Raw genomic sequence first — 72089 nt, 5'->3', positions numbered from 1 at the left:
TGAACACTCCTTAGCCCACGCAATTTGCGGGTCGTTCAAGGCAGAGGCAGGTGGCTCAGTGCGCCCTGATAGGACAGTGGCGGAGAAGGTGTGTTTGCCTGCTGCCAGTCTGAAGCCATCGTCATCAGGAGAGGGGGCTGTCCCGCTGCTCTTTTCGTTGTCTCCAGGTTGGCTGAAAGCCGGCACATGGTTACTGGTATCAGTTGTGCCAGTGCTGGTCCCATTGGCTAAAAGTGCCTGGCGATAGCTGTTGACTGAGGCAGTGTTCAGCCCTGTGTTGCTAGCTGCACCTGTCTCCACACTGACGACAGCTGGCTCCACAGCGGCTTCTGCGGGCTGGGTAGTCACCGTACCCGTATCAGTGGCTGTACTGACGCTGGGAGGGTTTGTACTCGTACCGGTTGTGTTGCGGTGCTGTGCTTGTGGAAGCTGGGAAGCTGTAGACTGTGCCCCACGGTTGGGACATGCTTTAGCCTCGTGGCCACTGTTGTTGCAGCGCCAACATGTTTGCTGTTGGCCGCGGTGCCATACTCGCAGTTTCAACTGACCTACGGTAACCGTAGATGGAACTGGTGATCGGAGGACCAGGCTGAGAACACGGGTGCCAGTACTTATTTCCAATCCCTCAAACAATACTTTTTTCTGTTGAGGCGACCCAACAATTCGGCCGAATTGGCCCAGCGCAGCACACAATTTACTGTTTTGAAGCCCGACAGGGCACCCAAACACATGCAGATGGGTTAAGTCCACCCCGGAAATCTCGCAGAGCACCTGCTTACCGGAAATCCGGATTCCTGCGTCCAGTATCTTTTCCCGCTCAGCAGAACTCTTCACTGTAACAACGCAATGACCAGGCTTGCCCTGAAGGTCCACCTGGCAGACCTGACATATATCTACCTTACTCTGCTTGAGCGCCTTGGCGTAAAACAAGTGGTCTGCAGACCAGTCCTTCTCAATCCTAAAAGAAAAGGAGGCCGGAGCAGGAGCTCCAAAACTGCCAACCGTCTCCATCGTACACATTTTGCAATTACATTTGGCATTGAAAGCAATCGGGCGCACAATGTTTTGAGTGTGAGACTGTGACATCAGGCTCCCACACACTAGAATGGAAATACTCTGACGCCCCATAAAAGAGGCTTCTCATCGTCATACCAAGAGTCCATAACTCCATGGACTCTTGGTCATACTCTGAAGCCTTTGTCTGATCAATCCGGAACTATCCACTGAAATTCTTTTCGAAATAGGCCATGATATTTTCTGCTCCGTCGATATCTGAAACTCCGCCTCAAGTACTATGAAAGAAACACCCTTCGACACGGTCGTTCAGGAACCTGGCTGTGGTGGCCGCTATAGCACCGATCTGAAAATCTCACCGTGCATGTATGGCTGGGCTGCAGAGCAGTGGTAGCTGTCAAAGCTTGTTGTACTCTGTCGTACATCGCCCTTGTCTTGTGGGCAACAGGCAAAAGTCTGCCGGCAGGTCTTTTTCGTCACGCCTTGCCATGGCTGTGTGAAGCTGGGTGAATAGTAGCGGAACACATTCGAACATGCCATCCATATGCCATACCGGGGGTGAATGCAGCATCTGCATGCCACCTGGGCTTCAGTTTTTCAAGCGGATTTCAAGATGGAAGGTGACGAACTACCGAACTAAACTGGATTGACCGAAGGAGGGCGGCCGAAGTTGGTGAAATCAGGATTCGGGTGCTTCGAAGTATTTTCAGGACAAACGTCATGGATCGGAGGAGAGCATATCTGCTGCAAATCCAAACGGGTGTTTCTTCCCAACAACAAAGTACTAGTAGCGAAGAGATACTAGCAACGTGGAAGACCGGGAAAAGGTGAAAATGGATGTGAAATGTGTGTGCGTTCACACGTACAATGACGTTGGCTATGTCTTCCGTTGGGGGGGGGGGGGGGAGGAGGGGGGGGGGGGATCCCCATGCATGCTGTGTGAAACATCGTGTTCAGGTCCAAACACAATGATGATAGCTTTTAACCTTATGAGGACATTATCCCTGCTGAAGCCAGTGAACACTGAGGATTTGTTGTTACAATGATTGAACTGCACATACTGGAATTGACCGGACTTTGACATGAGTAACACCAATTCATATGCCACCAAGGGAGTACTTGGACCATGATTTTACGTAACGTTTCGACTGGTGAAGGTGTGAAGTTAGTGGGACTCTCATGAACGGATACAGCATTATCACGGCGTATGGACATTTTCTATCGCCTCCATCTGCTGTATAGTCCTTGGCATAGAGGTGAAACACACGAAGTTCGAACACATTTCCTTGTGGCACCTTTCACCCTTTGAGTCACGAGTCAAAGAACTCCTTATCGGTGGACGACACCTTTAGGTCATAAGCCTTATGACCGTATCAGCTGTGTGGAACCTGCAGCTTGCTGATCTCCTCGTCATCGGGGTATGTATAAGATGAAGTCACCTATGCTATCTTGTGAGACGAGTGCATTGTGCAAGTCGATGCACATGTACAGCAGGTAAATACAGCTTGGCAAAGCACAACACATCAACACCACCATAGCAACAAAATCATGCTGAAGTCTAGAGTGAACTACTTGCAGACTTAGTACACTAAATGCACGCACGTTGTTGTGGGCATTGAAAACTAATTATCTGCGCTACTTAGCCACATTCACCCTTTACCTGTGCGAAGTTCAGTTCAGGTCAATCGGCAAGAGGGTCTCCGTGCAGGTGAAAGGGACAGACACACACACTAACACACACGCATCTATTATTGACACAGTCATCGTCAGCTGACGTGCAGAGAAACGTCGCTTTAGCAGCTCTGCACCACCGACTGCTGGCAATGCATGTCAATGTGTGTGCACTGAGGGTGTCTTGAACGGGGAGATCAATAGACATCAAGAAACCCTCGCATTAGGTGGTGACATGAGGTCCTTCTCGCTGTCGTGTACCCGTGTGTCCACCGGTGAAGCCATCTTGATTTTCATATCTTATCATAGTAGCCAAGTGCTGCGACACGTCGGAGACGAAAGCCAATGTAGGTGTTTCGGCCAGCGATTATGCCTGCTCATGGCTGAGCAAGTATGATGCTCGGCACCCAGCGTCACACGGATGTAGGTATACTGATCTGGTATAGGACTATACTATAGCAGCAGTACTAATGCTGTATATGATATAGAGAATAATTATGTGTGTTATATATGCAGTGACAGTGACTATTTCGTAAACCAGTGCCGCTTTAAACATGGGTTGCTGTTGCTGCCGGAACAACACCAGCCTCTGGCAACGACGCTTGAGGACCCTTGAGATAAGCGACTTTGAGTCGTGCTCACAGGTCGCGTGGCGTTGACGCTGCATATCAAGGTAGACATTTGGAAGGGGATCTTGGGTTTAGTCGTTCCAAAGCTGAACATTGACAAGGTTTGAACCGATCACTCGACCGGGACGAATGACACGAAACCGGCGGGAGTATTGTTGAAACCGTCGACGGGAACTGCTATAGTGCCCTGTAATACACAGGGAAATGACGGGAGCAAATCTCGTCGATAGCACCTCTCCAAGACCTGCACAGTGTTTAGTATAGTCGCTGTTTCATGGTGTTCGTCGGAAGGCGGACAGCTGCACAAAACGTTTCTATCGGCGTGCTGAAGCGTGAGATTATACAGGTGTATACTCAGGCTTAACTTATCCCACCGACTGGGATCGCGCTGAATAATGAACGAGATCGATGACCGAATTCTATTCACCTCATTGTTGGTGCACATTCATAGCTTTTCACCACCTTGGTGAAATGTTGGAGAGAGCCATCATAATCCCAATTTATCCACATTTTGTGTTTGTTGATAGTCATCGAATTTCGGTGGCGATGCACAGACGCCTATAGCAGCGCATTGCATGATCAATGGTATAAAAGACAAAGTCAGATCAACGTTAGAGCATCAGTTACCCTTGATAACTCCAAACGACCTTCTCTTCGTCTGCTCAGAACTATCGTTCTCTGATTTTTGTTCATATTCGTTGGCGTACCTAAGTATCATCTCCCGAAAATGAAGAGCTTTGTTGTGTTGGCCTTGTTGGGTTGCTTGTGTGCCCTGGTGATTAATGTCTCGTCCCGGAGTGTGGGAAAGAACATCCTGGCCCGAAGTGATAGTGATGATACCAGTGATGATAGCAGTGATAGTGCTGCCATGGATACAGGAATGGGAGAGAGCGACAGCAGTGATGGTGGCGGTGATTCCTCGGACGACAGTGCTGAAAGCAATAGTGAAAACGGCAGTGATAGCGAAGACCCCGAGAATGGTAGCAATTCAGATGACAGCGACAGTGATGATGGCTCGGCTGTGCAAGCCCAACAACCTGCTGTTATCGTGCCTGCAGTTCCAGAGACTCCCAGGCCCCCAATTCTCATCACACAACCCGAAGACTTGGACAAAGATGCGCCTGAAACTAACGCACCAACGGAAGCTTTTGTGGTGGACCCACCAACTCCTGCTGCTCCTCTCGACAAGGATGCTCCTCAGTAACCAGGAAGCTTTGCAACGCACTCAGCCTCCGTCTACAATCGAACCCCTCCCATCTAACCGTCACCAGCTCACTAGATCAATTAAGTATTAACTATGGAATGGTGTGGCTGTGTGGTAAGTTAGAGTGAGCTCACCACGAATACACCTGCACCACTTGGCAAAAGCAAATCAATAACAACTAAATTCATAGTGTTACCGTACATTCATACTACAGGTTTCTTGAAAACCCGTCCGAATTGATAGCATCATCTTGCCCTTGCCTTGATTTATGATTTTGGACTTCTGCCTTGAGCACATAATCGACAGTAAGATAATGACGGCAATTCTTACATTATGCGTAACCCTAAGACTAACCCTAAGCCCCCCCCCCCCTAGTTTGGCTAATGAAGTGATTTTAGAAGCCGCCCAGAGGTACAAATTCTAAACTTAATTTATTTGATTTCTCACTCAGATGTAAAGGTCACGTTGACCGCGTATCCTCCCATCTGCCTAGCGATGACACATTGAGCAGTCTGGACATGTTTCTAAGATGAAACTCTACCCCGACAGTTATCGAATCTTTCGCTCTTTGCTTCCTCTGTGATAGCATAATACTCCAGGCTTACCATGCATGTATTGTGTGTCTCCATATTCATCTCTATCCCTACGTACTCACTTACAAGTAGTCTCACCATCCGCTTCTCTGATAATTAATCTGATCGATTACTTAACGCTATTAACATTGTGTGAATTCCTAAGTTGACTTTTCATCGTCACATAAACACATTAATTTGGTGATAACACTAACATTATTCTGATAATAGTGAGGTTTTGCATTCCGAATTTCGGTTCGGCGTTCTTCGGTCATTTGTCGAACATCAAAATGCCTAATTTTCGCACCAACGTTTGTTTTGCAAGTCGAAAATGATGTGTTTTCATTTCGTGAGCCCCAGCATCAGCAATGTCCTGTCCCGTGCTCCTTTTCTTGCTGATTCCAACGAACTTCGATCGCCCAAAGAGTCGAGGGCCAAACCTACCAACTCCATGGCCAAGTCAAATTTTATGCGTATCGCCATAGTCTTTTCAGCCACACAGATGACGGTGAGGATACTCAAGGCGAAAAACAGTAGACAGGCAGTGGAGAGGAGCAATCAGAGGTAGCTGACGATGCTGATGTCGCCAAAGACGGAGGCGAAGCGATGCCGAGATAAGAAACCTCTTTGAATAAATCACGCGCTAGCGCTCTTCTACAAGAAAATTCATCCGAAAATATTTTCGGCAAAGTGAGCTTTTTCCGAACAAACATGCCGAATCTTCGTGTGCATTTTCGACCTCGCTCCCGCGTGCCGAATCATTTTGCCGAATTTCGGAATGCAAAACCTCACTAATAATAATCCTCATACCCGAACAGCACATTCCACGTTGAGCGTGATAGCATGAAACACCATAATCATTATCACGCATGTATGTGTAGCGAAAGATGAGCGGCATGTCGGAGCATTCCTGAGCCTGTAAATAGTTGTAAATTGTAAGTGATATTTTCAGTATACCCAACTCGCAACACACTAACAGTCCTTGGCTACACCACGTACAGTTGAAATTGTCCAAATTGTCACCCAGGAGGGCATCATCGAATTCCCCAGCATCGTTTTGGACTTCCCTGGCGCAGGAACTGACAGAACTCCAGGGTAACTCGTTGGTGCTCATGGGTGACCTGAACGTGGATTCTCTCCAACCTACATCCCAGCTCTACTCGTCTCTCCTTACCAACTTTCTTTTGCCCTTTAACTTTCTAAACTGTATTCACGACCCAACTCGCGTTTGTCCGAAGTCGTCATCGTCAATTGACTACATTCTAAGTAATACAGATGCTGTCTCAGGCGGTATTGTTCATGACTTTGAGCACTCCGATCACTGTTTGGTATGTGCAACCTTGACCACCCCCGACCCCTACTCTTTCCCGACTGACTGCAACCAGCGCCTGCCCAGTCGGGACTTTTCCAACACCGATATCAAGCAATTGGAGACCCTCTTAGAGTCCGCAAACCTCTGTACTTTCTCTCTCTCTTCCAGCGTGAATAGTATGGTTGACGAATGGACAAGTAAAGTTGACTCAGTGCTGGATTTGGTAGCGCCATATAAACCGTCTAAGCATTACCGACATGCTCCTCGTCGAAAGTGCCCCTTTGTTACGTCAGAGCTACAAGCACTAATTCGGAGGCGCAAAGCGGCCTTTCGCACGTGGCGCAAGGGAGGTTCCACAGACACCAAGCTTTACAACAGCTTTCAGCGCCTTCGCACCCAATGTAACAATCTCTATCGTCGTCTGCGGAACCAGCACTATCAGAGAATTTGTGCCGAATACAGAAAATCTCCGCGTCGCTTATGGGCTACAATCAACTATGTGACAAAGCGTAAACCAAAGTCGTCTCCCATTCTTGCACCTAACCTGAATGACCACTTCCATGCTATAGTCCACGACCCCACAAGCACGTACGACCTGCCGTCTGGACCGGTCCTTGAAGATGCATTGACCTCTTTCGATCGGGTCAGCACTACAGAGGTAGAGCGTGCTCTTCGCTCCCTTATACCGTGCAAGGCACCGGGTCCAGATGGCCTTCTGCCTGGTTTCCTCAAGGCCATGGCGTCATCCTTGGCGCCTTCTTTGGCAGAAATCTTCAGCGCGTCTCTTAGCAGTGGAGTGTTTCCTTCTGCCTTTAAGCGAGCCAACATCACCCCGATCCCAAAATCCGCTCAGACCGACGTCTACAACGCAACGAGCTACCGCCCAGTTTCGCTGACGTCGATCCTGTCCAAAGTGTTGGAATCCGTGGTAATGTCGCAACTATTCTGTCACCTGGACTCGACTGCATTCCTACATGATCACCAATTTGGGTTCCGCCCAAATCGCTCCGTCCATAGGCGCCTTGTGGAGAGCCCGTCGATGCCTCTCCCGCAGCTCGCGCAAGGTATATGTAAAGGCTATTGTCATGCCGGATATGATATATGGTGCCTGCAGCTTCTCTGCAGCCCTCCGCGTGACCCAACTTCAGCGTCTGCAAGCCATGCAAAACCGGGCGATCCGATGCATTGATGGCAGCCCGCCATGTTCCGCGATGCAGCCCCTCCTGGCTGCCAACTCGATTTACCGCGTCACTGAACTTTTCAAACAAAAGCTCCTGATCTTCATCTGGCGTTGTCTAAATGACTCCACTAGCCTTGCTCTAGCCCAGCTTCTCAAACCAGCAGCATGCAGCGGCAGAAGTACGCGCCATCAGCATGCCAATGGTCTGCTCAGCCAGCCAGCTCGCAGTCGGTGTGGCCAAACGAGATTCGCCACCGCAGGAGCATTGCTGTGGAACAGTTTGCCTAGAGAGGTGCGCACCGTATCCAGATTGCAAGATTTTAAGCTAGCCTGCCTTCCTTATGTATGCCTGAAATAGGTTGTGTTTCGTCAGGTTTGACATGTTTCTTTCGTCTCAGTATTCTCGCTCGCATAGTACTCCACTTCTATGATAATATTGCCTATGCTGTTGCTCATTAGGATTTTGGCAAATTCTATCCTTCGCTTTCATATAACTGGGCCAGGAACCCGTTTGAACTTGCGAAGTAAAATAAAATCAATCAATCAATCAATCCATCAACTGCTCTCTTTGGCAATTAATGACTGGTGTCTTGCTCGGGACCAGAGCCTGACCTCTGCTGTCGCGTTTGTTGACCTTAGTAAAGCGTTCGATCGTGTGCAGCATCAGCAGCTACTCTTGGCTTTGCACGAGATTGGTATCAGCGGATCAGCACTCTCATGGTTTAAATCCTACCTTTCTGGCAGAGCCCAGCGGGTCCTCAGGTGCGGTGAGGTCTCTCCATTTCTACCTGTCACTCGTGGGGTCCCGCAAGGCAGTGTCTTGGGCCCAACTCTGTTTAAAGGGGAAGTATACCCTAAAATCAAATTTTCACCAGTTGTAGTCTTCTGGGTGCTGAGTCGAATGGTCTTGGTCCGAGGAAGCTGCGACGCTCCCTTCCTACTTGAATCCCAATCGAACTGGGTGACTGCGCCCTACTAGATGGGGATTTGTATGCAAAATGTCACTAAAAGCGCCATTTCGTTCTTATAAAAGCACGGATGACCGCGATTGGCCCATATGTTGTAGTCTTTTGGACGCTGAGTCGACTGGTTTTGGTCCGAAAAGGCTGCGATGCAGCGTTCCTCCTTTATTCCCAATCGAACATGGTTGAACAAGCGGTCACGTGCTCCTGGGTGCCCAAATCACCTGGTCACCGCGCCAGCAGGCCACAACTTTCACACCAAGGTTCAACTCGAGTTCAACTCGAGTGACAGGACTGCACCCAAAAAAGGTCAAACAGGCTAGTAAGTTGTACCCTGCAGGCACGGTGACCAGGTGACTGGTGTACGCAGGAGCACGTGACCGCTTGATACATCTATGTTCGCCGCCTTCCTGCAACTGCTGACACATCCGGGACGAAATTGCTCGCTTTTGCGGACGACAAAACGGTGTACGCATCCTGTCCGACGGCAAAGGAGGCTGCAGGTTTAGTTTCCCACACGTTATCAGCACTCGCTACTGATCTTCAGCAACTTGGCCTGACTATCAATGAGAATAAGACTGTTGTAATGTTCATCGCTCCCAAGCGCTCGCCGGTCTGTCCCACGCCCACTATCTGTATCGATGGTAAAGTGCTGACAGAAGTGTCCAGTGCTCGCTGTCTGGGGGTTGTAATTGACAACAAGCTCTCGTTCACACCTCATTGTGATAAGCTTGTTGCCAAGGTGTCACGCAAAATTGGTGCTCTACGCCGTTCTTTTCGTCAACTGTCCCCGTGCACTTGTCGCCTTTATGTGCTATGCGTAATTCAATCTGATCTAGAATTTGCATTTCAATCGTTCTTACCCTGCTTATCTGCAAAAGACCGTGGGCGCCTATTTGCTGTTCACCGTCGTGCGATCCGAGCTGCCTGTAGTGCCCATTACTGTGCTGACGTGGACCCCCTTTACCACTCTCTTAAGCTATGTCCTCTGGACCACCGTTTCTTACAGTTGTTCATTAAATTTATCTTTCAGTGTAAAGTAGCTCACCCGGTTGCCAGTTTAGATTCTCTATTTTGTAGGCACAGTACACCTGCTTACACCACTCGCGGCTCTTCTGCAAATAATCTTTCGTTATGCCGATATAAGACTGCATGCGGGTATCGCTCATTGTCTAGTAGGATTGCTTTACTTTGGAATGCTCTGCCCTTCGAAATGAAGTCTTGCAATACGTCTTCTGCATTTAACGCCCATCTTGCCTGCCTTCTTAATGACGGGCCACAATGTACCCGGTTAAAACAGCTCCTTTTTGAAAATGTTTTCGATGAGTGATGTGTCGCTTTGTTTTGCTCTAATTGGTGCTTTTCTCCAATGTCATGCAGTCGTATTTATTCAGCTTTTATTTCTTGTGTACTTGCATACTGGTATTAGTTTAGTCCCACAATCTGCGATAAAATGATCAGCTGTAGCACCTACTCCACTTTTATGTTTATGTATCTATGTCATTCGGATCTTCCCAAGTTGTACAATGTACTGTTGAGATACCGAATTCAAATAAATCAATACCATACCAATACCATCATCAGGGAAATAGTTGTGGGAATCTCAGAAACACGAAGTGAACGTGTACATGTACATGTATATATGAAAAGGAATTCATTTACAAATCATGCCTGCCTGTTGGACCAAGGAACTTGCCGTTACCACCGGAAAGACTAGCTTTTAAAACATTGAAAGACACGGTGCATTTTATTTGGCATTGAAAGCAATCGGGCACACAGTGTTTTGAGTGTGAGACTGTGGCATCAGGCTCTCACACACTAGAATGGCAATACTCTGAAGCCCCATAAAAGAGGCTCCTCATCGTCCATAACCCCATAGACTCTTGGTCATACTCTGAAGCCTTTGTCTGATCAATCCGGAACCATCCAATGAAATTCTTTTCGAAATAGGCCATGATACGTTCTGCTCAGTCGATATCTGAAAACTCTGCCTCAAGTACAGTGCGTATCGGTTATAGTGTGGTCGTGTAAAAGAATATACTGCCTACAAGAATGAACTCTCCTATTTTCATAATCATAACATGGGTTTCATTATTTATTCTTACAAGCAATGTTATCGTGTAATAGAAGGTATCGGTCCTAAGAATGGACTTTTTGTAGCAAAACATGCCAGATTAATACAAAGTGTATCGCCTGTAGTAATAACATCTGCCCGATACAGTTCTGAACCGACTCGAATTGCAACATAATGCTGCAAGTGCATCTGTTGTGGTCATGTAACTCATGTTGCTCAGCCACATGGTGAACCTATGGCCCAGTATGGGACTACTTTGGAAGTATGAGCAACCGCATACACAGTAGCACTACGTTGCATGTATGATGATCTTCCTGGCTATGCGCACATGCATATGATACGTCACACTATATTCATCGTGTGTAAGAAATATCGGAAATAAGAATAGAAAGTCGTTTTCAAACACCCACGCTATAACCGATACCTATTGTACTATGAAAGAAACACCCTTCGACACGGGCGTTCAGGAACCTGGCTGTGGTGGCCGCTATCACCGATCTGAAAATCTCAGCGTACATGCTTATCTTTCGCTACACATACATGCATAATTATGGTGCTTCGTACTATCACGCTCAACATGGAAGGTGCTGTTCGGGTATGAGGAATATTATTATCAGAATAGTGTTAGTGTTATCACCAAATTAATGTGTTTATGTGACGATGAAAAGTCAACTTAGGAATACACACAATTTTAATAGCGTTAAGTAATCGATCAGATTAATTATCAGAGAAGCGGATGGTGAGAATACTTGTAAGTGAGTACGTAGGGATAGAGGTGAATATGGAGATGCACAATACATGCATGGTAAGCCTGGAGTAGTATGTTATCACAGAGGAAGCAAAGAGCAAAAGATTCGATAACTGTCAGGATAGAATTTCATCTTAGAAACTTGCCAGGTCTAGGCTGCTCAATGTGTCATCGCTAGGCAGATGGGAGGATACGCGGTCAACGCGACCTTTACATCTGAGTGAGAAATCAAATTAAGTTTAGAATTTGTACCTCTGGGCAGCTTCTAAAATCACTTCATTAGCCAACCTGGGGGGGGGGCGTAGGGTTAGTCTTAGGGTTACGCATAATGTAAGAATTGCCGTCATTATCTTACTGTCGATTATGTGCTCAAGGCAGAAGTCCAAAATCATAAATCAAGGCAAGGGCAAGATGATGCTATCAATTCGGACGGGTTTTCAAGAAACCTGTAGTATGAATGTACGGTAACACTATGAATTTAGTTGTTATTGATTTGCTTTTGCCAAGTGGTGCAGGTGTATTCGTGGTGAGCTCACTCTAACTTACCACACAGCCACACCATTCCATAGTTAATACTTAATTGATCTAGTGAGCTGGTGACGGTTAGATGGGAGGGGTTCGATTGTAGACGGAGGCTGAGTGCGTTGCAAAGCTTCCTGGTTACTGAGGAGCATCCTTGTCGAGAGGAGCAGCAGGAGTTGGTGGGTCCACCACAAGAGCTTCCGTTGGTGCGTTAGTTTCAGGCGCATCTTTGTCCAAGTCTTCGGGTTGTGTGATGAGAATTGGGGGCTTGGGAGTCTCCGGAACTGCAGGCACGAGAACGGCAGGTTGTTGGGCTTGCACAGCCGAGCCATCATCACTGTCGCTGTCATCTGAATTGATACCATTCTCGGGGTCTTCGCTATCACTGTCGTTTTCGCTATTGCTATCATCACTATCGTCCGAGGAGTCATCACCACCATCACTGCTGTCGCTCTCTCCCATTCCTGTATCCATGGCAGCACTATCACTGCTATCATCACTGCTATCATCACTATCACTACGGGCCAGGATGTTCTTTCCCACACTCCGGGACGAAACATTGATCACCAGGGCACACAAGCAACCCAACAAGGCCAACACAACAAAGCTCTTCATTTTCGGGAGATGATACTTAGGTACGGCAACGAATATGAACAAAAATCAGAGAACGATAGTTCTGAGCAGACGAAGAAAAGGTCTTTTGGAATTCTCAAGGGTAACTGATGCTCTAACGTCGATCTGACTTTGTCTTTTGTACCATTGATCATGCAATGCGCTGCTATAGGCGTCTTCGCATCCCCACCGAAATTCGATGACTATCCACAAACACAAAATGTGGATAAATTGGGATTATGATGGATCTCTCCAACATTTCGCCAAGGTGATGAAAAGCTATGAATGTGCACCAACAATGAGGTGAATGGAATTCGGTCATCGATCTCGTTTATTATTCAGCGTGACCCCAGTCGGTGGGATAAGTTGAGCCTGAGTATACACCTGTACTATCTCACGCTTCAGCACGCCGATAGAAACGTTTTGTGCAGCTGTCCGCCTGTCAACGGACACCATGAAACAGCGACTATACTAAACACTGTGCAGGTCTTGGAGAGGTGCTATCGACGAGATTTGCTCCCGTCATTTCCCTGTGTATTACAGCCATTATAGCAGTTCCCGTCGACGGTTTCAACAATACTCCCGCCGATTTCGTGTCATTCGTCCCGGTCGAGTGATCGGTTCAAACCTTGTCAATGCTCAGCTTTGGAACGACTAAAGCCAAGGTCCCCTTCCAAATGTCTACCTTGATCTGCAGCGACAACCCCACGCGACCTGTGAGCACGACTCAAAGTCGCTTATCTCAAGGGTCCTCAGGCGTCGTGGCCGGAGGCTGGTGTTGTTCCCGCAGCAGCAGCAACCCATGTTTAAAGCGGCACTGGTTTACGAAATAATCACTGACACTGCATGTATTACACCCAATCATATTCTCTATATCATCATGTATACAGTATTAGTACCACTGTTATTGTATAGTCCTATACCAGATCAGTATACCTTCATCCGTGTGACGCTGGGTGCCGAGCATCATTCTTGCTTAGCCATGAGCAGGCATAATCGCTGGCCGAAATACGTACATTGGCTTTCGTCTCCGACGTGTCGCAACGCTTGACTACTATGATAAGATATGAAAATCAAGATGGCTTCACCGGTGGACACACGGATACACGACAGCGAGAAGGACCTCATGTCACCACCTAATGCGATGGTTTCTTGTTGTCTATTGATCTCCCCGTCCAAGACACACTCAGTGCACACACATTGACATGCATTGCCAGCAGTCGGTGGTGCAGAGCTGCTAAAGCGACGTTTCTCTGCACGTCAGTTGGCGATGACTGTGTCATAGATGCGTGTGTGTTAGTGTGTGTGTCTGTCCCTTTCAAATGCACGGAGACCCTCTTGTCGATTGATTTGAACTGAACTTCGCACTAAAGCCTAAAGCCTAAAAGGGTGAATGTGGCTGAGTAGCGCAGATAATTAGTTTTCAATGCCTATAACAACGTGCGTGCATTTAGTGTACTAAGTCTACAAGTAGTTCACTCTAGACTTCAGCATGATTTTGTTGCTATAGTGGTGTTGATGTGTTGTGCTTTGCCAAGCTGTATTTACCTGCTGTACATGTGCATCGACTTGCACAATGCACTCGTCTCACAAGATAGCATAGGTGACTTCATTTTATACATACGCCGATGACGAGGAGATCAGCAAGCTGCAGGTTCCACACAGCTGATACGGTCATAAGGCTTATGACGTAAAGGTGTCGTCCACCGATAAGGATTTCTTTGACTCGTGACTCAAAGGGTCAAAGGTGCCACAAGGAAATGTGTTCGAATTTCGTGTGTTTCACCTCCATGCCAACTAGGACGAAAGTAAATGTCCATACACCGTGATAATGCTGTGTCTGTTCATGAGTGTCCCACTAACTCCACACCTTGACGAGTCTAAACGTTACGTTTAATCATGGCTCCAAGTACTCCCTTGGTGGCATATGAATTGATGTTATACATGTACACGCTCGGACAATTCCAGTACGTGCAATTCAATCATTGTAACAACAAATCTTCAGTATTCACCGGCTTCAGCAGTGAGAATGTCCTCCTAATGTTACAAACGAGGGCACACTATCGTCATTGTGTTTGGACCTGAACACGATGTTTCACACAGCATGCATGGGGATCCCCCCCTCCCCAAAAAAAGGGAAGAAATAGCTAACGTCATAGCACGTGTGAACGCACACACATTTCCCATACATGTACACCCGTTTGGATTTGCTATAGATACGTTCCTCCAGTCCACGTTTGTCCTGAAAATACTTCAAAGCACCCGAATCCTGATTTCACCAACTTCGGTCGCCCTCCTTTGGTCAATCCAGTTTAGTTCGGTAGTTCGTCACCTTCCAATCCGCTTGAAAAACTGAAGCCCAGGTGGCATGCAGATGCTGAATTCACTTTCACAACAATAACACACACAGAAGTCTCTGCTGTGAGCACGGTGGCTCGGCAATGGCTTTATTATTGATATTATTATCTCCTTCCTGATTTTTTTCTTTTTCTTTTTCTTTTTTTCTTGAATAATTGTATGCATAGAGCCTGATAAGAAAAAATAAGCACAAGACACTGCTGCTACTGTAGTCGCACAGCAAAACACACAGAAAACGACAAAATGTTACAATGAATGTGAAAACACCCGTCCAAGTTAAAGGACCGACATCCCTGCCCCAGGACTGCATTTCGAAACCCCCACACACTCACCACACGGTTATAATCCAGCTTCAGTTCAATCACTGTATTCTTCCCCTGCAGACTCAACCCCCCTGTCACTAGCCATACAATCTGAAGCTGTATGTAACCCTACAATGGCCCACGACGCACACACCACCCCTAAGTTGTTTAACTAAAAAAGAAAAGCAGTCGTAACTGCAACAGCCACATGGCCAATAACTGAATAAGAAAACCAATAAGATAATATCTTATTGTATTAAACAGTTACACACACCCAGAAGTCAGCGGTGGGAGGGTGGGATACAAACTGCACCAACGAAAAGCCACTGCGAAGTGACAGGAATGCGGTCCAGCACAACATTTTTGCTGAAGCAAAAAGTTGTGGGGAAATCCCAAAATCGGTGCGATTTTTCATGAGCCCAAATGTTCAAATTACCCACAAAGACACAAGCTTTCCAACTCTCTTTGGCCGTTGGAAAGCGTACCCTCTGCAACCCAGCCATATACGCTGAGATTTTCAGATCGGTGCTATAGCGGCCACCACAGCCAGGTTCCTGAACGCCCGTGTCGAAGGGTGTTTCTTTCATAGTACTTGAGGCAGAGTTTTCAGATATAGACGGAGCAGAACGTATCATGGCCTATTTCGAAAAGAATTTCATTGGATGGTTCCGGATTGATCTGACAAAGGCTTCAGAGTATGACCAAGAGTCTATGGGGTTATGGACGATGAGGAGCCTTTTCTGAGATTCCCACAACTATTTACAACTATTTACAGGCTCAGGAATGCTCCGACGTATGTGTAGGGCTCCCTGGTGGTAGCTGTCAAAGCTTGTACTAATCTTTGTAGTACTCGTACTCTGTCGTACATCGCCCTTGTCGTGTGGGCAACAGGCGAAAGTCTGCCGGCAGGACGTTTTCGTCACGCCTTGCCATGGTTAACCCCCGGTTGTGTGAAGCTGGGTGAATAGTATCGGAACGCATTTGAACATGCCATCCATATGCCATACCGGGTGTGAATTCAGCATCGGCATACCACCTGTGCTTCAGTGTTTCAAGCGGATTTCATTATTGAAGGTGACAAACTACCGAACTAAACTGGATTGACCAAAGAAGGGCGAGCGAAGTTGGTGAAATCAGGATTCGGGTGCTTTGTAGTATTTTCAAGACAAACGTGGACTGGAGGAACGTATCTATAGCAAATCCAAACGGATGTACATGTATGGGAAATGTGTGTGCGTTCACACGTGCTATGACGGTGGCTATTTCTTCCGTTTGGGGAGGGAGGGGGGGGGGGGGGCGGGGGTCCCCATGCATGCTGTGTGAAACATCGTGTTCAGGTCCAAACACAATGACGATAGTGTGCCCTCGTTTGTAACGTTATTAGGACATTCTCACTGCTGAAGCCGGTGAATACTGAAGATTTGTTGTTACAATGATTGAACTGCACGTACTGGAATTGTCCGGGCGTGTACATGTATAACATCAATTCATGTGCCACCAAGGGAGTACTTGGAGCCATGATTAAACGTAACGTTTAGACTCGTCAAGGTGTGGAGTTTTTGGACACTCATGAGCAGACACAGCATTTTCACGGTGTATTAATATTTGCTTTCGTCTCCATCTGCTATATAGTCCTCGTTGGCATGGAGGTGAAACACACGAAGTTCGAACACATTTCCTTGTGGCACCTTTCACGCTTTGAGTCACGAGTAAAAGAAATCCTTATCGGTGGACGACTCCTTTAGCCTTAGGTTATAAGCCTTATGGCCGTATCGGCAGTGTGGCATCTGCAGCTTGCTGATCACCTCGTCATCGGGGTATGTATGAAATGAAGTCACCTGTGCTATCTTGTGAGACGAGTGCATAGTGCAAGTCGATGAACATGTGCAGCAGGTAAATACAGCTGGGCAAAGCATAACACATCAACACCACTATAGCAACAAAACCATGCTGAAGTCTAGAGTGAACTGCTTGTAGACTTAGTACGCTAAATGCACACACTTTGTTGTGGTCATTGAAAACTAATTATCTGCGCTACTTAGCCACATTCATCTTAACTGTGCGAAGTTCAGTTCAGGTCAATCGGCAAGAGGGTCTCTGTACAGGTGAAAGGGACAGACACACACACGAATCTATGACACAGTCATTGCCAACCGACGTGCTGAGAAATGTCGCTTTAGCAGCTCTGCACCACCGACTGCTGGCAATGCAAGCCAATTTATTTATTTGTGTGCACTTAGTCTGTCTTGGATTTGGAGATCAATAGACATCAAGCAACCCTCGCATTAGGTGATGACATGAGGTCCTTCTCACTGGCGTGTCCCCGCGTGCCCACCGGAGAAGCGATCTTGATTTTCATATCTTATCAGTTATCACAGTGCTTAGTAGGCAAGCACCGCGACACGTCCGAGACGAAAGCCAATGTACGTATTTCGGCCAGCGAATATGCCTGCTCTTGGCAGAGCAAGTATGATACTCGGACAGGGTCACAAGGGAAAATTGTTCTGGTGTAGTAATAATAGAAGCAGTATAAGCTGGTACTAATACATGATGAAGAGAATTATGTGTGTTATACATTCAGTGCCAGTGACTATTTCGTAAACCAGTGCCGCGGTAAACATGGGTTGCTGCTACTGCTGCAGACTAAACAGCGCTGTCTGGCAAAGACGAGACACTGAGACGACCGCTTTGAGCCATGCGCTCAGGTCGCGTGGCGTTGACTTTGCAGATCAAGGTGGACATTTGGAAGGGGAGCTTGGCTTTACTCGTTCCAAAGCTGAGCATTGACAAGGTTTGAACCGATCACTCGACCGGGACGAATGACACGAAACCGGCGGGAGTATTGTTGAAACCGTCGACGGGAACTGCTATAGTGGCTGTAATACACAGGGAAATGACGGGAGCAAATCTCGTCGATAGCACCTCTCCAAGGCCTTCACGGTGTTTAGTATAGTCGCTGTTCAGGGTGTTCGTCGCAAGGCGGACAGCTGCACAAAACGTTCCTATCGGCGTGCTGAAGCTTGAGATTATACAGGTGTATACTCAGGCTTAACTTATCCCACCGACTGGGGTCACGCTGAATAATAAACGAGATCGATGACCGAATTCTATTCACCTCATTGTTGGTGCACATTCATAGCTTTTCACCACCTTGGCGAAATGTTGGAGATAGCCATCATAATCCCAATTTATCCACATTTTGTGTTTGTGGATAGTCATCGAATTTCGGTGGCGATGCGCAGACGCCTATAGCAGCGCATTGCATGATCAATGATATAAAAGACAAAGTCAGATCGACGTTAGAGCATTAGTTACCCTTGAGAACTCCAAAAGACCTTCTCTTCGTCAGCTCAGAACTATCGTTCTCTGATTTTGTTCATATTCGTTGCCGTACCTAAGTATCATCTCCGAAAATGAAGAGCTTTGTTGTGTTGGCCTTGTTGGGTTGCTTGTGTGCCCTGGTGATCAATGTCTCGTCCCGGAGTGTGGGAAAGAACATCCTGGCCCGTAGTGATAGTGATGATAGCAGTGATAGTGTTGCCATGGATACAGGAATGGGAGAGAGCGACAGCAGTGATGGTGGTGATGATTCCTCGGACGACAGTGATGATAGCAACAATGAAGACGGCAGTGATAGCGAAGACTCGGAGAATGGCAGCAATTCAGATGACAGCGACAGTGATGATGGCTCGGCCGTGCAAGCCCAACAACCTGCTGTTATCGTGCCTGCAGTTCCGGAGACACCCAGGCCCCCAATTTTCATTACACTGCCCGTAGACTTGGACAAAGATGCGCCTCAAACTAACGCACCAACGGAAGCTGCTCCTTTAGACAAGGATGCTCCCCAGTAACCTGGAAACACTCATCCTCCTTCTACAATCGAACCCCTCCGATCTAACCTTCACCGGCTCAGTGTACCAATCAAGTATGTAATGTTGTGGCTGTGTGGTACGTTAGAGTGAGCTTACCACGAATGCACCTGCGCCACTTGGCATAAGCAAATCAATAACAATTAAATTCATAATGTATAATACACATTCATACTACAGGTTTCTTGAAAACCCGTCCGAATTGATAGCATCATCTTGCCTTTGCCTTGATTTATGATTTGGGACTTCTGCCTTGAGCACATAATCGACAGTAAGATAATGGCTCTAAATCCTGAATTTGACTGTATTACGCTTAACCCTAATCCTACCTGCTCCCTTAAGGTTGGCTAATGAAGTGATTTTAGAAGCCGCACAAAGGTACACATTGTAAACATAATTTGATTTCTTACTCAGGTGTAAAGGTCGCGTTGAGCGCGCATCCTCCCATCTGCCTGGCGATGACACAGTGAACAGACTAGATAGGTTTCTACGATGAATTTCTATCCCGACAGTTATCGAATCTTTCTCTCTTTGCTTCCTCTGTGATAGCCAACTACTCCAGGCTTACCATGCATGTATTGTGCGTCTCCATATTCATCTCTATCCCTACGTACTCACTTACAAGTATTCTCACCATCCGCTAACTTCTCTGATAATTGATTTGATCGATTAACGCTGTTACAAGTGCATTTACTCCTAAGTTGACTTTTCACCGTCACAAAAGGCACAATAATTGTGGTGATAATACAACATTTTGATAATAACAATCCTCATATCCGAACAGCATCTTCCATGTTGAGCGTGATAGCATTCAGCGCCATAGAAGTAAAAATATAATATTATCGTGTTCGTTCCCGAAGGGAACTCACGACGGCCGCTAACACCCGGTAAGCCTTAGGGGAAGATGATTGAAGAGCCTGTAAATAGTTGTGGGAAGCTCAGAAACACGAAGGTAAACTGTACATACGATGAGAAATTCATCTACAAATCATGCCTGCCTGTTTTACCATGGAGCTCCTTAATATTTTTATTTGGCATTGACAGCACATCGGGCACACAATGCTTAGATCACGCATCAGGCTGTGACATCAGGCTGTGACATCAGGCTCCTAAACACTAGAATGCATAAAGGCACACAATGAAAACCTTGGAAAATCCCGTTGTGATTCAGAGTTTCATGGCTGAACCAATCATCAGACAACGAAAAATGTCTGATTGTCTGATGATTGATTCAGCCATGAAACTCTGAGTCACAATGAAATTTGCAAAGGTTTTCATTGTGTGCATTTGTGTACGCCGCTCTGCCTGAATCAGGTATTGTCCGTATTGAGCACTTTCGCAGAACCCACGCCTACTGCCTCTGTGTAAACACTAGAATGGTAATACTTTGAAGCCCCATAAAAGAGGCTCCTCATCGTCATACTCTGAAGCCCTCGTCTGATCAATCCTGAGCCATCCAATGTATATGGTTCTTTTCGAAATAAGCCATGTTATTTTCTGCTCTGTCGATATCTGAAAACTCTACCTCAAGTAGCTCATTGTAGTGGAAGAAGTCGGCCAAATTCAGGATTCATCGCCTGGAGGTAATTTCATTGCACCCACTTATAGGTGCTTGGCAATGGTGACAGAAACGCCTTTCGACACGGGCGTTCGGGAACCTGCCTCTGGTGACCGCTATCGCCCTAATCTCAAAATCGCAGGGTATGTGGTCGGGCTGGAGAGCAGTGGTATAGCTGTCAGAGCTTGTATCACACTGTCGTACATCTCCCCTGTCTTCTTGGGCAACAGGGAACAGGCTGCCTGCTGGACTTCTTCGCCACGCCTTGCCATGATTGTGTGAATGTGGTAGAAGAGTACATTGTAGCTGAACACATTTTCAACATGCCATCCATATGCCATACCGGAGATGAATTCAGCTTCTGCATACCACCTGTGCTTCAGTGTTTCAAGCGGATTTCATTATGGAAGGTGACAAACTACCGAACTAAACTGGATTGACGGAAGGAGGGCAACCGAAGTTGGTGAAATCAGGATTCTGGTGCTTCGAAGTATGTTCAGGACAAACGTGGACCGAACGAACGCATCTACTGCATATCCAAACTGGAGTTTCTTCCCAACAAAGTAACGTAACAAAGTAGCGTAGAGATCAGGTAAAAAGAGAGGGAAGAGGTGTATATGAAATGTGTGTGCGTTCATACGTTCAATGACGTTGCCTATTTCTTCTGTTGAGGGGGGGGGGGATCCCCATGCATGCTGTGTGGAACATCGTGTTCAAGTCCAAACACAATGACGATAGTGTACCCACGGTCGTAACGTTATGAGGACAATTTCCCTGTTGAAGCCGGTGAACACTGAAGATTTGTTGTTACAATGATTGAACTGCACGTACTGGAAGGATATTATATGTATTTATTTATTTATTTCTGCACCTCGTGGCATGTCAAGACAGCCAATTGAATTGAGGAGAGGGTGAGACCAACCACGGAAGAAGAGAAAAAATAGAATGAAGAGCACGTACACAAAAAGTGGGAAGGGATTAGCAACTTACAAAGCAATTTGTATTGTATTTTATTATTTTAATATCAAAAAGTATTCTTTCTAGACCAAAGAGTGGTATATTTGATAACATTTAATAACGATAGAAATTTTTACGATACTTCTCCAGACGTTTCGTTGTTCTGAACAACATCGTCAGTGGATAAAGAAGCTTTATCCACTGACGATGTTGTTCAGAACAACGAAACGTCTGGAGAAGTATCGTAAAAATTTCTATCGTTATTAAATGTTATCAAATATACCACTCTTTGGTCTAGAAAGAATACTTTTTGATATTACAATGAGAGTGAATAATCAACGGCTTGTCCACCAACTCTTTGTCTTTTATTATTTTACTTGGGCATTCCCAACAGACCCTTAGGTCTTCTTACAGGGTTCCCAAGATGAATGAATGTATTAAGTTCTTGGCGAAATGAATTGGGGATATGATTAGTGCGAAGGGATTCGGGAAGTGCATTAAAGCGGTCAGCACCAAGGAATGAAATAGATTTGTATCCAGCTTGAGTTTGCACGATGGGTAAAGAAAGAGAATAGTCCCGGTTTGTATACATCAAGTGCCATATGCAGGTACTTGGACCCATGATTGTACGTGACGTTTAGACTGATCAAGGTGTGGAGTTAGTGGGACATTCATGAACGGACACAGTATTATCACGGCGCATGGACATTTACTTTCTTATCCATCTGCAATAATAGTACTCGTTGGCACGGAGGTGAAACACATGAAGTTCGAACACATTTCCTTGTGGCACCTTTCACCCACTTTCACCATGTTCACAAGTCAACGAACTGACAACACCTTATGACCGTATCGGCTGTGTAGCATCTACAGCTTGCTGATCTCCTCGTCATTGGGGTATGTGTGAGATGAAGTCACCCATACTACCTTGTGAGACAAGTGTACTATGCAAGTCGATGAACAGCAGGTAAATACAGCTGACCAAAGCATAACACACCAATACCACCATAGCAACAAACCACGCTGAAGTCTAGAGTGGACCAGTCTTGTAGCCTTAACACACGAAATGCTGGCACGTTGTGTTGGGCATTGAAAACTGATAATTATCTGCGCTATTTAACCACATTCATCCTGTACCTGTGCGAAACAGTTCAGTTCACGTCAAGAGGGTCTACATGTATAGTATCGGCAGGTGAAAGGGTCACAGAGAGAGAGACACACACACACAGTAACACATTAATCTACGACACAGGCATTGCAACCTGACGTGCTGAGAAATGTCGCTTTAGCACCTCTGCACCACCGACTGCTGGCAGTGGAAGTGAACTTTGTGTGCACTGAGTGTGTCATGGACTTGCAGATCAATAGACATTGAGAAACCCCCACACAAGGTGGGGACATAAGGTCCTTCTCGCTGTCGTGTCCCCGCGTGTCCACCGGTGAAGCGATCTTGACTTTAAAATAATAATATTATTATCATAGTAGCCAAGCTCCGCGACACGTCGGAGACGAAAGCCAATGTACGTGTTGCGGCCAGCGATAATGCCTGCTCAAGTATGGTTCTCGGTACACAGCGTCACACGTTTAACGGTATACTGCTGTGGTGTAGGATTATATAAGTAGTGTAAGCAAGTACTGATACATGATTGTAGAGAATAATAGTATGTTATAATTATACGTACAGTCAGTGCCTGTGACCATTTCGTAAACCAGTACCGCGCTAAACATTGTCATTGGTTGCTGCCGCTGCCGGGACAACACCGGTCTCTGGCAACGACGAGGACCCTTGAGACAAGCGACTTTGAGCCATGCGCTCAGGTCGCGTGGCGTTGACTTTGCAGATCAAGGTAGACATTTGTAAGGGGATCTTGGCTTTAGTCGTTCCAAAGCTGAGCATTGACAAGGTTTGAACCGATCACTCGACCGGGACGAATGACAAGAAATCGGCGGGAGTATTGTTGAAACCGTCGACGGGAACTGCTATAGTGGCTGTAATACACAGGGAAATGACGAGCATAAATCTCGTCGATAGCACCTCTCCAAGACCTTCACAGTGTTTACTATAGTCGCTGTTTCATGGTGTCCGTTGACAGGCGGACAGCTGCACAAAACGTTTCTATCGGCGTGCTGAAGCGTGAGATTATACAGGTGTATACTCAGGCTTAACTTATCCCACCGACTGGGGTCGCGCTGAATAATGAACGAGATCGATGACCATTCACGCCATTGTTGTTGCGCATTCATAGCTTTTCATCGCCTTGGCGAAATGTTTGATAGAGCCATCGTAATCCCAATTTATCCACAATTTGTGTTTGTGGATAGTCATCCAATTTCGGTGGCGATGCACAGACAGCGCATTGCATGATCAATGGTATAAAAGACAAAGTCAGATCGACGTTAGAGCATCAGTTACCCTTGAGAACTCCAAAGGACCTTTTCTTCTTCTCCTCAGAACAATCATTCTCTGATTTTTGTTCATATTCTTTGCCATAACCAAGTTTTATCTCCCGAAAATGAAGAGCTTCATTGTGTTGGCCTTGTTGGGTTGCCTGTGCGCGCTGGTGATCAATGTCTCGTCCCGGAGTGTGGGAAAGAACATCCTGGTCCGTAGTGATAGTGATGATAGCAATGATGGTTCTGCCATGGATACAGGAATGGGAGAGAGCGACAGCAGTGATGGTGGCGATGACTCCTCGGACGACAGTGATGATAGCAATAGCCAAAACGGCAGTGATAGCGAAAACGGCAGTGATAGCGAAGACTCGGAGAATGGCAGCAGCTCGGATGACAGCGACAGTGATGATGGTTCGGCCGTGCAAGCCCAACAGCCTGCTATAATCGTGCCTGCCGTTCCGGAGACACCCAGACCACCAATTATTATCACACAGCCCGAAGACTTGGACAAAGACGCGCCTCAAACTAACGCACCAACGGAAGCTCTTGTGGTAGACCCGCCAACTACAGCTGCTTCTCTCGACAAGGATGCTCCTCAGTAACCTGGGAAGCTTTGCAATGCACTCATCCTCCGTCTACAATTGACCCCCTCCCATCTAACCTTCACCAGCTCAGTTTGCCAATCAAGCATGGAATGGTATGGCTGTGTGGTAAGTTAGAGTGAGCTCCCTACGAATACACCTGCACCACTTGGCGCAAGCAAATCAAGAACAACTAAATTCATAGTGTTACCGTACATTCATACTACAGGTTTCTTGAAAACCCGTCCGAATTGATAGCATCATCTTGCCCTTGCCTTGATTTATGATATTGGACTTATCCTTGAGTACATAATCGACAGTAAGATAATGACTGTAATTCCTGTATTTGACTGCGGTATGCAACCGGTTTATAAAATGGTTCGCTAATTGTAAATGTGATTTTAGAAGCAGCACAGAGGGAAATATTTTAAACATACAATGTACATTGTAAGTTTATTTCTTACTCAGCTGTGAAAGGTCGCGTTGAGCGCGCATCCTCCCATTTGCTTTGCGATGACACAGTGAGCAGACAAGACATAGTGTTTCTAAGATGAATTTTAGCAGTTTTGTTTTAAACATTTTATCCAGACAGTTTCGAAATCTTTCTCTCTCTATCCTTCCTGTCTGATAGCATAACACTCCAGGCTTACCATACATAACACTCCAGGCTTACCATACATAACACTCCAGACTTACCATACATAACACTCCAGGCTTACCATACATAACACTCCAGGCTTACCATACATAACACTCCAGGCTTACCATACATAGTTCATCTACATACTCAACTATACCTTCGCACTCAGTTATTCTCATCATCCGCTTCCCTGATAATTAATTTGATTAACGTTATTACAAGTCCATGTATTCCTAAGTATACCTTCACAGGCACGTAAGCCCGTTTGGTGATAATACAACAATTTGATAATAACAATCCTCATATCCTAACAGCGTCTTCCATGTTGGGCGTGATAGCATGCAGCACCATTTGGTAGCAGCGAAAGGTCACGTGACTGCGGCATATCGGAGCATTCCTATGCATATACATGTAGATTGTATTGTATTGTATTTATTTAAAAGGATTCTCCAAAAGCAAATGGATGCTTATCACGGAAGTCTCCCACATAAATATCGCAAGAAAATGGGGAAATGGGGGAGAGGAGAGTGGAAGATGAAGCATGGGAAGAAGGGAAACAAGTAGTGTACCTAAATATCGAGGTATAAAAGCAGGAAAGAAATCGACGAGGGAAGAAATCACCTCTGCAGATAATAGCGGGACATTTAGATGAAAAAACCCCAGCAAGGATTAATTTCAAGGAAAAAAATTTCTCAAACGGAAAAGTTCGGAATTCCAGTCAGAGAATATCTATGCTGTGAGTAATGAGCCTTTAGAGCAATGCGAAAATTGACAGAGGACTGAACGCAGCGGATGTGTTCTGGAAGTTTGTTCCATTCCACAGATAAACTGAAGAGAGGGGATTTAAGGAAATGGGCGCCAGAACGAGGTAAAACTATAGAGGACGGGTGACGACAACTAAGGGATACATTGAATTTGAAACGAATTAGCAAAGACGGAAACTGGTAAAAGACATGATGAAAATACAGCAAGGACAGAATCTGACGACGCCACTTCAGGGATGACCAGTCACAAGTACGATTAAGAATCTGCTTCGGGGTTTCCCACTCAGGAGGGTGCCGGGTCTTACAAAGCAGATATGAACGAGCAGCAACGGCTTGCAGTCGGTCTAACGTAAGCGAATCTGAATGGGATACGGCGAATGACCAGACAGGGACTGCGTATTCTAACAGTGGTCGTACGTAACACTTGTAGAGCAAATTCACGGTTGAAGCAGAAAGGAAATGGGCCATATGGCGCAACAGAAAAACACGACTGCGAAACTTATGGGTGATAGATTTTATATGGTCAGAAAAATTTAGTGAAGGAGTGATAGTCACGCCGAGATGACAGTGGCTATCACCTTTCTGAATAGGCACACCGTTCATTGTCAAGGGGGATGACGGGCCGGGGGCTAATGCATATTTTTGAAAGGGTAGGTGGACGCATTTACTGGTGTTAAACGTCATGGCAGTAGCTGATGACCATTGACAACACTTATCAATGTCAGTCTGGAGCAATGCATGATGGATAGGAAGTGAGGTGTTTGCTGGAGAAACAAGAATTAAATTAGAGTCATCAGCAAAAAGGGATAGGGTACTAGAAGCAGGGGCATCAGGAAAGGAGTTGATGCACAGGTTAAAAAGAAGCGGACCGAGATGGGAACCTTGGGGTACGCCAGCGGTGATGGGCAAAGGGTCAGAAAGAGTTTGGCCAATGCGAACGCAAATACTACGATCACTGATGAAGTCCTTCACCCAAGAACAGGCAGAAAGAGAACACCAACCTGAAACAGATTGAATAACTAAATGATGACTAACTCTGTCAAAGGCCTTAGAAAAATCAAGGAACAGCTGGTCACAAGAAGACTTAGAGTCAAATGCACGCGAAACAATTGAGGTAAGCTGTACCAATTGGTCAACTGTTGACCTCTTTCGACAAAAGCCAAACTGGCTGGAACTGATAATTTTATGGCTCTCAACAAACGAGTAAAACTGACGGCTAATCATAGACTCATACAATTTGGCAACTGCATTTAACAGCGATATAGGACGGTAATTGACTGGGTGAGAAGGATTACCTTTTCCCTTGAACACAGGTACAACAACGGCAGATTTCCACTCCCTGGGCTGAGTACTGGACAGCAAGCAGCGGTTGAAAAGGGCGGAAAGAGACTGTGACGTGACCTCAGCTGTTTCACGGAGGATGCGATTGTTCAGCAGTCCAGCGGTTTTACGTTGAATGGGAAGTCTGGATAGCGTGTCAAATACGGACTGCACAGAGAATGGTTGTATGGAGAACTTCACAGTGGACGTGCAGGTCAGATGTTAGCAGTGGCGCCTGGCTGTAGCTCGCAAACACTTTGGCTAGGAGATTCGTCTTTTCCGTATTACTCGTGGCTGGGTAGGCTTGGTTGTCATGGTAGAGGTCAGGGATAACCGGAGACGGGCGATTCACATTACAAAGGATCTTTGCTTTGCGCCACCATGTACGGGTTCCATGATGCTGAGCCATGTCTCTCGCCATCCTCTCGTGATAATGGCGTTTCGCCTTCCGGAGCAAGGAAGTAAGACAGTTACGTGAGAGTCTATACGCTATCCAACTATCTGTAAATCCGAGACGTTTGGCCTTGGCGAAGAGGCGATCCCGAAGCCGCCTCTGACGATGGTGAACAGCAGAGTACCAAGGCTTGTTCGATGGAAATGTGCTTCTCCGGACAACGGGAACAAACAACGATACAGAGTCTTCCAGCGCTGTGCGCCACAATGACCAGGCCTCATCAACTGTTTGCGCATTTTGGACGGCATCTAGCAAGGGTAGTTGCCACACGTGGTTGTTAAATGCTTGCGTAGATAGTTGTGGGAATTTCAGAAACACGATAGGAACATAATATACAACCGATAACGAATTCATCTACAAAATTAATCATGATGCCTGCCTGTTGGACCATGGAGCTACTTAGCGGAACGTTAGCACCGGCCAGGCTAGGTTAACGTCAAGAGTACATTATGTGAGAGTCGATTTTTTCTTCAGACTTTTCCTGTTTGTGTCCTTCCCTCAAACTAGTGAAGTACATTATGTACTCTTGTTAACGTTGAAAGACATGGTGCATGTTATGTTGCCTTGCAAAGATTGTTTAAAGCTAGGTGAATAGTAGCGGAGCACATTCGACCAGGCCATCCATATGCCACACCGAAGATGAATTCAGCATCTGCATGCCATGCACCTAGGCTGGCGAAAATCAGGTACATGGCAGGCTTGTTGGCCGCTTTCATGAAGGAGGATAGGCTCTTCATTCGCTGTCAGCGTGTACCGCTCTCAAAAAACGCTAGCTAGATCCAATAAAGTGACCGGCGTCGGCAGCACATTTCCCTCCGCTATCCACGTCCACTGAATCGAATTCCGCTTTTTATTTAAGGCTACTTTTGTTGGCAAGTTGACTGCAGCTTCAGCAGGCATCTCATGTAGGAGGTCAGAAACGATGGTGTATTGCGAAGCCTGGAATGATGCAGCTTGAGTCTTGACATTCGTAACTGCTTTATGCGACAATGTCCAATCTGGTCGTGTCCGGTGCATGGATATGTTGTCGGGTGTACGCCAAGATTTTGCCATCTTCCGTCTTCAGCTGTTCTTTGCAAGAGAGTTCATCACATATATCACACCGTCAGTAGATACGTTCGCCCGGTACGCGGTCCACGTGTGTCCTGTACAGACCCGAATCATGATTTCACCAGCTTCGGCCGCCCTCCTTCAGTCCACCAGTGTAATGCGGTAGGTTGGTTGGTCTACTTCGAAGCATTTTAATTCGCACAATAAACGGGAACTACATATGCCCCAATGATACAAAGAAGAATGGATAGGCCACAATTTGAAATGAAAGGAAAGGAATATAGGTCGTCACCTTCCATCTTGAAATCCGCATGAACAACTGAAAGCTAAGAGCAGTGAAATCAAGTTTATTTTACATGTATACTCGACATTGCTGTTTTTGGTGTTCATGAAATTGCGGGCCAGTAAAGTGAGAAAACAACGTTGCCAGTTTTGGCACTTCTATATTGGCACATCTGTATTCTAGCAGTCTTTCTCTCTAAAAGCAATCCCACGGGGGGGGGGGGTCACAAGACAGTTGACGGTTATCATCCGCATGTACACGCACAAAGCGACGATGCCCTAAAAGCCGTTGTCAGATTGCACAGTAAAGGTGCAGGAATTAACGTTTTAACGACTTAGCGTCCTTTCTACACTGAACTCAGTAACTGTAGAATTACAGAGGGAATCTTTCCCACTTTCTTTCCTGACACTACTCACTAGCTCGTGGCTTCACTCAGCACATGCACAATCATCTAACGGCCATCAGTTTAGCATGATTTAGGCTCGTGTGAAATAGGTTTTACTTGGCTCTCGCGTCGCTTCTTTGATGTGGGTCGATCGGTTGGTCGGCCCAGCCTAAGCACCACCGGTCATCTGTGTACTTTCCCTGCCAGTGATGTGTAACGCCAGGAACAAAAAATGTGAGTTTTCAACTTTTAGAATGCTCTCACCCGATGATGCCTCTGAACCTTATGCCAGAAGCCCATATCGTTAGCTCGTGGAATGTGCCCTTCACCATTTGCAATGTCGTGTAGGGGTTGGACGTGTACCAGGAAATGTCTCTAATCGCGCAATGCACACTTGCAGACCCACTCAGCCCTTTGTAGACTGGTCTATTTTGTTGATTTGCTTTGTACATGGAAGAGGTGTTATTGCAAGTGACGTTGCATGTCTTCCAGGTATGTCAGTTGAATTACAACAGCAGGAGTCTCCTCCATCCCCCACCCCCCAACCCCCCACCCTGCCCATACTAGTAGACAGAACACAGACCTCCGTATAGCACAAGTATGCTTCATTCCGCCTTTCTTTCCCGGATACTTTGTTAACCGTTGAATCTCCTGACTTCACTCTCGATGCATGTACTGTATATTACTCAATTTCCGGACTGCTAGCTGTTTCGCCCTTGCATGACTCACAGTAGATCTCCTCAACGGAGCTCAGACTCAGACTCACTGGCTGAACAGATCTCAATCAAGCCCAGTGAACAACAAAGCCTCAGCGTCATGTACTGGCCAATAGTGTACAGTTATCATGCCCACGACTTGATTGCGCAACTGAGAGTACATGTATGACGATGAGGAGCCTCTTTTACGGGGCTTCAGAGTATGCCCATCCTAGTGCCAGTAGTGTGTAGGAGATGGTACAGCCTGATGCTTAAAGTGCCAAAATATTAGTTATGGAGGTCCATAGTCCAACAGGCACGCATGATGTTGTAGATGACGTCATTATCGTATATGCACGGTCCCTTCGTGTTTCTGAGCTTCCCACAACCATTTACAGGCGCAGGAATGCTCCCACATGCCGCGTATCTTTCACCACACACATATGGTGCTGCATGCTATCACGCTCAACATGGAAGATGCTGTTCGGATACCAGGGTATGAGGATTGTTATTATCAAAATGTTGTATTATCACCAAACGTGCTTACGTGCCTGTGAAGGTATACTTAGGAATACATGGACTTGTAATAACGTTAATCAGATTAATTATCAGGGAAGCGGATGATGAGAATACGTAACTGTGTAGGGATAGAGATTAATATGGAGCCTGGAGTATTATGCTATTAGAGAGAAAGGAAAGTGAGAGAAAGATTTGAAGACTGTCGGGATGAATACACTGCTAAAATTCATCTTAGAAACATTGTGTCTAGTCTGCTCACTGTGTCATCGCAAAGCAGATGGAAGGATGCGCGCTCAACGCGACTTTTCACAGCTGAGTAAGAAATCAACTTATGTTTAAGGTATCATGTACCTCTGTGCGGCTTTTAAAATCTCTTCATTAGGCAGCTCTTTCTAGCCCGGTTATGTATAATGCAGTCAAATGCAATATTTACCACCATTATCTTACTGTCGATTACGTGTTCAAGGCAAAAGTTCAAAATCATAAATCAAGGCAAGGGCAAGGTGATGCTATCAATTCGGACGGGTTTTCGGGTTTTCAAGAACCCAGCAGTATACAGTCTAGGTTTAGTTGTTATTGATTTGCTTTTGCCAAGTGGTGCAGGTGCATTCGTGGTGAGCTCACTCTAACTTACCACACAGCCATACCATTCCATACTTGATTGACACACTGAGCTGGTGTAGGATAGATCGGAGAGGTTCGATTGCAGATTGAGGATGAGTGCGTTGCAAAGCGCCGCAGATTACTGAGGAGCATCTTTGTCTAGAGGAGCAGCAGGGGTTGGTGGGTCCGCCATAAGAGCTTCTGTTGGTGCGTTTGTTTGAGGCGCATCTCGGTCCGAGTCGATGGGCTGTGTGATGAAAATTGGGGGCCTGGGAGTTTCCGGAACTGCAGGCACGAGAACGGCAGGTTGTTGGGCTTGCACGGCCGAGCCATCATCACTGTCACTGCCATCTGAGTTGCTGCCGTTCTCCGAGTCTTCGCTATCACTGTCGTCTTCGTTGTTGCTATCATCACTGTCGTCCAAGGAATCATCACCACCATCACTGCTGTCGCTCTCTCCCATTCCTGAATTCATCGCAGAACCATCATTGCTATCATCATTGCTATCATCATTGTCACTACGGACCAGGATGTTCTTTCCCACACTCCGGGACGAGACATTGATCACAAGGGCGCACAAGAAACCCAACAAGGTCAACACAATAAAGCTCTTCATTTTCGGGAGATAATACTTGGGTACGACAACAAAATTAATATGAACAAAATCGGAGAATGCCAATGGTTGTTCCGAGGAAGAAGAAGAAGAGAAGGTCCTTTGGAGTTCTCAAATCAAGGGTAACTGATACTCTAACGTCCATCTGACTCTGTCTTTTATACCATTCACAATGCAACGCGCTGATAGGAGTCTCTACATCGCCATCGAAACTCAATGACTATCCAAAACACAATTTGTGGGAAAGGTGCGATTATGATGGCTCCCTCAAACATTTTTCCTGTGTGATGAAAAGGTGTGGATGCTCACCATCAATGAGGTGAATGGAATTCGGTCATCGATCTCGTCTATTATTCAGCGTGACCCCAGTCGGTGGGATAACATGAGCCTGAGTATACATCTGTATAGTCTCACGCTTCAGCACACCGATAGAAACGTTTCGTGCAGCTGTCCGCCATTCGACGGGCACCATGAAACAACGGAAACACCGAACACTGTGGAGGTGTTGGAGAGAATTTCTTATCGACGAGATTTGTGCCCTCCATCTTCCTGTGCATCATTGTCACGAGAAGTACATGTAGTAATATAACGTTAGGACGCACTGTAATGGTCCTACGGAACCCGCAGTTCCCGTTAACAGTTTCAAAAATGCACCCGCCGGTTTCGTGTCATTCGTCCCGGTCGAGTGATCGGCTCAAACCTTGTCAATGCTCAGCTTTGGAACGACGAAAGCCAAGCTCCCGGGGCACCCCTTCCAGATGTCCACCTTGATCTGCAAAGTCAACGCCACGCGACCCGAGCTCACGGCTTAAAGTCGCTCGTCTCAAGGGGCCTCGTCGTTGCCAGATATCGCTGTTGTTCCTGCAGCAGGAGCAACCCATGTTCACCGCGGCACTGGTTTACGGAATAATCACTGACACTCCTGCATGTATATCACACAGTCATACTCTCCACGACATGATTGTATTTGTACAAGCCAATACTGCTCCTAGGCTGTAGTACACTATAGTCGTACACCAGACCAGTACATTGTATTACTACCCGTACATTGTATTAGTATTATCAAGAGTACGTGAAATGGTTTTGGTATTATACCTTTATCGGTTTGACCCTGTGTACCGAGTATCATACTTGCTCTGCCAAGAGCAGGCATTATCGCTGGCCGAAACACCTACATTGACTTTCGTCTCCGACGTGTCGCGGCTCTTGACTACTATGATAAGATATGAAAATCAAGAGCGCTTCACCGGTGGACACGCGGGGACACGACAGCGAGAAGAACTTCATGTCACCACCTAATGCGAGGGTTTCTCGATCTCGGTTGATCTCTATGTCCATGACAGCGCACACAAATCCACCTCCATTTCCAGCAGTCGGTGGTGCATAGCTGCTAAAGCGACATTTCTGAGCATGTCAGTTAGCGATGACTGTGTCATAGATTACTGTGTGTCTCTGACCCTTTCACCCGCACGGAAACCCTCTTGCCGATAGACTTGAACTGAACTTCGCGTAAAAAATGATTGTGGTTAAGTAACGCAGATAATTAGCTTTAACGCCCACAACAACGCGTGTGCGTGTAGTGTACTAATCTAGTTCACTCTAGACTTCAGCATGGTTTTGCTGCTGTGCCTATGCCAGGCTATGGTGGTGTTGATGTGTTATGCTTTGGTCAACTGTATTTACCTGCTGCTCATCGACTTGCACAGCCCGCTTAACTTCTCAGAAGATAGCACGGCTGACATACGCTCGTACATGTACAATGTACATACCCCGATGACGAGGAGATCAGCAAGCAGCTAGCTAGTACCGGTAGATGCTACACTGTCGACACGGTCATTATGGTGTCGTCCAACGAGAAGGATTTGTTTGAGTCGTTACCTGGTTACTCAGAGGGTGAAAGGTGCCACAAGGAAATGTGTTTGAACTTGGTGTGTTTCACCTCCGTGCCAACAAGGACCATCTAGCAGATGGAGACAAAAGTAAATGCATATACGCGGTGATCATGTTGTGTCCGTTCATGAATGTCCCACTAATTCCACACCTTGAACATGTCTGAACGTTACGTACAATCATGGTCCAAGTTTACGCATGACCGAATTCCCATGGTGGCACATGGTGTATACAAGCCGGGACAATTCCAATACATGCAGTTCAATCATTGTAACAACGAATATTCAGTGTTGACCGGCTTCAGCAGTGACGATGTCCTCATAATGACATTGTTACAAATGCGGTAGATCTAAATGCGTGTAGATCTACACTATCTTCATTGTACTTGGACTTGAACACGATGTTTCACACAGCATGCATGGGGATTGCCCCTCCCCCTCCCCACCCAACCGAAAGAAACAGTCAATGCTATTATTATAGGTGTTTGTCGCGCTGGAAACAAAGCGTCTCTGTAAGTTTGTATCCCTGGTGATGGTTTGGCCTGGAGAGCAGTATATAAGTGGTGTTTTTCAGGCACAATCTTCCTCAGCCTACTCAAGCTCAACTGATGAGGGGTGAATTCCCCGAAACACCGTGTATTGAGCAGGGAGTGGTGCTTTCTTGCAGGTTTGCCGAGTGGAAGGTGCGACGTGCTCCTCGTGTGCTCCGGATGGCAGTCGTGAGTCAGTCAAGTGTCAAGTTCGGCAAGAAGCGTGTGTTCCTAGTTGGAACAATCAACTTCATGACTATTACCGCCGAAGTCGCAACTTCTAAGTTCGTATTGTTGTCCCTCACGCGGACGTGCGACTAGTTGTTGGAGGTGACAGCGTTGCGAATAGCTATACTGGCTCTCAACGTCTGTTTATCACAACTCCATGAGCGACTCTGACTCACGCTGCTACCTGGAGCTTCACGAGGTGTTTGTCGCGCTGGAAACAAAGCGTCTCTGTAAGTTTGTATCCCTGGTGATGGTTTGGCCTGGAGAGCAGTATATAAGTGGTGTTTTTCAGGCACAATCTTCCTCAGCCTACTCAAGCTCAACTGATGAGGGGTGAATTCCCCGAAACACCGTGTATTGAGCAGGGAGTGGTGCTTTCTTGCAGGTTTGCCGAGTGGAAGGTGCGACGTGCTCCTCGTGTGCTCCGGATGGCAGTCGTGAGTCAGTCAAGTGTCAAGTTCGGCAAGAAGCGTGTGTTCCTAGTTGGAACAATCAACTTCATGGCTATTATTATTACTTTAGAAAAAAGGGGTTGGTGCGACTTCGGCGATAGTAGGGGAAGAGTGTGTTGCTCCCTACATGGGAGCTCGCGGTTTTCCTGCCGACTTGAATTCTCACTTGACTGACTCACGACTGCCATCCAGAGCACACGAGTAGTCCACCGAACCGTCAACTCGGCAACCTGCAAGAAAGCACCACTCCCTGCTCAATACACAGTGTTTCGGGGAATTCACCCCTCATCAGTTGAGCTTGAGTAGGCTGAGGAAGATTGTGCCTGAAAAGCACCACTTATATACTGCTCTCCAGGCACAAACATCACCATGGATACATACATGTACTTTCAGAGACGCTCCGTTTCCAGACGGAGCGTCTCTGAGTGTCTGGAAACGGAGCGTCTCTGTAAGTATGTATCCCTGGTGATGATTTAAGAAGGCCGCCTTGGCAGCACGTAGGCAGCACGTGATCAATCATGCATCCTGCATATTTGGCTGCAGCGCATGTTGTCTGAAACAATCCACTGAGAAGGTTGATTTGCAACGTCAAGTCTCCGGACGAAGCCGGACGGGTTCAGATGCACGATATTTGGAACTGGACCTAGCCACATTCATGCATGACACCGTTGTCGACCGGCAATTATGCTTGTAATGCCAATTTTGCATGCGAAATGGTGTTATAATGCCAGCATTATGCCACCTGGAAAAAGGGACTATAATGCCAGCCATAATGCTAGCATTGCCCGCCCATGCCTACAGTCAGAGTCACTGGCTGAACAGATCGCAATCAAGCCCAGTGAACAACAAAGCGTCAGCGTCAGCGTCATGTACTGTCCAATAGTGTACAGTTTGTCATGCCCACGACTTGATTGCGCAACTGAGAGTACATGTATGACGATGAGGAGCCTCTTTTACGGGGCTTCAGAGTATGCCCATCCTAGTGCCAGTAGTGTGTAGGAGATGTTACAGCCTGATGCTTAAAATGCCAAAATATTAGCTATGGAGGTCCATGGTCCAACAGGCACGCATGATGTTGTAGATGACTTCATTATCGTATAATAAATAATATGACTGTACGGTCCCTTCGTGTTTCTGAGCTTCCCACAACCATTTACAGGCACAGGAATGCTCCGCGAAACCGTAGTATCTTTCGCTACACCCATATGGTGCTGCATGCTTTCACGCTCAACATGGAAGATGCTGTTCGGATATGAGGATTGTTATTATCAAAATGTTGTATTATCACCAAACGTGCTCACGTGCCTGTGAAGGTATACTTAGGAATACATGGACTTGTAATAACGTTAATCAGATTAATTATCAAGGAAGCGGATGATGAGAACACGTAACTGTGTAGGGATAGAGATTAATATGGAGCATGGAGTGTTATGCTATTAGAGAGAAAGGAAAGGGTGAGAAAGATATGAAGACTGTCGGGATGAATACACTGCTAAAATTCATCTTAGAAACATTGTGTCTAGTCTGCTCATGGTGTCATCGCAAAGCAGATGAGAGGATGCGCACTCAACGCGACCTTTCATAGCTGAGTAAGAAATCAACTGATGTTTAAAGTATGCACCTCTGTGCGACTTTTAAAATCTCTTCATTAGGCAGCTGTTTCTAAACCGGTTATGTATAATGCAGTCAAATGCAATATTTACCACCATTATATTACTGTCGATTATGTGCTCAAGGTGAAAGTCCAAAATCATAAATCAAGGCAAAGGCAAGGTTATGCAATCAATTCGGACGGGTTTCCAAGAACCAATCAACAATTCGGACGGGTTTTCAAGACCCCTGCAATATACGGTCTAGGTTTAGTTGTTATTGATATGATTTTGCCAAGTGGTGCAGGTGCATTCGTGGTGAGCTCACTCTAACTTAACACACAGCCATACCATTCCATACTTGATTGGCACAGTGAGCTGGTGTAGGATAGATCGGAGGGGTTCGATTGTAGACTGAGGATGAGTGCGTTCCAAAGCGCCGCAGATTACTGAGGAGCATCTTTGTCTAGAGGAGCAGCAGGGGTTGGTGGGTCCGCCATAAGAGTTTCCGTTGGTGCGTTTGTTTGAGGCGCATCTCTGTCCGAGTCTATGGGCTGTGTGATGAAAATTGGGGGCCTGGGAGTTTCCGGAACTGCAGGCACGAGAACGGCAGGTTGTTGGGCTTGCACGGCCGATCCATCATCACTGTCACTGCCATCTGAGTTGCTGCCGTTCTCGGAGTCTTCGCTATCACTGCCGTCTTCGTTGTTGCTATCATCACTGTCGTCCAAGGAATCATCGCCACCATCACTGCTGTCGCTCTCCCCCATTCCTGAATTCATCGCAGAACCATCATTGCTATCATTATTGCTATCATCATTGTCACTACGGACCAGGATGTTCTTTCCCACACTCCGGGACGAGACATTGATCACAAGGGCGCACAAGAAACCCAACAAGGTCAACACAATAAAGCTCTTCATTTTCGGGAGATGATACTTGGGTATGGCAACAAATATGAACAAAATCGGAGAATGCCAATGGTGGTTCTGAGGAGAAGAAGAAGAGAAGGTCCTTTGGAGTTCTCAAGTCAAGGGTAACTGATACTCTAACGTCCATCTGACTCTGTCTTTTATACCATTGACAATGCAACGCGCTGATAGGAGTCTCTACATCGCCATCGAGACTCAATTAGGCACCGTCGGATAATGCCGGCAGAAAATTGGCAGAATTCGGTACTTTTTCTGGTAAGTTTCATGCATGATTGGTATGTGGATAAAGACATGGAGCAGAATTCGAGGAATTGCCCGCCATAAGGTTTGTATGGTTCTGCCAATTTCACTGCTTTTCGAGCAGAATCTGCCACCTTTTCGAGCAGAATCCGCCGGTGCCTAGACTCAATGACTATCCAAAACACAATTTGTGGGAAAAGTGCGATTATGATGGCTCCCTCAAACATTTTTTCCCGTGTGGTGAAAAGGTGTGGATGCTCACCATCAATGAGGTGAATGGAATTCGGTCATCGATCTCGTTTATTATTCAGCGTGACCCCAGTCGGTGGGATAACATGAGCCTGAGTATACACCTGTATAGTCTCACGCTTCAGCACACCGATAGGAACGTTTCGTGCAGCTGTCCGCCATTCGACGGGCACCATGAAACAACGGAAACACCGAACACTGTGGAGGTGTTGGAGAGAATTTCTTATCGACGAGATTTGTGCCCTCCATCTTCCTGTGCATCATTGTCACTAGAAGTAGTAATATTATAACGTTAGGACGCACTGTAATCGTCCTACGGAACCTGCAGTTCCCGTTAACAGTTTCAACAATGCACCCGCCGGTTTCGTGTCATTCGTCCCGGTCGAGTGATCGGCTCAAACCTTGTCAATGCTCAGCTTTGGAACGACGAAAGCCAAGCTCCCGGGGGACCCCTTCCAGATGTCCACCTTGATCTCCAAAGTCAACGCCATGCGACCCCAGAGTGCACGGCTTAAAGTCGCTCCTCTCAAGGGGCCTCGTCGTTGCCAGATATCGCTGTTTTATTATTATTATATATTTGAGGATTTCCCAAAGACGTAGTCTAAATTGAAGGGAGTTCCATTATAATGGGAGGCTGTAGGGTTGAGATAGCAGACAGTGGAGGGCTAATAATTCGTAATGAACAGCCTAGCAAGAGAAATACAATTATGCTGAATGTTCCAGAATGGTCCTTTAATCAATGATACCTATAGCCTCGGGATATGCCTTGAAATACGAAATGTACCGAAACAGAAACACAAAAATTAATAAGAATAAGCGCAACGCACAAAGAAGGAGGACAGAGGCATGTCAGTGAGGAGTGGCATTGTGTTTGGTGTCAGAGAAGTGCGTGCAAATGTGACTGTGAAACAGGGACTGCGAGGCTGTGGCTCTTAGGTCTGCGGGCAAGGCATTCCAGACAGTAGCGGTGCGGAAGAGAAATGACCTCCCGGCGTGTTTCCCAACCCGTGGCAGAGTGAATGCGAGTTGGCGGCGGCGACTACGCGTGGGGCAGTATCCCGCTGCTTCAAAAAGTTCTGGTTGGGTGGTGACCAAATGGAAGAATTCCATAAGGCAGGCGATCTTCCTATAATAATAATAACATTGACTTTCGTCTCCGACGTGTCGCGGCTCTTGACTGCTTTGATAAGATATGAAAATCAAGAGCGCTTCACCGGTGGACACGCGGGGACACGACAGCGAGAAGGACTCCATGTCACCACCTAATGCGAGGATTTCTCGATCTCGGTTGATCTCTATGTCCATGACAGCGCACACAAATCCACCTCCATTTCCAGCAGTCGGTGGTGCATAGCTGCTAAAGCGACATTTCTGAGCATGTCAGTTAGCGATGACTGTGTCATAGATTACTGTGTGTCTCTGACCCTTTCACCCGCACGGAAAACCTCTTGCCGATAGACTTGAACTGAACTTCGCGTAAAAAATGATTGTGGTTAAGTAGCGCAGATAATTAGCTTTAACGCCCACAACAACGTGGGTGCATTTAGTGTACTACGTCCAGTTCATTCTAGACTTCAGCATGGTTTTGCTGCTGTGCCTATGGTGGTGTTGATGTGTTATGCTTTGGTCAGCTGTATTTACCTGCTGCTCATCGACTTGCACAGTCCGCTGCACGTCTCAGAAGATAGCACGGCTGACATACGCTCGTACATGTACAATGTACATACCCGATGACGAGGAGATCAGCAAGCAGCTAGCTAGTACCGGTAGATGCTACACTGTCGACACGGTCATTATGGTGTCGTCCAACGATAAGGATGTGTTTGAGTCGTTACCTGGTTACTCAGAGGGTGAAAGGTGCCACAAGGAAATGTGTTTGAACTTGGTGTGTTTCACTTCCGTGCCAACAAGGACCATCTAGCAGATGGAGACAAAAGTAAATGCATATACGCGGTGATCATGTTGTGTCCGTTCATGAATGTCCCACTAATTCCACACCTTGAACATGTCTGAACGTTACGTACAATCATGGTCCAAGTTCACGCATGACCTAATTCCCATGGTGGCACATGATGTATACAACTTACAAGCCGGGGCAATTCCAATACATGCAGTTCAATCATTGTAACAACGAATATTCAGTGTTGACCGGCTTCAGCAGTGACGATGTCCTCATAATGACATTGTTACAAATGCGGTAGATCTAAATGCGTGTAGATCTACACTATCTTCATTGTACTTGGACTTGAACACGATGTTTCACACAGCATGCATGGGGATTGCCCCTCCCTCTCCCCACCCAACCGAAAGAAACAGCCAATGCTATTATTATTACTTTAGAAAAAAGGGGTTGGTGTTGTGACTAGAGTCTAGACTCTCTTAGTTCCACAATATAACTAACTTCATAAGGACTGGGATTAATTCTCATTCAGTACTACATGACTTACTCTAATCTCTGATCATCAAGAAGCTAGGTAAAACCATAAAGCCATCAAAACAAACAAAAGGGCTAATGCTACGTGGACGATAACGTCACACAAACATACACGTGATATTATGTACAACTTCGTGATGTAATCACGACATTCCCACACACAGGTGGAGAGATCAATCACAAAAGACCTGGTGACCAAAGGGAGAAAGATTATAATAGCGCATAAGAACCGCGTATTTAGGTGATTATTATTATTTGGGTATTGTTAATGTTAACTAGGGCAGTCCCCACAGACGCATGTCTCCTGACAGGCTACGCTAATGATGTGACATATCTTGTGAACCAAATTGCGAAGGTACTGAAGAGCAAGGACACATAAGTCATGGAGCCCATACTACACCCTAGTGCCAAAGTAGTGAGTGGGAGAGCAAGTTGGCAGAGGAAAAGAAAACTCGAATAAAAAGGGGGGTGAACATAATTATACAGCTTGAGTGGATGATAGCTGATTGAGACAGACACCAGCATGGTGAACTAAACCAAGTCTGCCTCGTGCAAATCCAGGACACGTCCTAAGCCTTCGATAGCAGCTCGTCTTACCGGTCGAGAAGCTGTTGCAGGGACGTGTGCGTCGTTGGTTACAGCGGGAGGCTGTGGTTCATTCGACGAGTGGTCAGCAGGTCGAGCAGACTCACACTCCAACGGATATAGGTGCTGTAGTGAGCGCCGTAGGAGCTTGTTATTGGGCGTCCTCACAGTGGCGGAACGCGTTTCTCCATCACGACTAGCGTGAAGTTCGCTGATGATACCCAGTTTCCACATACCTCTGGGCGCGTCATCCTTGATGAGGCACACATGTCCAATCCTTGGCTTCACGGTAGAATGAGCAACCTGTTTCAACTGCGATTGTTGCCGTTCTCGTAGACTGGTTAGGTATTCAGATCTCCAACAGTTCCAAAACTCATTCAATCGCTTCTGACCTTTCTTCCACGTAGAAAGTAGCAGTTCCGCTGACGACATTGTTGGGGCGAAATCAGGGTCCTCTTCTACATGCCCTTGGGGTAGACTGATTTCGGCTGATAATGATAAGAAGTGGGCAGGTGTTAAGACCGTATAGATCTCATCGCTTACGTACACCAGCGGTCGTGAATTTACTACTGCTTCAACTTCGACGAGAATGGTTGACAGCTCCGTTGTTCCGAGAACTAGTCTGCCAATAGACTTACGGAGGGCTTTCTTCACGATTCCAATCAACCGTTCATAGAACCCGCCCATCCATGGGGAGAGTTGCACAATGCAAATCCATTCGATTCCATGGGAAGCAGCATAATTAAGAGTGTGGTCATCCTTCACAATGGCTTCCCAAGCAAGCTGTAGAGTCGATTTCGAAAGCAGGAATTGCTGAGCGTTGTCAGAGAAGATCTTGCGCGGTACTCCTCTTCTTGCCACAAATCTGCGCAATGCCATCAGGAACTGTTCTGTGGTCATGTCAGCAACAAGCTCGAGGTGGATGGCACGTGTGACCATGCACGTAAATAGGCACACCCATACCTTGTGGATGAGTCCATGTTCTCTGACTGTCATTGGGCCAAAGTAGTCGACGCCGACGTGTGTGAACGGTTTAGACTCAGCTACGCGCTCTGGAGGGTAGGGTGCCATTTTCGGTAGTGAGTACGGCCGACCATTGAACCTCTTGCATACACCACATTTCTTGAGTACAGTCTTGACGGTTTGTCGTCCTCTGGGGACCCAATAGTCATACCTGACTCGCGATAGGGTATGGTTAGTTCCACTGTGCAGCACCATGCGGTGACAGTCATTGATGATAGCTGTGGTTACTGGATGTGAACGAGGTAGAAGGATGGGATACTTCGCTGAGTATGGCAGGGATGAATTCTCCAATCGACCCTTGCAGCGGATGAGGTTATGTTCATCTAGAAAGAGCGCAAGGTTGGTTTTGGACCAGCTTGTTCTTGGCGTTGCTTTTGATAGCCTCAATCTCCGGTGTATAGTGTGTTGCTTGAACATGTTGAATCCACAGATGTTTGGCGTTGTCGATTTCAGCAGCAGACAAATGAGTGCCGCATGTGGTCTGTTGACGGCATCTCTTGACAAACTTGATACCGTATGCTGTTACACGGGCTAGCTTCTCAAACGAAGTATACTTGCTCTCATCTATACTCAGCGGTGATGGCTTGCTGCTGGTCTCGGTTTCCGCAGGACCCTCCGCCGCGAATAGTACTGTGGAAGGAGCATCGATGACGTCTTTGGGCCAGTGTACAGGAGGATCTCGAAGCCATTCTGGACCACACCACCAAGCTGTACTGTCTGTCAGTGTGGCTAGCGATGCTCCACGGGATGGTAGGTCGGCTGGGTTGTCGGCTGTACGGATATAGTTGAAGCACACACTCTGGTCTGCACGGATTTCCTTCAACCGATTGGCGATGAAGACAGGGTACGATTTCTCAGTATTCTTAATCCAGCCAAGCACGCACTGTGAGTCAGACCACAGGTGGGTAGCTGAGATGTGAACTGCGCCCAGAAGCTCTTTCTTCAGAAATTTGATGATCCTGGCGCCGATGAGTGCTGCTAGGAGCTCTAGACGTGGTATACTTGTTGCCTTGATGGGCGAGACTCGTGTTCGGCTGTAGATCAGGTCAACTGACGAATAGGCACCGTCAACTTGTCTCACACACAGGTACGCGGCTGCACCGTAACCATCTTGAGACGCATCACAGAAGACGTGGAGTTCATAGGTGACCTTGTCGACGTGGATTTTTGGTCCAATGAAGCGAGGAATGGCAACGTCACTTGCGCAGGACAGATCGGACAGGATATCCTTCCATTCATGAACGAGAGCGTCAGGCAGCGGAGAGTCCCAGTCTACATGTAGCTTCCATATACTCTGTACTAGGATCTTCGCACGCATGATGACCGGGGAGAACAGGCCCATCGGATCATAGAATTGGGCTATGCTGCGGAGGACATCTCTTTTGGTAATGACGGAGTACTGGTTTGTGGTTGACTTTGCCGTCGACAGAGTATCGCGATTGGTATCCCATGACATACCCAGTACCTTCATTACATCACAGCTAGACTTGTCTTCAGGAGCTAGAGCATCTCTGAAGTCAGGATCGTTGGTACCCCATTCACGCAAGTTCATGGTGGCACTGGCAAAGGCGTCCTTTGCCTCTCTGTAGTATGCAGTAGCATCCTGGACGCTGCTCTGCCCGGTGACAACGTTGTCAACGTAGATCATGACTGCGACGTACATCATCGCATGTCCCTGTCTGTTGCTGTTGGAGATGGTGGTCGACTGTGGCGGCAAGAAGAAACGGGCTAGCGACAATGCCAAATGGAACTCGGCAAAAGCGGTAGATCACTAGGTTGGCTGTGGTGACGGGTTTTGTAGGATCGCGAAGCCATAGGAACCGTGTTACATTGCGATCTGTCATAGATAGACCTAGCTGAAGGAAGGCCTTCTCAACATCGCTGACAATGCCAATGGGGTGTAGCCGAAATCTCACCAGGATACCACACAGATCCGGCAGAAGTATCGGACCTCGGTGCAGGCAGTCGTTCAGGCTGTTGTGTTCTGCGCGAGTTCTGGCGGAAGCATCATATACCACACGGACCTTTGTTGTGGTACTGCTGGGGCGAACAACACAGTGGTGGGGGATGTAGTGAATCGGCCCATCCTGGTGATCAAGGTTCACTTCCTCGATAATGCCATTGGCTAACCGCTCTGTGATGGTACAATGATACTTCTCTAGCACTTGTGGTGTCTGCTGGAGTCGTTTGACTAAGGATTTGAGACGGCCGAAGGCGAGCTCGTAGTTCTCTGGTAGATTAGGTTGTGGAGTATGGCTATCTTTCCATGGCCAAGATACCATATATCGGCCGTTGATCAGTTGCAAGGAGCTGCGAAAGTGTTCCAGGGTAATGTCGTCCGCTGTCTGCGGATCACTGATGTCATCGGTGATACCAATATCTTCAAGTCGCCAGAAACGTTGGAGATCAAATACTGGGTCTGGCAAGGTGGTAGCATCTGTGAGCATTATGTGGCCCGCAGTGTCATCTGTCTCTGTGTCAGTAGGGCCTGCTGGGACAAATCCCAATTTGGAGTTCAGCAAGACCAGGCCATTGTTGAGTTGGATGTGACCGTTACCCATGATGGAGAAGTAGAAATCCGTGCCGATAAGGAGGTCAATTTCTACCTCTTCACGCTTGGTGACAATGGTGTCAGCTAGTTGGATGTTCTTGACTTCAGGGTACTGGTCGATGTCGATTGGGGATTTGACAACAGGACAACAAATCCACGGCATAACATTGGCGGTTACGGGCAAGGCTGATCCATCTCGACATAGGAGGGAAAACTCCACTCTCGGCAGGGTGACCGTTCGCCGGGACGCAGATCCAAAACTAGCGATGGACAACACGTCTTCACCGACAACAGCTGCGTTGACAGAGGCAGCTAACGATTCATGAATAAATGTGCGAGTTGAGCCGGTGTCAAACAACAGTCGGCAGTCTGAGATGTTGCCTTGCCCGGCGACAGTTGCGATGGCGGTTGGGAGATTCACACCTTTGGACTGGACGTGCACCGTAGCGGTAGTATGTTTCTGTGGCCCTTGCTGCTGCTGAGTAGGATAGAAGGTACTTGCGGCAGCTGACACTGGTGATGAGCCAAATTTCTGAGGGCACAGGGCACGGTGATGGGTCAACAGATTGCAGTGATAGCAGGGTCTTCTAGCAGTACAGTCCTTTGCCCAATGTCCCTTCCGTAAGCATACAAAGCAGTGGTCTTGTAGCTGCTGCTGTCTGGTAGAAACCGTGTTGAACGTTGGGCAGGTGTCCGAGAAGTGTTGCAACTTGCAGAAGAAGCATCTCGGAGTGGCGCGCCGCACAGAGCTAACTAACGTGGCTGCCGTGGCCGGAGGTTGGGAGTAGGCAGCATGAGGCTGTGCGGAAACAGGCGGTGGTCGTGGCAGAGTGCTCTCTGGTTTGCTGGCTGTGTCTCCTGCCAGTCGCTCGGCCGATTCACGGACCTCCAGGTAGATTCCCAGCTGTTTCCGCAGCTCATCAACAGTCCAACTCTGATTGTGGGGTTTCTGTGTCTCAAGTTGTACGATGACGCACTTTGGTAACTTGGAAGTGATGACAGGAATCAGCAGTTCCTGTTGCACACTTTGACCTTCCGCTTGCAAACAGCGCAAATTAGCCTCCACCTCGTTGTAAAATCTCCGCAACATGTGAGGTTTATTTGATGGCGCTGGCATTTCGGTAATTGCGCGGTATCGGGCTGCGATGATGGCATCCTTCTTGCCAAAGCGATCCTTCAATAATCCTAACGCCACGGGGTAATTTGAATCGGTGGTGGGAATACCGGCAATAACATCCAGGGCCATGCCTGTCAAATGACTTCTCAAATACGACAGTTTCTGTACGGCAGACAGGCTTTGATTTGTACCGATCGCAGATTGAAACATGTCAATGAACTCAGTGAAATGAAGTATGTCACCATCAAACTTCCTGATTGTGAGCACGGGCAATTTCACAGATCCATGAGCACTCTGTGCAGGCTGTGTCGAGTTGGCCGCCAGCTGGCCAACCGTGCTGGTGTGCTTCCCAATGGCTGACAGCAACTGCTGTGTTTGTTGCTGAGTTGCGGTGTGCATTGTCAGCAGCTGCTGGACGTCAATTCCAGGTGCTTGACTGCTGGTACTGGTGTTGGCTGTGGCTCTTTTGGCTTGAGCACTCAGCAGGGACAGATTTTTGAAGTACGACGGTAACGTACTGGCCATATTTTCATACTCTTCTTCATCTTCTTTCTTTTTCTTTTTTTGAGTTGCTCCACTAGCCACGAAATCGTATAACGCAGCGCCGTACTTATCTAGGTCAGCATCCAACTTCGTGAGGGCATCTCTATGCTGTTCACAAAACTGGGTCCGAATCCCGACCCACTGGTCTGCGTCGTCAGATGGACAACTTTCTGAAACTAAACGTTGGCACTTCGTATCGTCATCGTGGACAGTAGAATACAATGCACTAATTTTATTTGCTAAAACTCGGAGACTCCCTGGATACTCGGACATGGTTTCGGCACCAATTTATGTTGTGACTAGAGTCTAGACTCTCTTAGTTCCACAATATAACTAACTTCATAAGGACTGGGATTAATTCTCATTCAGTACTACATGACTTACTCTAATCTCTGATCATCAAGAAGCTAGGTAAAACCATAAAGCCATCAAAACAAACAAAAGGGCTAATGCTACGTGGACGATAACGTCACACAAACATACACGTGATATTATGTACAACTTCGTGATGTAATCACGACAGTTGGTGCGACTTCGGCGATAGTAGGGGAAGAGTGTGTTGCTCCCTACATGGGAGCTCGCGGTTTTCCTGCCGACTTGAATTCTCACTTGACTGACTCACGACTGCCATCCAGAGCACACGAGTAGTCCACCGAACCGTCAACTCGGCAACCTGCAAGAAAGCACCACTCCCTGCTCAATACACAGTGTTTCGGGGAATTCACCCCTCATCAGTTGAGCTTGAGTAGGCTGAGGAAGATTGTGCCTGAAAAGCACCACTTATATACTGCTCTCCAGGCACAAACATCACCATGGATACATACATGTACTTTCAGAGACGTTCCGTTTCCAGACGGAGCGTCTCTGAGCGTCTGGAAACGGAGCGTCTCTGTAAGTATGTATCCCTGGTGATGATTTAAGAAGGCCGCCTTGGCAGCACGTAGGCAGCACGTGATCAATCATGCATCCTGCATATTTGGCTGCAGCGCATGTTGTCTGAAACAATCCACTGAGAAGGTTGATTTGCAACGTCAAGTCTCCGGACGAAGCCGGACGGGTTCAGATGCACGATATTTGGAACTGGACCTAGCCAGCTTCATGCATGACACCGTTGTCGACCGGCAATTATGCTTGTAATGCCAATTTTGCATGCGAAATGGTGTTATAATGCCAGCATTATGCCACCTGGAAAAAGGGACTATAATGCCAGCCATAATGCTAGCATTGCCCGCCCATGCCTACAGTCAGAGTCACTGGCTGAACAGATCGCAGTCAAGCCCAGTGAACAACAAAGCGTCAGCGTCAGCATCATGTACTGTCCAATAGTGTACAGTTTGTCATGCCCACGACTTGATTGCGCAACTGAGAGTACATGTATGACGATGAGGAGCCTCTTTTACGGGGCTTCAGAGTATGCCCATCCTAGTGCCAGTAGTGTGTAGGAGATGTTACAGCCTGATGCTTAAAATGCCAACATGTTAGTTATGGAGGTCCATAGTCCAACAGGCACGCATGATGTTGTAGATGACTTCATTATCGTATAATAAATAATATGACTGTACGGTCCCTTCGTGTTTCTGAGCTTCCCACAACCATTTACAGGCACAGGAATGCTCCGCGAAACCGTAGTATCTTTCGCTACACCCATATGGTGCTGCATGCTTTCACGCTCAACATGGAAGATGCTGTTCGGATATGAGGATTGTTATTATCAAAATGTTGTATTATCACCAAACGTGCTCACGTGCCTGTGAAGGTATACTTAGGAATACATGGACTTGTAATAACGTTAATCAGATTAATTATCAAGGAAGCGGATGATGAGAACACGTAACTGTGTAGGGATAGAGATTAATATGGAGCATGGAGTGTTATGCTATTAGAGAGAAAGGAAAGTGAGAGAAAGATTTTGAAGACTGTTGGGATGAATACACTGCTAATATTCATCTTAGAAACATTGTGTCTAGTCTGCTCACTGTGTCATCGCAAAGCAGATGAGAGGATGCGCGCTCAACGCGACCTTTCACAGCTGAGTAAGAAATCAACTTATATTAAAAAATTAAGTACTAATCTCTTAATTAGGTAGCTCTTTCTAGCCCGGTTATGTATAATGCAGTCAAATGCAATATTTTCCACCATTATCTTACTGTCGATTACGTGCTCTAGGCAGAAGTTCAAAATCATAAATCAAGGCAAGGGCAAGGTGATGCTATCAATTCGGACGGGTTTCCAAGAACCAATCAACAATTCGGACGGGTTTTCGGGTTTTCAAGAACCCAGCAGTATACAGTCTAGGTTTAGTTGTTATTGATATGATTTTGCCAAGTGGTGCAGGTGCATTCGTGGTGAGCTCACTCTAACTTACCGCACAGCCATACCATTCCATACTTGATTGGCATACTGAGCTGGTGTAGGATAGATCGGAGAGGTTCGATTGCAGATTGAGGATGAGTGCGTTGCAAAGCGCCGCAGATTACTGAGGAGCATCTTTGTCTAGAGGAGCAGCAGGGGTTGGTGGGTCCGCCATAAGAGCTTCTGTTGGTGCGTTTGTTTGAGGCGCATCTCGGTCCAAGTCGATGGGCTGTGTGATGAAAATTGGGGGCCTGGGAGTTTCCGGAACTGCAGGCACGAGAACGGCAGGTTGTTGGGCTTGCACGGCCGAGCCATCATCACTGTCACTGCCATCTGAGTTGCTGCCGTTCTCCGAGTCTTCACTATCACTGTCGTCTTCGTTGTTGCTATCATCACTGTCGTCCAAGGAATCATCACCACCATCACTGCTGTCGCTCTCTCCCATTCCTGAATTCATCGCAGAACCATCATTGCTATCATCACTATCACTACGGACCAGGATGTTCTTTCCCACACTCCGGGACGAGACATTGATCACAAGGGCGCACAAGCAACCCAGCAAGGCCAACACAATAAAGCTCTTCATTTTCGGGAGATGATACTTGGGTACGGCAACAAATGTGAACAAAATCGGAGAATGTCAATGGTGGTTCTGAGGAGAAGAAGAAGAGAAGGTCCTTTGGAGTTCTCAAGTCAATGGTAACTGATACTCTTCCGTCCATCTGACTCTGTTTTTTATACCATTCACAATGCAACGCGCTGATAGGAGTCTCTACATCGCCATCGAGACTCAATGACTATCCAAAACACAATTTGTGGGAAAGGTGCGATTATGATGGCTCCCTAAAACATTTTTCCCATGTGATGAAAAGGTGTGAATGCCCACCACCAATGAGGTGAATGGAATTTGGTCATCGATCTCGTTTATTATTCAGCGTGGCCCCAGTCGGCGGGATAACATGAGCCTGAGTACACACCTGTATAGTCTCACGCTTCAGCACGCCGATAGAAACGTTTCGTGCAGCTGTCCGCCATTCGACGGGCACCATGAAACAACGGGAACACCGAACACTGTGAAGGTGTTGGAGAGAAGTTCTTATCGACGAGATTTGTGCCCTCCATCTTCCTGTGCATCATTGTCACTAGGAGTAGTAATATTATAACGTTAGGACGCACTGTAATCGTCCTACGGAACCCGCAGTTCCCGTTAACGGTTTCAACAATGCACCCGCCGGTTTCGTGTCATTCGTCCCGGTCGAGTGATCGGCTCAAACCTTGTCAATGCTCAGCTTTGGAACGACGAAAGCCAAGCTCCCGGGGACCCCTTTCAGATGTCCACCTTGATCTGCAAAGTCACCGCCATGCGACCCGAGAGCGCATGGCTTAAAGTCGCTCGTCTCAAGGGGCCTCGTCGTTGCCAGAGATGGCTGTTGTTCCTGCAGCAGGAGCAACCCATGTTCACTGCGGCACTGGTTTACGGAATAGTCACTGACACTCCTGCATGTATATCACACAGTCATACTCTCCACGACATGATTGTATTAGTACAAGCCAATACTGCTCCTAGGCTGTAGTACATTATAGTCGTACACCAGATTAGTAGTCTTACATGACCTTTATCGGTGTGACGCTGTGTACCGAGTATCATACTTGCTCTGCCATGAACCGGTATTTTCGCTGGCCGAAGCACCTACATTGGCTTTCGTCTCCGACGTGTCGCGGCTCTTGACTACTATGATAAGATATGAAAATCAAGAGCGCTTCACCGGTGGACACGCGGGGACATGACAGCGAGAAGAACTTCATGTCACCACCTATTAGAATACCAGGGTTTCTCGATCTCTGTTGATCTCTAAGTCTATGACAGTGCACACAAATTCACCTCCATTTCCAGCAGTCGGTGGTGCATAGCTGCTAAAGCAACATTTCTGAACATGTCAGTTAGCGAAGACTGTGTCATAGATTACTGTGTGTCTCTGACCCTTTCACCCGCACGGAAACCCTCTTGCCGATAGACTTGAACTGAACTTCGCGTAAAAAATGATTGTGGTTAAGTAACGCAGATAATTAGCTTAAACACCCACAACAACGTGGGTGCATTTAGTGTACTACGTCCAGTTCACTCTAGACTTCAGCATGGTTTTGCTGCTGTGCCTATGGTGGTGTTCATGTGTTATGCTTTGGTCAGCTGTATTTACCGGCTGCTCATCGACTTGCACAGTTCGCTGCACGTCTCAGAAGATAGCACGGCTGACATACGCTCGTACATGTACAATGTACATACCCCGATGACGAGGAGATCAGCAAGCAGCTAGCTAGTACCGGTAGATGCTACACTGTCGATACGGTCATTATGGTGTCGTCCAACGATAAGGATTTGTTTGAGTCGTTACCTGGTTACTCAGAGGGTGAAAGGTGCCACAAGGAAATGTGTTTGAACTTGGTGTGTTTCACCTCCGTGCCAACAAGGACCATCTAGCAGATGGAGACAAAAGTAAATGCATATACGCGGTGATCATGTTGTGTCCGTTCATGAATGTCCCACTAATTCCACACCTTGAACATGTCTGAACGTTACGTACAATCATGGTCCAAGTTCACGCATGACCTAATTCCCAAGGTGGCACATGATGTATACAACTTACAAGCCGGGGCAATTCCAGTACATGCAGTTCAATCATTGTAACAACGAATATTCAGTGTTGACCGGCTTCAGCAGTGACGATGTCCTCATAATGACATTGTTACAAATGCGGTAGATCTAAATGCGTGTAGATCTACACTATCTTCATTGTACTTGGACTTGAACACGATGTTTCACACAGCATGCATGGGGATTGCCCCTCCCCCTCCCCACCCAACCGAAAGAAACAGCCAATGCTATTATTATTACTTTAGAAAATGGGGTTGGTGCGACTTCGGCGATAGTAGGGGAAGAGTGTGTTGCTCCCTACATGGGAGCTCGCGGTTTTCCTGCCGACTTGAATTCTCACTTGACTGACTCACGACTGCCATCCAGAGCACACGAGTGGTCCACCGAACCGTCAACTCGGCAAACCTGCAAAAAAGCACCACTCCCTGCTCAATACACAGTGTTTCGGGGAATTCACCCCTCATCAGTTGAGCTTGAGTAGGCTGAGGAAGATTGTGCCTGAAAAGCACCACTTATATACTGCTCTCCAGGCACAAACATCACCATGGATACATACATGTACTTTCAGAGACGCTCCGTTTCCAGACGGAGCGTCTCTGAGCGTCTGGAAACGGAGCGTCTCTGTAAGTATGTATCCCTGGTGATGATTTAAGAAGGCCGCCTTGGCAGCACGTAGGCAGCACGTGATCAATCATGCATCCTGCATATTTGGCTGCAGCGCATGTTGTCTGAAACAATCCACTGAGAAGGTTGATTTGCAACGTCAAGTCTCCGGACGAAGCCGGACGGGTTCAGATGCACGATATTTGGAACTGGACCTAGCCAGCTTCATGCATGACACCGTTGTCGACCGGCAATTATGCTTGTAATGCCAATTTTGCATGCGAAATGGTGTTATAATGCCAGCATTATGCAACCTGGAAAAAAGGGACTATAATGCCAGCCATAATGCTAGCATTGCCCGCCCATGCCTACAGTCAGAGTCACTGGCTGAACAGATGGCAATCAAGCCCAGTGAACAACAAAGCGTCAGCATCAGCGTCATGTACTGTCCAATAGTGTACAGTTATCATGCCCACGACTTGATTGCGCAACTGAGAGTACATGTATGACGATGAGGAGCCTCTTTTACGGGGCTTCAGAGTATGCCCATCCTAGTGCCAGTAGTGTGTAGGAGATGTTACAGCCTGATGCTTAAAATGCCAAAATATTAGTTATGGAGGTCCATGGTATAACATGCACGTATGATGTTGTAGATGACTTCATTATCGTGTATGTACGGTCCCTTCGTGTTTCTGAGCTTCCCACAACCATTTACAGGCACAGGAATGCTCCGCGATACCGCAGTATCTTTCGCTGCACCCAAAAGCTGCATGCTTTCACGCTCAACATGGAGGATGCTGTTCGGATACCAGGGCATGAGGATTGTTATTATCAAAATGTTGTATTATCACCAAACGTGCTTACGGGCCTGTGAAGGTATACTTAGGAATACATGGACTTGTAATAACGTTAATCAGATTAATTATCAGGGAAGTGGATGATGAGAACACGTAACTGTGTAGGGATAGAGATTGTTATGGAGCCTGGAGTATTATGCTATTAGAGAGAAAGGAAAGTGAGAGAAAGATTTGAAGACTGTCGGGATGAATGCACTACTAAATTTAATCTTAGAAACATTGTGTCTAGTCTGCTCATGGTGTCATCGCAAAGCAGATGAGAAGAGGCGCGCTCAACGCGACCTTTCACAGCTGAGTAAGAAATCAACTTATGTTAAAGTATTAAGTACAAATCTTAATTAGGCAGCTCTTTCTAGCCCGGTTATGTATAATGCAGTCAAATGCAATATTTTCCACCATTATCTTACTGTCGATTACGTGCTCTAGGCAGAAGTTCAAAATCATAAATCAAGGCAAGGGCAAGGTGATGCTATCATTTCGGACGGGTTTTCGGGTTTTCAAGACCCCTGCAATATACAGTCTAGGTTTAGTTGTTATTGATATAATTTTACCAAGTGGTGCAGGTGCATTCGTGGTGAGCTCACTCTAACTTACCACACAGCCATACCATTCCATACTTGATTGGCACACTGAGCTGGTGTAGGATAGATCGGAGAGGTTCGATTGCAGATTGAGGATGAGTGCGTTGCAAAGCGCCGCAGATTACTGAGGAGCATCTTTGTCTAGAGGAGCAGCAGGGGTTGGTGGGTCCGCCATAAGAGCTTCTGTTGGTGCGTTTGTTTGAGGCGCATCTCGGCCCGAGTCGATGGGCTGTGTGATGAAAATTGGGGGCCTGGGAGTTTCCGGAACTGCAGGCACGAGAACGGCAGGTTGTTGGGCTTGCACGGCCGAGCCATCATCACTGTCACTGCCATCTGAGTTGCTGCCGTTCTCCGAGTCTTCGCTGTCACTGTCGTCTTCGTTGTTGCTATCATCACTGTCGTCCAAGGAATCATCGCCACCATCACTGCTGTCGCTCTCTCCCATTCCTGAATTCATCGCAGAACCATCATTGCTATCATCACTATCACTACGGACCAGGATGTTCTTTCCCACACTCCGGGACGAGACATTGATCACAAGGGCGCACAAGCAACCCAACAAGGCCAACACAATCCGCAGAGCATGCCAATATTAAATAGGCCAACATATGAATACCGAAGGCGGTTACATGGACAGAAGGCGACATTGGTCGAGAAAAGATGGGCCTATTCTCTTCCTCAAGTAAGACGCTCTGCAACCACGGAGGCAGACCAGTACATTGTATTACTACCCGTACATTGTATTAGTATTATCAAGAGTACGTGAAATGGTTTTGGTATTATACCTTTATCGGTTTGACCCTGTGTACCGAGTATCATACTTGCTCTGCCAAGAGCAGGCATTATCGCTGGCCGAAACACCTACATTGACTTTCGTCTCCGACGTGTCGCGGCTCTTGACTGCTTTGATAAGATATGAAAATCAAGAGCGCTTCACCGGTGGACACTCGGGGACACGACAGCGAGAAGGACTCCATGTCACCACCTAATGCGAGGATTTCTCGATCTCGGTTGATCTCTATGTCCATGACAGCGCACACAAATCCACCTCCATTTCCAGCAGTCGGTGGTGCATAGCTGCTAAAGCGACATTTCTGAACATGTCAGTTAGCGAAGACTGTGTCATAGATTACTGTGTGTCTCTGACCCTTTCACCCGCACGGAAACCCTCTTGCCGATAGACTTGAACTGAACTTCGCGTAAAAAATGATTGTGGTTAAGTAACGCAGATAATTAGCTTTAACGCCCACAACAACGTGGGTGCATTTAGTGTACTACGTCCAGTTCACTCTAGACTTCAGCATGGTTTTGCTGCTGTGCCTATGGTGGTGTTCATGTGTTATGCTTTGGTCAGCTGTATTTACCGGCTGTACATCGACTTGCACAGTTCGCTGCACGTCTCAGAAGATAGCACGGCTGACATACATGTAATGTACATACCCCGATGACGAGGAGAAAAGCAAGCAGCTAGCTAGCAGATGCTACACTGCTGATATTATGGTCATAAGGTGTCGTCCAACGATAAGGATTTCTTTGATTCGTTACTCAGAGGGTGAAAGATGCCACAAGGAAATGTGTTTGAACTTCGTGCGTTTCACCTCCGTACCAACAAAGGCCATCTAGCAGATGGAGACAAAAGTAAATGCACATACGCCGTGATCATGTTGTGTCCGTTCATGAATGTCCCACTAATTCCACACCTTGCCCAGTCTAAACGTTACGTACAATCATGGTCCAAGTTTACGCATGACTGAATTCCCATGGTGGCACATGATGTATACAAGCCGGGACAATTCCAATACATGCAGTTCAATCATTGTAACAACGAATATTCAGTGTTGACCGGCTTCAGCATGTGACGATGTCCCCATAACGTTACAAATGCGTGTATATCTAAAATTAATGCTTGTATATCTAATATTAATATATCTAAAATTAATGCGTGTATATCTAAAATTAATGCGTGTAGATCTACACTATTGCCATTGTACTTGGACTGGAACACGATGTTTCACACGGCATGCATGGGGATTGCCCCCTCCCCCACCCAACCGAAATCATAACCCAACGCTATGATTACTTAAAAAAGGCATGATGATACATTTCGCTCAAAAGATACAAATCATGGCAAAACCCAGGATAGTGAAAAATATGGTTTTTAGGAAGAAAGGGAGATGTCCTTTCCAGACGTGTACAGTACATACATACATGGCACATACATAATTATACACCTATTCCTTGTCTTCTACCTTATCTCTTCGCTACTGAAGTACTGTTGATTTGTATCGGAGTTACAGCTTTTTTCATGTACTTTAAAGGGGAAGTTAAGGCAAAAATTAAAATTTCACCAGTTGTAGTCTTCTGGGTGCTGAGTCGAATGGTCTTGGTCCGAGGAAGCTGAGACGCTCCCTTCCTACTTGAATCCCAATCGAACTCGCGCACTTCCACCGAAACTGGGTGACTGCGCCCTACGAGATGGGGATTTGTATGCAAAATGTCACTAAAAGCGCCATTTCGTTCTTATAAAAGCACGGATGACCGCGATTGGCCCATATGTTGTAGTCTTTTGGACGCTGAGTCGACTGGTTTTGGTCCGAAAAGGCTGCGATGTAGCGTTCCTCCTTTATTCCCAATCGAACATGGTTGAACAAGCGGTCACGTGCTCCTGCGTACACCAGTCACCTGGTCACCGTGCCTGCAGGGTACAACTTACTAGCCTGTTTGACCTTTTTTGGATGCACTCCTGTCACTCGAGTTGAACTCGAGTTGAACCTTGGTGTGAAATTTGTCGCCTGCTGGCGTGGTGACCAGGTGATTTGAGCACCCAGGAGCACGTGACCGCTTGTTCAATCATGTTCGATTGGGAATAAAGGAGGAACGCTGCATCGCAGCCTTTTCGGACCAAAACCAGTCGACTCAGCGTCCAAAAGACTACAACATATGGGCCAATCGCGGTCATCCGTGCTTTTATAAGAACGAAATGGCGCTTTTAGTGACATTTTGCATACAAATCCCCATCTCGTAGGGCGCAGTCACCCAGTTTCGGTGGAAGTGCGCGAGTTCGATTGGGATTCAAGTAGGAAGGGAGCGTCTCAGCTTCCTCGGACCAAGACCATTCGACTCAGCACCCCGAAGACTACAACTGGTGAAATTTTAATTTTTGCCTTAAAGGGGAAGTTAAGGCAAAAATTAAAATTTCACCAGTTGTAGTCTTCGGGGTGCTGAGTCGAATGGTCTTGGTCCGAGAAAGCTGAGACGCTCCCTTCCTACTTGAATCCCAATCGAACTCGCGCACTTCCACCGAAACTGGGTGACTGCGCCCTACTAGATGGGGATTTGTATGCAAAATGTCACTAAAAGCGCCGTTTCGTTCTTATAAAAGCACGGATGACCGCGATTGGCCCATATGTTGTAGTCTTTTGGACGCTGAGTCGACTGGTTTTGGTCCGAAAAGGCTGCGATGCAGCGTTCCTCCTTTATTCCCAATCGAACATGGTTGAACAAGTGGTCACGTGCTCCTGGGTGCCCAGATCATCTGGTCACCACGCCAGCAGGCGACAACTTTCACACCAAGGTTCAACTCGAGTTCAACTCGAGTGACAGGACTGTACCCAAAAAAGGTCAAACAGGCTAGTAAGTTGTACCCTGCAGGCACGGTGACCAGCTGACTGGTGTACGCAGGAGCACGTGACCGCTTGTTCAACCATGTTCGATTGGGAATAAAGGAGGAACGCTGCATCGCAGCCTTTTCGGACCAAAACCAGTCGACTCAGCGTCCAAAAGACTACAACATATGGGCCAATCGCGGTCATCCGTGCTTTTATAAGAACGAAACGGCGCTTTTAGTGACATTTTGCATACAAATCCCCATCTAGTAGGGCGCAGTCATCCAGTTTCGGTGGAAGTGCGCGAGTTCGATTGGGATTCAAGTAGGAAGGGAGCGTCTCAGCTTTCTCGGACCAAGACCATTCGACTCAGCACCCCGAAGACTACCCCTTTAACTTCCCCTTTAATAGTTGAAATTAAGTACATGTACAAGTACATGTATTATAGGACTTCCTGTCCTCTGCTGTGTGTTTCTTTCTACACATCGATGATTGAGCACAGCCTCAACTGGTCCATTGTTTACTGTCTGTCTACCTTTTTCATAGGCTAGATTGTGATGTGTGCAGCAACAGGGAGCACTCATATGGCCCATCTCCAACTTCCCACATTAGTCTCCCGGCAACTCTTACGACAGGTTACTCTTGCCCACAACATCAAGTACATCCGCGCTCCCCTTCACCTGCAACAGCCTCACCTTGCACGACCAATTACAGAGCAGCCATATGCACTACGACGCATGAGAACATACGCATTGAGAACATCACACACATACCGACACACCAACTCACCCATCAACCTGTCCCCGAAGGCTTCACAATTTCAACCAACTACCCCCCCCCCCCCCGACCTGCGTGAAACAAATAGCAAGCATGCGTTTAAATCAATGGCGTCTAGCCTCATTCTATCATTCATATGCTCCTGTAGTAGCTCACTGTACCCCATTCTCCTGCAATGTGTTGGTTTCCTTACTTGCTAGGCTGATTTTATAATGATTCTGGACTGATTTGAATCATATTTTCTTCCTTTAATATTGGCCATGGGCCATCGTGGAAATAAAGAATAATAACGACCCTCGGCCTGCGTTCAGTGCGTTGCCTTTAGAAATACAGCGCAGTACATACAGACGTAATCATGCTTCTGCCCCCCCCCCCCCCCCCACCCCCCACAAAGCAAAGTGCAAATTGGCCAGGAATCTAGGCCAGGACTGTATCGAATTTGCTCAGAGTAGCAAAAACAGACATAATCGTATTCAATGAAACACATCGCCATACATATCAGATCTACAAAAGTGAGGAAATGCAGGAAGGTAAATGTTGAGAATGAAATAGTCATGATTTGTACAAGTGCTAAAGTCGCGCTAAGGTCACCAAACGAAAAAACGAGACCGCACCGTCTACAAATGCAGGCAGTTCTCTAATGGAGTGGCCGGGGGAGAGTGAGCAACGGTAGGAATTATTTCAACATCTGCGCATAGTTTGCTAAATACAGCGAGGAGTCTGTTTCATGAAAAGCTTACATACAAGAGACTGAAGGCACACCTGTGCATGTGCCTCTGTACTGTGAAGAGAATTTTAAAATATGAAAATATGTTACTTTCATGAGGCAACAAAGCGGTGATACGGTAGGAAAGGTAAAACAAAGATGACTGCAACGCGGACACAGCAATAATAAGCAACGAAATAGAGGGGAGAGCAGATAGCAGCATCAGCACAGCAGGGTAGCAGCAGTCAGCAGTTTGGCATGAAAGGGGTGCGGGTAGACTATAATATGTACATGGACAGGTGACAGTGAGACAATGCAAACGGTGCAAACGACACGCAGCTCAGAACATCTTTTTGTGAATGGCGTTGGGTCCTTCTTCATCGTACGTCTTCTTCGATAGCCACATTCTCTTGAAGGCATCAAGTGATGCCAGGATAGAACCACTGCAAGAGCAAGCAGACAAACAGCAAGACAAAGATTAGACCTTACCAGAAGCTCAAATAGCACACGGGTAAAGCAAGAAGGGTAAAGTAGCAGCACTCGTGTCAACGTTGGTCGGAGAGCGAGCAGGGTGTAGTGGGTCGAAGTGGAATAAAGACATTTTATATTCATCATCCGGGAAACAGACACAAGTACACAATGGCGGGGGAAATTCTCCAACTTGTTCTGTTGTAGTTACCCCGAGTTTCATGGCAATAGGGACAATCATCAGACACCACAGTGGATGCAGACTGGAGTGACCAGGATCAAATATAATGGGGGGGGGGGGGTGTACCAGAAACATCGAGGAAACAGTGTGTGAGAAAAGCAATTTGTAAGGCAGTTTTGAGGGAAAGAGAGAGAAAGAAAGAGACAGAGAGAAAGAGAGAGAGAGAAAGAAAGAGAGAGAGAGAGAGAGAAAGAGAGAGAGAGAGAGAGAGAGAGAGAGAAGTCAAGAAGCACCGAGAAATACAATGTGGATTGAGCATGGAAACACATACCCAATCCAGGTCGAGTAGAGACGCTCTGGAGGTGCGGATATCTGAAACAACAAGCACAAATTGACAAAATAACGCAACCGTGGTGCTATTCTGGCCTTCTCCGACAACCTCTAGTGGCACGACCAACAACAAGGGGCAAGCAAAACTTCCTAAGCTGGTTGTATGTCTCAACACAATTACGTAGCCAGCAGCAAAGTGGATAAATGAACTTTACTCTTTTTACATGCATAATTGTGCGTTTGACTGCAACACCACACAGCACCTCCAGGTAACTCCATGTCTGCGTGTACATTGGTCACACGTGCATGAAATAAAACGCATGTGTTAAGTACCCTCTTCCGTCTCCTTGTGCATCCTTTTCCTGCTGGCCTGCTTTGGTGCCCAAACGCGGAGCTCGAACCCACGGCCCCGAGATAAAGAGTCTCATGCTCTACCCACTGAGTTAGCCAACACATGAATGTCTTAGTGATTCTGCTAGAGCACTATGTACATGATTATGTCAATAAATGCCGCTACACAACCATGTGCACAAAACTGATCATACTCCGTGAACTGACAGCTTACCCTAATCTTGATGTCACGTGGAGCAAGCTTCTTCACTTCGGTCAGAAGACGTGCACCAAAGCCTACAAAAAATACATGTACAGTACTCGTTAAACAGTCATCATTCGCCAGAACATGCACAATACAAATCATTATGCTATGAAGGAAATTGCCGAACGTTGCAGTTGTTCCCGACATCTCACCGTCAAAGAGCGTTGATCCACCAGACAGTACGATGTTCAGGTAAAGAGTCTTGCGCAAATCCATGTCTGATCGCATGATGGAGTAGTTCAAAACCTACAACAAGAACAATAGTCATGGAACAAACAGATCACCAGATAGACACCTCAAGCAATGACACGCATGACAGAATACTAGAATAACAATTGCACCATGACTCCTGAATATGGGAACTACAGTGCAGTAGACCCCACCCCATACACCCACCCATACACCCCCCCCCCCCCCATACACCCACCCATACACCCCCCTCTCCCCCCCCCCCACCCCATACGCCCACCCATACTACCGTAAAGTACCGTTGATCTGCCCCCACCCTACAGTCCGTTTCAAAAAGATTTACAACCCTGGCGATCGCCCGCGGAGTTTGGCGTCTTACCGTATGAGCACTCGAGCGCTGCCTGGAAAAACTCACTGTGAACTCGAAGAAATATTCCGCGCGAAAGCAGGAAAAATGACAACTCACTCACGTTGACACAGTCATGGACGTACGTCTGGTTTGCAACAAACGAGTTCTTCCTCGTATCGATAATGGAGTCAGACAGGACATGTCGAAACGAAAGTGTTGACGAGCGGCATGTGTCCCAATCCGTTTTGTGACCAAAATAGTTTCTTTGAGCTGCGATGCAATTTACTCACCGTGTGACGAAAACGACATCGACACGGACTCATTCCCAAGGCCATGACTTGGCAAAGCTAGCCGTGTGACTTCGACGACATTTTGGGAAAAACAGACGCTTGTGAACGCTGATAGAAGACGGCGTTGACTGCTAAATTCAAATAAATTGGCGATCTTGAAATACTAAAAATAAATCTCAAAAAGCTACAGCGCGATGACTTCCATATTCACTCACACCATTGCAGTGTTGTGGGTGTGTTCACATGGCGTGAGCCAGTCAAGTGTCAGTCAGTTCGGCAGGAAGCGCGACCTCCAACAACAAGTCGTTTGGTGCAGACATCTTCTTTGTCTTGTACCAGCTTGATCACCAAAACAATGAAAAAAAGTTTGACTTGAGGATAGATTGGGATTTGAACTCACAACTTCATGGTCAGCAGACAGCATTCATAACCACAAGGCCAAAAAGGAAAGGATAAATCGTGGGTTTTGATAAAAAATCGATACTGGCTTCCTGGGCAAATTGTAAACCATGGGAAAAGGCCGGAAACCTGGCCGAAATTCTAACTCCTTAACGGTTGGTCCAATTGTTCCGAAACCTTCACAGAACAATTTGCCGTGTCCTAACAAGCCATTCTATGTACTTTGTTGTCCAAATTTCCCTTATCTTCATACTTTTTAAGACCCAAACCTGATTGTAAATCTTTTTGAAACAGACTATAATCCCCCCCCCCCCCCCCCCCCGTCAGATTTCTGCCTGTGAAGCGACGTCGGCGTATACAATGGAATACGATGTTGAACCGACGCATGTATTACTGTACACAATACTATGTGCGAGTGCAGAACGTAAATGTGCACAATCCAGCATGCCAAGTTCGATCTTCTGCTTTGTTGTACATAATACTGCACTTGAGCGACTTGATCTAAGTCTCGCCCCCTGCCGAAAAACCAGCTGGGAAGCGACACGGCGTGGGGGATCAATGTGACGGTACTGGCATTCATGCATGTACTATTCTCAGTCCAAACACTCACACATAGCCTGTCTGCTTCAACAGTCACATCAGGTTCACCCGATGCGAACCTTTAAATGGCTGCAATCAGGGAGTAGTAAAATACAGGGAGGTGACACGAGCATGTACGGCCAGTTTGACGATTGCCTCAGCACCGTTTTCACCCGGCGGGTGAGATTGGGGTACTATGGGTACCGAAGTGTGTAGACACGCGCGCGGATCAGGATTCTCTCGATCAGGGAGTAGTAAAATACCTACCCCCAAAGAGACTCCTACTGCAGCCCGTAGAAACTCAGCGCTGAGAATTTCCAACAATTGTCTGCCTTCACAAAGTTTGGTTGTCGACCAAACTACCACTATGTCAGGATAGAAGTCCAGCAAGAGTGGTATCACTTTGGGAGATATCCCTGCGTGCCGTAGATTTTTCCTGTGTCGATACAAGCTGTTTACGACGACGTAGCCCGCATTTCAATCCTTGACAAACTTAGGAACATTTCATTCCGAAAAGTGAACTCCCGAATCTCTAGCATACCATAATATGAAATGCTCATCATCACAAAGAAGGTAGAGAAGTACTGGTTGATCACAACTGAGGAGAAATTAGTGCCGATCGTGTGGTGTCCTAGAGATTTTTTCGACTTCGAAATCGGTGCACTCGCTTTTCATCTCCAATCGTACACGTATTGTTCTCAAGGAAATCACCTTCGTTCTATTGCTCCATGCCGTCGATCGGGACGAATTTCGGAAGGGTGGTACCTTTCCATATGACGATGACACAGATGTATCACAAGAGCAAAACAAATGCTGTTCCATGAGATGGATAGACCTTTTCACGGAATTAGTTCTTCGACAAATACTCAAGATTGATTCAGCAGATCATCTTTTTTTGCGAAAGAAAAAAAAACAAGCGCGAGGCACCCATCAAAAATCACGATTAGAGAGGTTCTGCACAACGAAAGTTCGAACGAAGTTTCGCGACAGGCCTTGCGAAAGTGTGTACGAATTTTCGCACGCACTTTGTGTTCTGCACATTTTCGTAGTTTGCACGCGCCAAGTGCACGTACGACATGACCCAATCTCACGAAACTTCCTACGAAAGTTCATTTCGCGTTCCCTGCAAGTTTCGCGTCCAAAGTTAGGAAAGTTCGTGCGAAGTTTCTCACTTCGTGACGTAGAGCGAAAGTTCGTACACATTTTCGTTTTGCAGAACCTCTCTATTAGTGGCGTGTCACCTCCCTGTATTTTACTACTCCCTGGCTGCAATGGAGTTCGCGGGTTGGCAGTACCTCCCCCCCCCCCCCCCCCCCCCCCCCGTTACACGTACCTGATGAAGTCCTTCACATTCTTCACCGATCAGGTCTGGCTTGAAAAGCACCTCTGCTGCTCGGAACCGGGCGTGTCCAAGCTGCGCATTCACAAACACATAGATGCACAAACACACGGATGCACAGACACACGGATGAGAAAAAACAAGGTGAGGAGAACACACATGCACACATGCATTGAGAAAACTGCAAATGTGAATACCGGGCATGGCTGTGCAGGCAGTGCATGCAGCACCTGCTAGCTGTACAGTCAACACACAACCCTGCTAGCTGTACAGTCAACACACAACCCTGCTAGCTGTACAGTCAACACACAACCCTACTAGCTGTACAGTCAACACACAGCCCTGCTAGCAGTACAGTCAACACACAACCCTACTAGCAGTACAGTCAACACACAGCCCTGCTAGCAGTACAGTCAACACACAGCCCTGCTAGCTGTACAGTGAAAGAACACAACTCAACACCATGTCTTACTCTCAAAGCTGCCATGGAAAATCCAGAACAAAGACAGGAGCAGTGCACACTTAGAGCTATTGGATTGCACAAAAGCAGAGCAACTCACATCAATACGGCTGCCGTCCGGTAGTAAGAAGCTGCTTTTCTCGGCATCGATAGCCATAGACTCCTGGGCAGCACAAGCACACAGACGCACACCCAAGACAGAGACAAAGTCAGCAGGCACTCACTGAGTGACTCTGTCTCAAAGCATTGAACACGTCAAAAGGATATTTCATTCACCTTCCAGTCAATGCAATATCCGACCTCAGCATACACTGCCAGTACAATAACATAACTACATCCTGGAGAGCAGAGCCAGTCAACACCAAAAGAATACATGTACTCAAGTACTCGCAGAGATTCACCTACCTCTTTCAAAGGATTAGGTGCAATATAACACGATCGCTGTGTACAGGACGCAAGAGAAGAGCAACAACAAAACAAAAACATTACATGGTTTTAAGTAGGTCAGTGAGAACATTGTTCACGGAAAATCAAATTGGACAGATCTAAAATCTACCTGCAGTCATTGCTGGTTTCATCCTAGAGTTTGTATTCTATGAATCACATAGTGTGTGTGTGTGTACTACCGTATTTCCCCGTAAGTTAGTACGTACTAACTTTCGAACTTAGCAGCCACATGAGTACTAACTTTCGGGGGTGGTACTATCTTTCGGGGAGTACTTTTTTATCGGGGGTAAATGACACGCAGTGGGAAGCCTGCGCAACTCTAGTGTGCGTGCATATGATGTATGTACTGTACGGTGTCTGGACATGTAGAACGGGTACGAACTTACTATCTTTCGGGGGGGGGGGGGGGGGAACTGTCTTTCGGGGTGATAACCTCGGCAGTGGAAAGTGTATTTTTTATAGGGGGTACTAAGTCATTGGGGAGAACTAACTTACGGGGAAATACGTAGTCTATTACCAAACTCCTAGCCGACAGGATCACATTACCTGGTTGAACGACTATAAATAAAAGCACAACAAACAAACCAAACGGTACATTGCAATCATTACCTCTTTGATTTGCCGCACAATCTGAAACTCGGCTGATGTGCGGAAGTTGTACCCTTCTCTCCGCAGCAGAAACTTGAGGTAGCGAGTTACATCTCTGCATGGAGATGCACGCATATTCACAGCACACAATGGTATATAATATACATGTACATACACAGGGAAGGCTTGAAGGGCCGGGTTCCACTGCGGCTCCGCGGCACGTACATTTTTGGGTTTTACCATGGTAACCGCGACTCTAAGCGAGTGCCGCGGAGTGACGGCCTGCCACGGGCTTTCGCGTTGCGTTTTGTAGTGTGGTGGCTCGCCGCGATCGCGGCTTGCATTGTTCATGATCACGTGAACTGGGAAATGCTGGCGGGAAACTTGAAATCTGCTTTGAAGAAGCAAGACCGGACGACGAACAACAAGATCTGTTGTGTCTTTCACTCGTTTTTGTCAGTTTCAACTTTGTCAGTGTTTCTCTTCCTTCCGTGTGCGATGGGTTTCAACTGGTCAAAAGATTTGGAGCGGTTGTTGTTGTCAGCAGCCGGTTCCAGAAGCAGATGAAGACTGCCAAGGAAAAGAGAGAGTGACGAAGGAAAAAATGGTGGAAATGAAGAGAGATGGCAAACTTCTGGCGAGTCACGGAGAAAATGATGTGGAGGACTTGACTGATGACGTTGTGAAGAATAAGATTGACGGACTCAAGAAGCTAGGCAAGAAGATGATGGAGAGTTGGATTGTTCCTATCCTGAAAAGGAACAAAAAGAAGCCCCCTACTGGATCAGGAGTGGATGACGACGATCAGCAACTTGATGGCAATGCGATTGAGGGTCAATTGGGGAGAAATTGAAAATAAGTGCAAGTGCAAGTGGCATCTCGTCAGGTTATATTTTGAACTGTTCGGTGATCACCCCACCTGGGGCTGTGCACTTGGAGGAGCTGTCGACACAGCTACTGTTGTTTTTGAGGAGTCGCAGGGTGCTACCAAGCCGGTGGTTGCAGCTCCAGTTGGTGAGACCAACTCCACGTCCAGCACATCCTCTGAGGATGATGGCGCAGCACAACTACGTACAAAACGAAAGCGTGCACAATATGGACGGCAGTGGTTTTCCCCACTCCGTACAGCAATGCAAGCTGGGCATAGGAGGGAGCATGGGCAAACCAATGCAGTGTAATTGCAAGACGTTTGCTCGACGACACACTCTTCCTCATGTGCGTGTCCTGCCTGGTCAGAGAGTTCCCCACAAGAGCGTGGAGTCTCCAAAACGCCTCGCGTCCCATGCGAAAGTTGTGTTTGTACTGGCCCTCCTCCCAATCAGCAAATCAACGTGCAGTCATTGTTGGCACGTCCTCGTCTCCAAAAATCCTTGAACATAGGCATGCTCAGCAGTGCCATCCACAAAAAGCTAGTGTCAGGGATCGAGTGGGTTTTGCGCATGCTGCTGCAAGCTACAAGTTCTGCTTCGTCGCTTCGACCTTTCAAAATAATCTCTGTGAATAGAGCAAGAGCTTGAAACGACAGCATGACAGCAAGAACCTTTTTCTCCTAGGCCAACACGCCATTGTGACAGTCACAGCAACACCAGCAACACCAAAAACTACAATCCTGAAGAAAACAACACTACAAAGAAGCTCGAACAAACTGCAAGAACAAGCTGTGGGTAAAGTTTGGAGTTCGAACGTTCGCGCCAAAAATGATCACGCGACTGCGTCATGCATGGTTTCCATGACCACCTGGCCAGAACTTCGAGCCGCATGCCGCGGAACCTCGCGTGACGATTGTAGTGTGGAACCGAGCGGCTTCGCGTCAGCATGTGTTTCTGGCTCACGCAACGCGGACGCGAGCCGCAGTGGAGCCCGGCCCTAAGCATCACCTCCCGTATAGCATATCTTATCTGCTAGGGGTTCTCGGAGCTGCGTGACCTCATTCAAAACACGATTTTTTATTCCCTAAAACCGGGCGCAGAAAAACCGCTAAAATAGGGCACTTCTACATATATACTATAAAGAAGAGGCACCTGTGACGTGTGTTTGTCTGTGTGTTACGCAGAAGCGCTGCGGAGCAGCGCTGCCCTGAGCACGCGAAGCGTGCGAACAGTGTAGCTAGCGGCCGCAGAAGCACTGAGCACGCGAAGCGTGCGAATCGTGTAGCTAGCGAAAGCAGCCACAGAAGCACTGAGCACGCGAAGCGCGCGAATCGTGTAGCCACCACCACGTGCTGAGCACGTGTGCTGTTCATGTACTTGCTTCACCCGCATGCCACGTTCGGCCAGGCAACGCTGGCCGGGTGCTGCTAGTACAGTATAATACCAAGAGTCCATAATCCCCCAGAGTGAGCAATTAACGCGCAACTTCACTGATCAGATCTGGGATGGCGAAATCCGTGTTGCACGTCATAGTGTGACATCATGAGTAGGGGAAGTGTGTTTGTGGTTCAATTCTTTCATATCGTGAATACAATAAGACAATTGAAAATGACCAATTTCTGCAGTGATCGACCTTCTCTGTGGTGGAGCTAAGCCTTTCATACGTCATCACTGCGCTGGTCGCTATGGCAGCGTGAGTATACAATTGGTGATTTGGCAAGTTTGGCTTATCGTATCGAAGCGAGAGATATGCCATTCGAACCGATATCAAATTGTCTTTCTTCTGGAGCCTACTCGAAAAATCGATGCACTTCCCCTTGAAGCATGTTAGGATAAGAATGGCCTTGGATACTAAGCACATTTTCCTGCTGTCCATGTGGGGTACACGTCTGATCAGAGTTCCACTGTATGTACTACCGATGTGCTCACTTAGTGTACAGTGGATCACTGAGTGAGCTTGACAGCATGCTAACACAATACTAACACAGTCCCAAAGCCCAGGTAGCAACGGTCAGGCTAATAACACTGATTTTCTTCACTGGTCGGAAAGCACAATACGCAATGCTCACCTTCCGGCCACATCGACACGCATGATTGAGTGCGGCATGGCAAATCCCTCGTAGATTGGCACTGCATGTGTTACACCATCCCCGGAGTCTAGCACAACACCCGTTGTACGACCCGTAGCATACCTGTGCAATATAGCAGCATTGTGAACAACAAGAGTAGAATCAAAAAATTAATAGCATTAGAAGCAGTAATAGCAGGACCAGCATCTGTATTATTAACAGCAGCATCTGTAGCATCAGCATCCACAGCAGCACAAGTTGCATGAGCAATGCCAATAGACAGCAGACAAGGATGGGACACGTCGGCACCCTACAAACAACCATGCCGTAGATTTTGAACACCCCTCCCCCATACACATATACATACACACCTCAGACCTCAGACCTGCCCATCGCGGAAGCGATGATAGCGAACAGCTATGTTAGACATATCAACTTGTGCTGGGATTGCACCATTCAACAGCTTGCACCTGGTATCCACCACATAGCTGATTGAAGTACACACATACATGCACACATCCACGCACGTACACACCCATATACACGTACCTGCAGACACACACACACACACACACACACACACACACACACACACACACACACACACACACACACACACACACACACGCGTACACACATTATCTAAACAGCCCTCCCCTAGCAAACCAAGAGAGAAAGCCACTGATGGCTATAGGGAATAGCACATTGGATACTTACAGGCTGAGCACTGCTTGCATGCTGACAAACAATGCCGGTACGTTAAACGTTTCAAAGAAGATCTGTACACATGGATCAGACACGAAAAATAGCAATGGACTCCTGGTACCATTTGCAGATGTATGTGATGGGTAAAGAAGCTATAATTAGCAGCACAAGCCCTATCAAGCTGCACTTGTCTCATTCAAATGCATTTGTACCACTTCCATGCCACTACTGCACTGCTATGGAATAGAAAGAAAGGCGACCCCACCTCTGCTGACTTTTCACGGTTGCGGCGAGGGTTCAACGGTGCCTCTGTCAGCAGAATCGGATGCTGTGAACACAAGGACAGAAGAAACGATAACATGTGTCAAGGCTGAAGCGTCCATGTTGCACACAGAGAGGAAGAGAGTCATCAAGTCTCAAGTAAATTCAAAACTAAAAACAATAAAAACATAATGGCATGTACTAGTGCAGTCTCCACCCTGGGTGCAAGAAAACAAATGGCATAAGTCGGAAACAGGCATATCACCACGCGGCCTACCTCCTCTGCAAACGTGTCCAACTGAGGCTTTGAGAATATGTACTACACAAGGACAAAAAGAACATATACAAGGAAAAAACTTGATGTTGATCATGCACAGAGTTTGAGCTTGGCCAGTTCGACGTGATACATGTACCGGCAACAGTCGAGCCAATTAGGAGGTGTAAGCTTGCCAGGGAAACATCAAGAATCATTCAAAATACATAAAAATGTTTTCATTTATTTGAGCAAAAACAGCATTCAACCCTCACTATGCGACATCAAACTGCGATACAACATACTAGTAGCTGCAGAGGCAAATGACAAGTTTTATTGAAACGGAACTTCTTCGTATGGTCTGCACAGCGCATGTGAACGGAACAGTACTTCAATCTACAACCTAGCAGCTGTCCAAATGTCCATAACATCGAAGCATGATTCACATTATCACTTTTACAGATGCGACCTGCAGCACGAGACACTCGCGACAAGGCAATACCTGTCACACACTGTCGCAAGAAATCGCACGGCCAAATCCCACAGAAGTTTACCTACTGTAGTGGCGCGTATAAAAGCATGACTCGAATAGAAGCCGATTTTTCGAAGAGCACCGTGACACAGAAGCACGATTCGAATAGAAGCATACGTGCTGTACATACATGTATGTGCACACTACATGCAGGACAGTGTGCAGTGTACAGTGTAGACTGAAGATATTGACGTAGAAGCATGTTTGGAATAGAAGCATGGTTTGAACCCCGGCTTATACGGCCGTAAGCACCTGCTTTTATACGGGACATTACGGTAAGTTCAACTACTGCGATGCGAGAAGCACGACATACATGTACATCAATGGAGTACAGTTCACTAGGCTGGGTACACGTGCATGTACTATGCACCGCATTCAAACGTCACAGAGACCAAAACAGATTGTGAATCGTGTGTCGCGGTTGCAGCTCGTAGCAGGTGTCGTATGCCGCACATCGCATCACAGCATGTGGTATTCTGAATCATGCTTCAATCCATAGCGATGTTCTTCTCCAAAAGAAGACGACTTGTACCATTAGCCAAGATAGTCAAAGAGTGCGCACAGGATGGTCGGTTCTCATCCCTAGGTGAGCCTTCCTACATTGTGGTGCACGCAGGTTTGGGTAAAGAATGCAATCTAACCTGCCAAACTTGCTCCATGTCGTTCCAGTTGGTGACAATGCCATGCTGTGAGGAAACAAGCGGCATGACAAGAACACAACCTTCAGTAGATCAGACAGGCACACTACACTACACTCTAGTCTATTACACCAACATTGCACGTCACACACGGTATACAAACGGACACCAAAGCACATTACACAAATTGATAATTTGTTATAGCCTCAACTGCATCAGTATCAGTTGAAATGTTGAACAAACAGTCGATGTAAAGTCTTTGCTTGGGCTGGCTATCAGCATACCAAGTCAACTGTGGTAGACGCACAACTCACAAAGTAAGTCAAACAAGACACCATCAGCCCAGGGGGCGTACAGCTGTACACTCTCGTGTCCCCTAAGCTGCATCCTTGTTACCCACATACCAAGCAAGTGAACACCAATTCGATCGTTGGTGTTGGCACAGCTTGTCGTGTGTACCGTAAAGTACTGTTCATCCCCCCTCCCACACCATGTCGTTTCCCAGCTGGTTTTTCGGCAGGGGGCGGGAAATAGATCAAGTCGGTCAAGTGCGGGATGATATACAACAGAGCAGAGGATCAGGCTTGGCATGCTGGATTGTGCACATTTTCACCCTGCACTGGCACGTATTTTGTGTACAGCAGTGCATGCGTCGGTTCAACACCGTATTTCACTGTACACGCTGAAGTCGCTTCACAGGCACAAATTCGACAAGGGGCGGATCAACAGTACTTTACGGCACACGTGCACGGGTCCACACTTGCATCACTGTCACAGTAGCTGTAGCACTAGACACAATCGCGCTCACATGTACCAGCCCAGGTCTCAAATTTGGAACCCTACAACTTACCCGCAAGCAAGGACATCAACCATTCAGCCATACGCATGGGTCTGTCTACAATAGGGATTGCACGCTAATCCAGCAACATCTAAACTGCGTTCAAACTTCCCTAGTCCTAATGCTTGAAATGAGGTATTGTGGCACACCAGGTCATGGGAACTTTGGCATTATGAATGGGAGAAAAATTAAAATTGAATATGAAAATAATTGGTTCTTACCTCAATGGGATATCTAAGATTCAGGAGACCACGATGTTCCTACAAAACGCAGTGAAGACAAGAACCAGGGAATTGGGATGACAAACAAATTCCAAATTGGTTTCTGTACGAACTGTCACAAATAGCGTGTCACAATCGCCCACTCTACTCAATCACACTACCTGTAGAGTAGGTTTTCAGGATCTTACCTCAGCTTTTGGTCCGATGAATACATTGCCCTCGAGAGCACCTGCCATGACGCGGACATGTTTGGGGCCTCCAATACTGCGCACAGCCAACAGCAAAGCCTTTCTCAGTAATACTTCTACATGCAGGTCTGTTGAGAGGACACCCCGATACTCACAAGTTCGGAAAATTGCACTTTGGCACTTGATCACCTGCAAAACCAGCTTTGATGATTCCAGAGCCCTGTGAGGAGAAGACGAATGCTGGTTAGTCCACGACTGATCCCGAAGCATGTTGAGTCACCGAGGGAAGTTACATTGTCAATCACGACAGGCTGGTTGGCGATCAAGGAATCCATCCCTTCGTTTTCGAAATCGCCCTTACTTCAACATTCACAATCAATATTGAAAAATTCACAACCATTTTCAACACTCGAATTTTTCCTTCGATCGCGCGGATCGGAACAGCCTGCCAGATTTCCAATGAAGTAGTGAAATTACGACTCCAAGTCACAAGACCTGATCAGCACAACTGAACACGTAGACGTAGATGAGATCGGCAGTTCGAGTTGTGGGAGTGCATGACATTGTGCACAGCAGGGAGTCGCAAAAATATAACTCCCCTGTGTGCAGTTATGGACTCCCCATACACGGCCATGGGCCATGGACAAAGAACAGCCTCCCTGCAACACCCGCTGGTTTATCATCCACCTTCTTCTTTTCGGGAGTTTATAAACTACCTCCCTGAGTGATTACCACCCTCCACCCTAGTCCCGGTGTGCAGTGCCTACAACCGGCATGGCATAACCCGAGGCTACATGTAGATTCGTGAGTAAACCTCGGAGGCCAGCATATCGTGACCGGGAAGAGCAGGTGCTATTCTCAACCACTCAGTGGTACAGCGGAATCAGTGGATGAGTGTTCACTATTCCCTATATATAATTATACATGTAGAGGCTAATGAGTAATGGGAACCCGTGGTAG

The 72089-nt window shown here is 46.9% G+C and overlaps 7 protein-coding genes across 7 annotated transcripts; 2 read left to right on the top strand and 5 right to left on the bottom strand.

The window, feature by feature from the left end:
* Positions 1–4041: 4041 nt before the first annotated feature.
* LOC135808126 (dentin sialophosphoprotein-like) lies at positions 4042–4518 on the top strand. The gene has a single exon (XM_065321276.1). It carries the CDS (start codon positions 4042–4044, stop codon positions 4516–4518), a length of 477 nt encoding a protein of 158 aa, XP_065177348.1.
* A 6690-nt stretch (positions 4519–11208) lies between these two features.
* Positions 11209–12656, bottom strand: LOC135807137 (germ cell nuclear acidic protein-like). The gene has a single exon (XM_065321173.1). The coding sequence runs from the start codon at positions 12501–12503 to the stop codon at positions 12027–12029; it is 477 nt and encodes a 158-aa protein (XP_065177245.1). The 5' UTR covers positions 12504–12656; the 3' UTR covers positions 11209–12026.
* A 5917-nt stretch (positions 12657–18573) lies between these two features.
* On the top strand, positions 18574–19011 carry LOC135808110 (dentin sialophosphoprotein-like). The gene has a single exon (XM_065321273.1). It carries the CDS (start codon positions 18574–18576, stop codon positions 19009–19011), a length of 438 nt encoding a protein of 145 aa, XP_065177345.1.
* A 21908-nt stretch (positions 19012–40919) lies between these two features.
* LOC135808094 (uncharacterized) lies at positions 40920–42044 on the bottom strand. The gene has a single exon (XM_065321272.1). The coding sequence runs from the start codon at positions 42042–42044 to the stop codon at positions 40920–40922; it is 1125 nt and encodes a 374-aa protein (XP_065177344.1).
* Positions 42045–42315: 271 nt separating this feature from the next.
* LOC135808078 (uncharacterized) lies at positions 42316–43548 on the bottom strand. Its single transcript, XM_065321271.1, has one exon. The coding sequence runs from the start codon at positions 43546–43548 to the stop codon at positions 42316–42318; it is 1233 nt and encodes a 410-aa protein (XP_065177343.1).
* An 82-nt stretch (positions 43549–43630) lies between these two features.
* Positions 43631–46189, bottom strand: LOC135808062 (uncharacterized). The gene has a single exon (XM_065321270.1). It carries the CDS (start codon positions 46187–46189, stop codon positions 43631–43633), a length of 2559 nt encoding a protein of 852 aa, XP_065177342.1.
* Positions 46190–58073: 11884 nt separating this feature from the next.
* Positions 58074–71531, bottom strand: LOC135805852 (beta-centractin-like). The gene is made up of 17 exons (XM_065319970.1): positions 71423–71531; positions 71285–71349; positions 71130–71205; positions 70942–70980; positions 69886–69930; positions 68737–68778; positions 68464–68526; positions 68211–68272; positions 67494–67616; positions 64577–64670; positions 63926–63961; positions 63621–63683; positions 63055–63135; positions 60068–60161; positions 59886–59947; positions 59322–59362; positions 58074–58784 (listed from the first exon to the last, which is right to left on the bottom strand). Exons 1-17 carry the CDS (start codon positions 71462–71464, stop codon positions 58682–58684), a joined length of 1131 nt encoding a protein of 376 aa, XP_065176042.1. The 5' UTR covers positions 71465–71531; the 3' UTR covers positions 58074–58681.
* Positions 71532–72089: the final 558 nt, after the last annotated feature.

Source organism: Sycon ciliatum, chromosome 1 (genome assembly GCF_964019385.1).
Source record: "Sycon ciliatum chromosome 1, ocSycCili1.1, whole genome shotgun sequence".
NCBI classification, from domain to species: domain Eukaryota; kingdom Metazoa; phylum Porifera; class Calcarea; order Leucosolenida; family Sycettidae; genus Sycon; species Sycon ciliatum.
This window is presented reverse-complemented; position numbering and strand designations above follow the sequence as displayed.

Bases quoted from the DNA above. Each gene is read 5' to 3' on its own strand.
- LOC135808126 (XM_065321276.1), top strand. From the start codon at position 4,042: ATGAAGAGCTTTGTTGTGTTGGCCTTGTTGGGTTGCTTGTGTGCCCTG.
- LOC135807137 (XM_065321173.1), bottom strand. From the start codon at position 12,503: ATGAAGAGCTTTGTTGTGTTGGCCTTGTTGGGTTGCTTGTGTGCCCTG.
- LOC135808110 (XM_065321273.1), top strand. From the start codon at position 18,574: ATGAAGAGCTTTGTTGTGTTGGCCTTGTTGGGTTGCTTGTGTGCCCTG.
- LOC135808094 (XM_065321272.1), bottom strand. From the start codon at position 42,044: ATGGCACCCTACCCTCCAGAGCGCGTAGCTGAGTCTAAACCGTTCACA.
- LOC135808078 (XM_065321271.1), bottom strand. From the start codon at position 43,548: ATGAACTTGCGTGAATGGGGTACCAACGATCCTGACTTCAGAGATGCT.
- LOC135808062 (XM_065321270.1), bottom strand. From the start codon at position 46,189: ATGGCCAGTACGTTACCGTCGTACTTCAAAAATCTGTCCCTGCTGAGT.
- LOC135805852 (XM_065319970.1), bottom strand. From the start codon at position 71,464: ATGGATTCCTTGATCGCCAACCAGCCTGTCGTGATTGACAAT. The intron at 70,981-71,129 runs GTAAGATCCTGA...TGCGTTTTGTAG, and splicing joins TCATCGGACCAAAAGCTGAG to GAACATCGTGGTCTCCTGAA. The intron at 63,136-63,620 runs GTGAGTTGCTCT...GTGAATGCGCAG, and splicing joins CGGACGGCAGCCGTATTGAT to CTTGGACACGCCCGGTTCCG.